General features: G+C 36.6%; 1 protein-coding gene across 2 annotated transcripts; it reads left to right on the forward strand.

The window, feature by feature from the left end:
- The first annotated feature begins 13,259 nt into the window (after positions 1–13,259).
- On the forward strand, positions 13,260–60,402 carry MINDY3 (MINDY lysine 48 deubiquitinase 3). Of its 2 annotated transcripts, XM_058831928.1 has the most exons (16): positions 13,318–13,448; positions 18,015–18,132; positions 19,772–19,851; positions 21,975–22,032; positions 22,465–22,638; positions 26,147–26,198; positions 28,078–28,192; positions 28,615–28,688; positions 29,157–29,236; positions 33,981–34,051; positions 36,269–36,349; positions 49,421–49,493; positions 50,301–50,373; positions 55,180–55,267; positions 58,394–58,465; positions 59,330–60,402. In XM_058831928.1, exons 5-16 carry the CDS (start codon positions 22,515–22,517, stop codon positions 59,477–59,479), a joined length of 1,053 nt encoding a protein of 350 aa, XP_058687911.1. In that variant the 5' UTR covers positions 13,318–13,448; positions 18,015–18,132; positions 19,772–19,851; positions 21,975–22,032; positions 22,465–22,514; the 3' UTR covers positions 59,480–60,402. The 2 variants fall into 2 exon arrangements, with proteins under 2 accessions (XP_058687910.1, XP_058687911.1); XM_058831927.1 differs by lacking the exon at positions 18,015–18,132 and having other exon boundaries at positions 13,260–13,448.
- Positions 60,403–65,220: the final 4,818 nt, after the last annotated feature.

Consider the following 65,220-nt stretch of genomic DNA (forward strand, 5'->3'; position numbering starts at 1 on the left):
TGACATAACTATTTGCATTGGGTTTGTGTGGCGAGGTTTTGGTCGTGGGGGGGTTACAGTGACAGCAGTAACACCTCTGGGGTAACAGACTTAAAAGGGAGAAAAAACTGCTGTGAAACAACAGCAGCCAGAAGAGAAGAGTGAAAATATGTGAGAACGACAACTCTGCAGACACCGAGGTCAGTGAGTGGCAGGAGGAGGTGCTCCAGGTGCTGGAGCAGAGATTCCCCTGCAGCTCATGGTGGAGATCATGGTGAGGCAGCTGCGCCCCTGCAGTCTGTGCTCGACCCTTTGGCAAAGCACAGATCCACCTGCAGCCCACGCTGGACCTCACAGCAGAGCAGGTGAATGCCCAAAGGACTCTGTCACCCTTTGGGAAGACCGCACTGGAGCAGGCTCCTGACAGGACTGGTGCCCTGTGAAGGCAGGAGCCCACACTGGAGCAGCTTTGCTGGCAGGAGCTGTGACCCCATGGGGGACCAACACAGGAGCAGCCTGTTCCTGAAGGACTGCACCTTGTGGAAGGGACCCACACTGGAGCAGTTCTTCTGGGAACAACTCACATTTTAATATAGATTTGTCCATTTCACAGTAACAGAACTGCTTCTCTCACACCTAGTATGGAACTTGGAAAAATGAGATTTAATGACCACTGTATTTTACAGTGCGTTTTATACTCTTTATGTATTTTTGCATTAGAAACATACATGATACAAATATGTAAGGAAGCTAATGTATTGTAGCTTATTGTTTTCTCCAGCTTGAAAACAGATATTGGCATTTATTAACCACTTTAGGTTGATTGTGTTTTTTGGGTCACTGATCTTTAAGTTCTTCCTTCTAGGCCTACCATAACAATATGGCTTAGAGAAGTTTTTAAACATGTTAATTGGAGCTGTATATATCAATTATTTTGGTAAAGCTTCACAGTTAGCTTTAGAAGCAAAATGAAACACATCTCTCTCCCATTTTTCAACAGTTCATGATTCTGAAGAAGCATTTGTATTCAAAACATCTATAGATGAAGACAGCATTCACTACTGGGAATCCATACTGAGATACAGAGCATGGGATTTATATTTCAAAAGACCAGATAGACTTTCTATTACCTTCAGTGTTCCAGGTGAACGGCTGGAAGACCATCTGGCAAATCTCTGCCAGACACAAGGTTGAAGGTCTGTCACCAGCATATGTGCCAAGTTTTATACTAACAGAAATATGGCCAAGTATTAAAGATGACTTTTATGATGCTCTTGGCAATCAACATTAAAATATTTCCAACATCATCCTAACCAAGATTTTTATATCATTTATTCTGAAAAAGGGAAGAGACTGTCATCTAGGGAACTACTACCAGTATGTGTAGGATTGCTACAAAAAGTGGATATATAGGACCTAATTTTATATAGCATCCCCTGTTCTGTTTTGCTTGGTTCTGGAAAGATGCTTTACAACACAGCTTTGTTGACAAGTCATAGGTAAGAACAGAAAAATGGCAACCCTTCCAAACCATCTGTTGAAAATCCATCCAAAGTTGAACCTCCTTGGACTTAAGATTCTGACCACATAAGTTGGCATTACTGTATTTCTTTACCATGTACTGTTATATATAAGATAATGCTCAGAATTATATATAAGAGGATGATATATTTTTCATGCTTATAAAAGCCCCATTGCCAAAACTGTTATCAAACTGTTATCAAAAATACTTTCAAAATTTATTTTCAGTTTTATTTTAAAAATGTTTCAAAAGCATACTGCAGGAGACACCTGACTTGATTTCCAACAAGTCCATAACAAATTTTTGCACTGAATTCCATTCAGTAATCTAAAATATTAATTTTGACATACTAAAACTTAAGAGTCAAGAAGAGAAATCAGATACTGCAGACCATGCCTATTAAGAAGCTCAAAGAGAGCAAAAGATCCAGCTCTAGTAGGATTTCTAGGCAAACAGCAAGGTTGCTATAAGACTTGGTAACATGGGAAACATTTGTTATATTATTATTTCACAGTCTTTACATACACAAACCCAGTTCAAAGGAGTGCGCTGCAAAATTATACTCTACAGTTTCCTATAAGGCCTGGCTAATATTATATAAAACAAACTGTGGAAACTAAACTAGGTTCTATGATTTACAATTTTCTTCCCTTATTATTTATTATGCTGAATTAGTTTATATATATATATATATATATATATATACACTATATATACTTAATATTAATCTCTGGATTGTTTTGAGTTAGGACATTATTCCTTAAATTCTATTCCCTTTCCTTCCTTTTGTTTATGGGCTGTAATAAATTCTTGTTGTTTCTCTTTCTTCATTTTCCAAGGTAAAAACTGTTCTTAATGCCTCATCTTATGGGTATAAAAATGGAAGTTGATGGAGTACACTGTTATGATTTATACAGCTTCACCCAGAACTGCCTGCATATTTAATCCCAGAGTGAGACTATAATGTCTGTATAACTACCATTTATTTCTGAATAAAATTATTTGATACCCAAAATATGTAACTTTGGTGGGCATTACAAGAGAGAAAACCAAGAAAGGCTAGAAACAGATTCATTATCAATGTACCACGGCTAATCTGAAGTCAGACTTTAGATCTGAGCATAGGTTGCACAATGTTTTTGTCTTGGTGTTTTTCCTCTATGGAGTATTAGCCTGAAAGAACAAATATGATCCCATCACTAATTACTATCTTGCATACAAATAGTTCTCTTTTAAGCTTTCAAACACTGGACTGTCAGTGGGGGAAATCTCAAAGCCTGTTAATTTTCAAGCTGGTAACATAGTGGGAAAGCACCAAGATCCTTCAATTCAAGTAAGAAACTGCTAAGCTATCAATCAAAGCATTCAGTGTACAATTTATATTATCTCTGTATGTTGTTGCCACAATAAAATTACTTCACCTCTCCATTGAAGATGAGACTTCAAAATTACTTATAAACTTTTCTCAGCAGAAGGAATACACATCATCATCATCATCATCACAATTAGCCTGGGAATCAGAAATTATAGGAAAAAAGAAAACAGACCAGGAAAAGCAGAAAGTCTAGGTTTCAGCTGGATTACCATTGGTGTAAGCAAACAATTACATGATGCGATTGTCCACAACATGAAAGTGAATGCAATTACTATGAAGTTCTTATGAGAAAAGTTATTGAATGAAATATCAAGATGACATAGAGAAAGTGAAATACATATAATATGTTCATGGACTTCTAAGACTCAAGTAACATACTATACAAATGAACATTCACAACTGATTTCTTCTTTCATTTTAGTTGTTTCATTTTTATATTGTTCCCTTCAAAACAAAACTCCATTCACCTGTACCTGTCACATCAAAAATATGAATGAAGAGAGAGAAACCTCTCTTACTGGCATCAGTCCACATGCATTCAATGACTACCTTAGACAGAATCAGGTCAGTTGGAAGGAACCACTGGAAAACACACAACACCCTACTCAGTGTAAGTCTATTCAGATCCAAATGCTAAAGGCAGTGGCTAATCGAGAGTGGCTAGTCTCCTTGGGTGGAGTTTCCACAACCTATACAAGCAATCTGTTGCAGCAGTTGATTGCTCAAGGGAAAAGGTTTTCCCCTTGCACTAGGAGGGGTTTCCAATGTTCCAGTGTTGTAACTTCTGGTCACAGGCTCTTGTCCTCCCAGTATGCTTCTCGGAAAAGAGGCTAGCTCTGTCATCTCAACACTCTTCTGTTGAGGGAGGCATATAAATCATTAGCCTTCTCTATTTAGGACAGAAAAGTTTGTATCAGAGATCACTATCTTAGAGTTCAATGGTTGAGCTAATTTTCTATCCATTATTCAGCTCACCAGCTTGGCTGTAGGAGCGCTATGTGCATTCTTAAAGGCCTTGCCATACAACATCCATTACTCTTAATGGTTTAGCTGGTAATCTCATCACAGAACAGAAGGCAGATGACCCTCCCAGACCACATGGCACAGAGGATATACAGGTAAAGAAAGCTTATCAGAGATGAGAGGTAGCCAGAGTACATAGGAAGCAGTTCCACAGCAGCTGTTTCCAGCTGGTGCAAACTAGAAAATAAAAATCCAGAAACCTGGGAAGCCAGAATCAGTTAGTTGCCTGCTGGCCTTGCATTCTCTTCTGAATTTTTTTTGGGGGAAACTTCCCTTTCCCCAAGGTTTTGGCTCATTGTAAACATGATGCCCTCTCAAATTCAAAAAAAAAAGGAGTCAGGATTTTCATTTTCTCTGTCAGTTGTAGCAAGTTCTAATGCAAATGCAACAACACTGGAAGCTCAGAAGTGCAAGATTTAGAGTATATGTCCTTCTCATTGCCTGAAATGAACAGATTTCTTCACTAAAATACACAAAGCCTGTTAAAATTTTTGCCATGCTAAGCCACACATTGATTTTTCTTTTCAATGTCATATGAAAAATGTTCCAAGCCAAAAACATTTCTCTGTCATCATGTGAGTCATCATAGCACTGACTTACATTCACATCTCCTGATGAGCTCCTGGGTTTTACTTTCAGTTGCACTGCTACAGAATGAAGCTTTCATAAAAAGAGGAAAGGAAAGCTGCACTAGGATTCTGTTGTACATAGGTGATGCTGCTGAAAATATACTAATGCTGACTGCTTATGAAGATTTTTAAAGCAAAAATAAATTAGTGAGGCAATAGGAGAGGCGAATGGATTTTGAAACCCATCTGTATGCACTTCATGTAATGCTAAGTTTTGTAAAACACTATGCAAGGATGTACCATATGTCAAATTGCAGAACAGGCTCTGACACTACCAGTTTCATACAATTTAATAACAAGCATTTAAACTTCAACCATTTATAGTGACTCAAGTGACAAGATGTTTGAATATCAGACCAGCCATCTTAAGATGAGAGTTGCCATAATACTTTAAATTTATCTGCTGATTATTTTTCTTAAAGCAATGTAAGCCGCAGCAGTCCCACTGTTGTGCTGAATGAGCAGTTTTCTTGCTAGCCTTAATTTTCAAGTTTCTAAAAACATGTAATACCCAAAGCTACTTAGTATATTTCAAAGAGGCAGGAGGGAAGCGAGAAGAAAAAAACACCCCTTACTAGGCTCAGGACTTTCTGGAATTCCTAGTTTCACAAAACCCAAAGAAAACTGAATTTGTACAAAACAAGAAAACTTGTTTATTTCCATATAAAGACAAAATTTAAAAAAACCCAAAACATTTTTAATACTTGCAGTTATGGTCTGTAGGGACTATGAATCATTGCAAGTATTTTATTTCAGGAATAGATGGTTTTAAGTAACAAACAAATGTAGTGTTGAGGAAATGCTCCTATTCATCTACACAGTTTTTAACTGAAAGAGGAATGTGGTATTGAGGATATGTTCCTAATTTATCTAGACAGTTCTAGATCATAATCTTCACTTGAAGCTTTGATGTCTATCAATTGCTGCTTAATATGACAGGAGAGATGTTTTTGATTTTGCTAGTATTTATTCTTCTGTTTTTTAAAAAAATAAAAGAATGGGAAGAAAAATTAATCAGCATAATTTTGTTTGGTGAGAAATTTAAAAGAGAAAAAAAAAAAACAACCCAAATTCTAACACGGTTTATGTGTTCAAGAATAAAAGTTATCAGTAAAAATGCCAACAGTGTGTAAAATGGAGACAAGTCATGGTTGTTGTGGGAAACTCTAAATTTGAATCCTTCACTTCGTGCATTCCAAAGCAGATGTTCAGCTGTTATAATTCAGCAAGATCCCCTGACCCTTAATTTCTCAACCACACGAATGTGCTGAGGATTTCTTTTTCACCGAACTTAAGCTAAGTAGCAGTACTCTAGCTATTCTAAGAACTACAACACCCTCTACTGGGCAAAGAATTTTCATTCAAATATGGAAAACCAGTTAATTTCAATGATCCAAAGAAACCACTGGTTGCATTCTTCCAAAGGTCGAGCTTGAGTGCATGATACACACACACACAATTTTATAAATAAGCTATATATAAATATAATGATGTATAAAATCCTATGATTTATTTTGGTGTGATGATAACATTTTATAAAGAGAAAGCAGGAATTAATATTCTGATGAAAGAAAAGACCATTTTCACTCAATAATGAGGTTACTCATGAATCCCCTTTCCCTGAATTTTCTCATTTGATGGATGCTTTTCTCAGTACAGCAGCTCCTCTGAACAAATCAGTGGTCCCAATATGGGTGCGCCTTTTCAATTTGATCCTTGATTTCTTCCTTATGTATTCTTAAAATGTCCTAATTATGTGATACTTTTTAAGGTTGCACTGCAGACGCATGTCACCGGCCCAAAGATCTCATAGATTCTTGCACAGAGAGTATCAATATGAAGGTAGATGAGATTTTCAGCTGCCTCTATGAAAAGAGATGAAATAATGAATTTTCGTCACAAATCAGAAGAGCATAATGTCATACAGGAAGAAACAGATCATTGCAAAAATAAAAAAAAAAAAGTAACATTTAGATTAAGAGACAAAACAATGGTTTAGAATGGAAAATTTATGAAAAAGGCAAGCATTACTAAATAGAAGTATTGTAAATGAAGAGGACATGAGAACCGGTGTGTCAGGTTTTTAAAAAAAGGGGAGCTTGAAACAGAAAACCTGTAAAAGTAGGAAAAATAATTTAGAGAGCAAGACACTTAAATGGGCAAATGGTTTTGATTGCCACACTTAGAGAAGGAGGTGCCTACCCCTTTAGTACAGACCACTTTCTGAGTATCTTTGCTTTCTGCTATCAGCCATCTGAACAACATCTGCATTCTGCAGTCTCTCAACACACCACCTGCTTGGAAACAAAACTTCCCCAGTAAAACCAAATTTCCATGATAAAAACTAAAACATGTTGATGGCATCTTCTGCTGGAAACCAGTCCTTTTATAAGACTGTAACTTCCCTGTTTAATTTTGACTAAATATTACATATTTAATTCTTTTAACATTTCAGTGCAATTAATATAGTTAAATTCAGCTCTTTTTCAATCAAAAATTCAGTCCCTTGTATCAAATAACTTTTTAGTTTGAAATGCAGTTCACATTACTAAATTTGATGAAGCTAAATGCCTTTTATCTTTCCTTTTGTGCATTGTCACTGCTAGGTAAACTGCAATTAACCAGAGGATACTGACTGCACAGCAAGTTATTAGCCCACTGCATAATTGGACTTTAAGCTTGTCTGAGCCACTTCTAACTAATAATGCCAGAGATACAGTATTAGTATCACTGTGTTGGAACTTGACATCCTTAATTTAATTATACTACTAATAGTATTACTAATTACAGACTTTTTTCCTTGCCAATTACAACGTATTTTTTTTTCCTCCCAAAAAACTGAAGTCCATAATGCAAAGCATTTGCTGAGAGCTCCACACTGAGTGACCACATAAGGATAATGGATGTTTAAATTCACCTGTCTCTGTAAGATCATTTTATCTGAAAATAATAGAGAACCCCAGGATTTTCTCTTTCAAAAGAGAAAAAAGTCTTCAAACATGAAAATTCCATGGTAACTTGCAAAAAAAAAAAAAAATTGTTTCTGAAACAGTCCATTTTCTTCTATCCAAATGAAATGCAACCATCAGTAGAATGGTTAAGTTTGGATGTAGATTGTACTAGGAATACAGGGATATTCACTCACTGGTGTTTCTGCAAATGATGGAGTTTTGGCTCCAGCAGTTTTAAACAGCTTACCTAAAACTAATCTATTGTCTATAGCATTAAGACACTATATATATATATGGCATATACACAAGAAATAACTCTTTTTCACCTTGCTATCAAAAAAAAGTTGTGATTCTCCAGAAATTCCTTCCCATTCCACAAAGATGTCAATCCCAAGCATTCACATGCACAGGAAAATCACTGGCTTGTTTAGTCTCATCAACAGATTCTTCAGGCAAATACCTAGTATGAAACTGCCCTTTTGCTCTCTTCTATAATTTCAGTAGGAGCCAGTTAACTAAGAAATTTTTCCACCTAACACTCATTCGTCATTTCAAAAGAGAAAATAAGAAACATGAGAGCTTTCTGTTTCTTAGACTTGAACTCTATCATTTCAGAGAATCTGGTCCTGATACATAGGTCAAAATAAAAGTTTTGTCCTTTTCTCAAAACAAGGAGGCCTAAGGAGAGACAAAAGGGACAATGAAAGTGTCAGGGCCGTAGGATGCCCCTTGACACCTGAAGAATTTAAATTTTGGGTCCAAATTTTCCTCCCAGTGTTTCTCCTGACAGAAAGAACCTTACTCTGCTCTAGACTGGAGGACCTTTTCATTTGCCATACAAAATCCCGTTAGGCCATTCCAGTTCAGGATGGGTACACTGGGCAGATAAGCATGACTATATTCTTGTCTCTTCCATACAGTGTCCCACTGTCTGACCACAGCACAAAACAGGGATAAGCATCTCTTCCCACCACCACTTTGCCATCACTGCTACAACAATTACCTTTACCTCTTCCCCGAGAACTAGTTGGAAGAATCAATGTCAGCCGCAGTCCAATACTTGCCTCTGCTACGAGGGACAGAGGGATCAGCATTTTGATTACAGGTGACATTCATCATTCTTCAGACACAAATGTGCACACAATGGAATTTTGAGCATGACTTCTGATATTAAAATCTCTTCTCAGAGATCATCCTGAGAGCAAACAGTTATATAGTACTGCACTATGAACAAAGTTCAGATATATTCACACCAGTAGGAAGTAGGCATTCAACCCCAAGAGGTAGACAACAAAACATTTTCATGATTTGGTTCAACAGCATTTTCTAGACTACCACAATATTTTAACTTCTCAATCACATTTTTTCTATACAGATCTGATTGACAGATTGATTTTTTTATTGTTGGGTTAAGAGGGCAGAAGGACAGAATGAGGTAATTAAAAGATGGAAATAAATAGAAAAGGGAATTATAGAAAACTTTAATACTCATTTCTACCTCCTCAGAACATTTTAGTAATACAAGACCATTGCAATTCCCTTTGTATCTGTATGGACTAAGTAGCCTGCCATTAATTAATATATTTGTTTTTCTTACCATCCAAGCCAGCTTTTTTAAAGACAAGTAAGGCAAAACTATCTCAGTGTGGATGAAATTCACTGAGATTTGTCTGGCAAAAATCGATAATGTCTATAATTTGTACTGCTGTCTGTCAACAGTTCATAGCAGTAAACCCTTAAATTCTCAATTAATCCAAAAAGTTTCATGAAGAGATTTAATTCTTTAAAAATATATTAAGTAAACCAAATGGGACTGCACACTTAAAAACTATATGCTTATGTTCTTTACCTAATCCTTCTGTCTAGTAGAGAACAGTTCTAAGCTGTAACATACTGCAACCAACAGAATCAAGCTAATCTGAGTTTAGATTAGATATTAAAAGGGAAAGAACAGTAACTGCTATGTTTTCCTAGAACCCCAAACCCACCACAGCAGCCTGCAGAGAGAATTAGCTGCATTGCACAAAGGAAAAAAAATTACACCTTAAGTCACCAACCACACGATGGCAGTCCAACATTAAAAAAGGACAAAACCTGCATTTAAGAGAAACTATTTGAAAAATTAGTTTAAAAATTATGCATATTATTCATAATATAACCAAACAATTCTGCAGAGCAGTAATTTTTAATCTTTCTCTGTTTGCACACTTCTAAATACTTTAAGGACTTAAAGGCCCAAAATGCAGATAAATCTACTATTTATCTTCCATGAAGCCCTGACTTTATACCACAGTTTTTACATCCCAGAGTCCGCAGAAAAATTATTTAAATACCACTTTCATAATTTTAGAAAAAACTATTTTGATGTAGTAGTATGCAGATTTGCACTCTGTTCAAGAGTTCTGACTTCAATCCACTTACATTTATTTCTGAAATCCAGCATAGCTGTCAATGTGCTACTGAACAACTGAGCTTGTAGTTTCTCCTAATCATCATTTTTAGTGTCCTCCTCACTAACTGAAACTCAACTACCTACATTCATTGACACAAAAAGTTTCCTGTCCAAATCTTTGGTAGGCATATGCAGCATACCATTATCTTATTAATGCCCAACACTTACAAGAAACTGATGACATCCAGAGTCTCATTTGCTTGGATTCAGTGTTGTTTGCTACAGCTGATATATAGTTTGATTTTTACCATTTGTGTTAGTGAGGCTAATGATTTCAGTGATATTTCATGGTATTTCCAAAATAATTTCCTAATGCTTTTCCTAACCAGCACACGACAGATTGTTCCAGTTGGCACATATCCCCAGAATTGCTCCCTTGTTCCTAGATGAATTAATTTTTATTTGTCTATATTGAATTCCATGTGCTGTACGCCAACCAAATCAAGATGGGTCAAATCACTTAACATCTTGTGTCTCTCACTGCTGTCTGCTTTTGCCAGTATTGTGAGTAACTCTGAAAATATGTTTTCTCATATCAAATTATACAGATCAAATTAGCAAAATCAGAGTTCACATCATGCTGGTGAAAGCATTTTTACGCAACACAAGGCATTAGCTGCAAACCAGTTACTGCTACAAAAAAATACTGCTACTGCACCAAAATGTGGCAATTTGTCATTCTAACTCAGGTTACAAATATAGATGCAATTTTATAGTGTGATGTTACAGGAGATGTGAGTTGCTAGGTCACCTGCAGGTCTGTAATCACAGATTTGAAGCTGATAAGCATTCTTCCACTCTATGGTGACAGAGTAAATTTGTTGCACTTGTATTTAGAACACATTAAACTGTGGAATCTCTTCTGGCTCACAGGTCTTCAGGTTGTGACTCAGCTTTTCCTTATATGTGGAAAAGTTTCACCTTAAGTATCTGTTTGTACTTCTGAAATCAAAGGACATGCTCATTAACTTGCTTTCCACAATCACCACAAAGTCACAGAATCATTTAGGCTAGAAAAGACTTTCAAGATCAAGTCCAACCTTTGATCACCCCCTTGTCAACTAGACCATGGCACTGAGTGACATGTCCAGCTGCTTCTTGAACACCTCTAGGGATGGTGACTCCACTGCCTCCCTGGGCAGTCAGCTCCAACGCTTGATGACCCCCTCCATAAAAAATTCTTCCTGATGTTGAACCGGAACCTATCCTGGTGCAGTTGAGACTATGTTCTCTCATCCTGTCACTGGTTGCCTGGCAGAAGAGCCCACCTCTCACTTGCTTACACCCTCCTTTCAGGTAGCTGTAGAAAGTGACAAGGCCCATCCTGAGCCTCCTCTTCTCCAAGCTAAATAACCCCAGCTCCCTCAGACACTCTTCATGACTCACTCTCTAAACCCTCCACCAGCTTCACTGCATTCTGTGGAGACATACAATGTTTACCAGTGATGGAAGAGGAGGAGGAACTTTTGGTGCTTCTGGGTGGTGCCATAGAACTCCTCTGCCATACAGCAGTGGCCATCACCCCATTGCAGGTTCAGCATCCTTGTTTTGCAGTGCCTTCTTCCCTCTCTCTACTGAATTCTTTTTCAGATTGCACCCTAAGCATCCATGACAATATAAATTTTTTTCCCTAGAAGCCCAGGAACTTGAAGGGCTGGCGTAAAACTTGTACTTCTTTCCTCTGACTTGTAAAACCCTCCTATTAATGGATAGAGTCTGAAATTTGTTGAGCTGACTTAGACTTGGAACCATTTTGATAATTACTTTTCTGAAATGCTTCATATCTATATACAACAACATACTTTAAAATAAATGTACTTTGGTATTTTCCTCCTGCTCAGAGGATGTTTACAATTTCAAGTCTGATATACCTTGTATTAAACTCAAAGTACTGCAACAAAATTAGCTTTTTACTGCACTATTGATTCAAAAGACACAAAATCTAGCAACATGATGGCTTTTGTTATAGTATATATAGAACTTGATTTTGTGGTCATGCTGCCTTTAATTCTAATTCAATTCCTTCCCATTATTTGAAATTCTTTATGCTAAAAATCTAAAAGTGTCCATTCTAATTGCATTATTTATTCCCAGAATCCATTCTGTTAATCAATATTGAAGGAAATTGATGACTTGTCAGCAATTATTCAGGAAATGCTTAACTGTGTGTATACTTGAAAACATTTAAAAATCAGAAGTACAACTACCCCATCTTCTGATCAATTTGCAGTATGACATGCCAGAAAACTCAGAAACACGCTAGCATTGGCTATTTTTTCATATTTAATTCAGAATAATTACACATGTAACAGCTTCAATATGTGCTCAGTCTTTATAAAAGCACTAAGGATATGATGAAAGACAAGGAACTACTGGAGAGGCTCCAGTGGCGGGCCACACAAATGATTAATGGACTGGAGCATCTCTTGTACAAGGAGGGACTGCTGGAACTGGGCCTATTCAGTCTAGCAGACTGAAAGGGAATTTCATCAATGCATATAAAAAGGCGGGTGCCAACAGGGTGGTGCCAGCCTCTTTCCAGTGGTGCTCAGCGACAAGTTGAGGAGCAATGGTGAGAAACTAAACCCAAAAAAATTCCACGACATGAAGCAGATTTTTTTTTTTTTACATTAGGGGTGGCAAAGCACTGGCACAGGCTGCCCAGGGAGGTCATGAAGTGTTTCTCTGAGAACGTTCAAAACCCACCTGGACACTTTCCTGTGTCAAAGGCTCCAGGTGACTCTGCCTTAGTGAGGGCTTGGACGAGTTGACCTGGAGATTGTCAAAGGGGAGATTCAAACTGGATTATTAGAAAAATCCTTTTCACCATTACAGTGGTCAGCCATTGGAACAGGTTGCCCAGGGAAGCGGTGGAGCCACCATCCCCGAAGTGTTTAAGAGGTGTCTGGATCCAGCGCTTAACCATGCAGTTTAGGGGTTACAGTGGCAGTGCTGGGTGATGGTTGGACTTGATGCTCGTAAGGGTCTCTTCAAACACCGATGATTCTATGATTCTCTAATTCTATCTCCAGCGCACCCTTCCAACCCTACCGACACAGTAATTGCTTAAGAAAGCGGGCACAGTACCGCCGCTCCATTGCGGCTGCACACCACAGGAAGAACTCCAAGCGCGAATACACAACAGTTTGATTTGGGGAACTTTCGGGTCGAAAGGCCGCTCCCTAAGGGACGTATTAGTCACAGTGACGACCACCCCCTCACGCAGAGCTGCCCGCCCGCCCCCGGGCCCGCGGAAGCACCAGGGCCTGCTGGGGAAGCGGAAGGGCCGCCCCGCTCGGCCCGCCCGGCCCCGCCCCGCCCGCGCGGCCCCGCCCCTCCCTCTCCTGCGCAGGGGCCGCCGGAGCCGCCGGAGCCGCCGCGCCCGCCCGGCGCCGGGGCCGCCGCCGCCGCCGCCCCGCCATGTCCGAGGCGGGCCAGGAGCTCGTTCACCTGGTGTGGGGCAAGAAGGCCGGGCCCCGCGGGCTGGCCGACACCATCTTCTGCCGCTGGGCGCAAGGTACCTGCGTGCGCCGTGCCTCGCCGGCCCTTCCCGCCTCGCTGCCCCGGCCCGCCCGTCGGGGCACACCCGCAGCTCCCCCCGCCGCCCCCCGCGCTGTGGCTCCCGGTGCCTGAGGGGCGCCGTGCCCTGGGCACTGCTCGTGTGCCTCTGTCAGCGGCAGCTCGGCGCTGGCCCACGCGGGAAAATGATGCGGCAGCTTCCCTTGCGAAATAATTATTTAGTTTTTTTGCAGCATGGTCGTCTTTAGCCCCACATTTCCGCAGGGACTTAAAATTGTGTAGAAAAGGATCTGAATTTATTAAATATAACAAAAGCGTCTCGTGTCGTGATTTTACATAGCTTGTGGAAACGATCAGAACTTGTGCTGTGGTTCTGTTTTTTTGTGAAATATATGTGACTCACAAATAGAGTTAGCAAAAGTGGGACCAGGTTTGAGACAGAGACTCGTGTTTTTTAAACGGGTGTGTTTTTTAAACTGGTTATTTGGCCATGGAAGCAGGTGCATGCGAGTATTATCAAATGTCAAGAAGTAAAGCAGAAGTTTCTTAGTGCTCTCTGTTCCTTGCCTTTTTATTTTTTTTTTACAAGGGTTTTGTCATCTACATAGTTTTAGTAGATCTGGAATCTGAATAGGTGCTCCCCATTACTAGACGCAGTGCATTACCAGACTCTTATCTTTTTCACTCGGTTCATCTGTCTTCAGATAATTCAGTGATAAATACTTTGGGGAAAAAAACCCAAACAAATTCCTTCAAAGGTTTAGAATTTAAGCAGGCACAGCAAAGCCATTGCTTTTCCTAACAAAATTGGTTATTGAAATATAATTACTTTCTGAAATATCTCTTGAAGTTTTGGTAATGTTGTGGTTTCAGTACAAAGTGTGTGCAAAGTCAGAAAAGAAGAATTGGTGTTAAAAAGCTTTATTATTTTTTTAACTGTTGATTTACTGCAATTAAAGTTTTAAAGATTGTATGAAAAATTTTAGCAGTTTCAAAATTTATTGAAATGTGTGTTATAGTGTGCTGTACTTGTGATTGAGTGTGGGGCTAATTGAAAAGGTCTCTGGAGTTCTTGGTGGCTTCTGCAATGGAGCTGCTATTTCCAATCTGTCTTTAGGGAGGTCCTGTGACTGGAATGAGTACTGCATCTGTTCCCTTCTCTCGATATCCTTCTCAGTATAATCAATTCTGTGTAGCAAAACTCCATGACATTAAGTTAGACTGTTTGGAGGTCTTGTGCTGAAAATCGAAACAGTCAATTCCAGTCACTTACCTTGTGTAGCTGCATAATACTTTCACCTAGCTTTCAGTTTCTATTTTGTTGAAAATGTTCTGCAGCATTTACTTGCTGCAAAGGAGGCCCGTCAACACTGACTCATCAAGATTTAAAAGAAAAGAAAACCAAACAAAAACGTATCAAGATTTATTCTTTCCAGAGACTTGAAAGTTTAAAATATAAATCCTGTTCCACATAGTAAGTGCTGAAAGCATCAAACATCTACTTTGGTGTTGGATGTTTTTATTTATTTTTATTTCTTCTGATTGTAGTGACAGCACTGGCATTTGTTTCAGATACTTGCTGAACATTGTCAGATCCTTTCTCAAACCCTTTGGAAGTTGAGACCTATGGTTTTCATTTGGAAAGAAAAGTAGTCAGTAGAAAGGGTGTTGAGGAACTTAAGACTGATAGCTGTCAGTTTCTCAGTGAAGACAGCACATTCCCAAAATCCTGTTATGCACCGAACTCATTAACCATCATACTCATTTGAAAATGGGATGATTTGCAAGAAGTTTAGAGAGCTGACCTAGCTCATGAGGATGTGCTGTTGGGAGACAGTGGCAGTAATTCCCTCAGGTTTCTGCATTGGCAACTTTAAATATATTGGTTTTATTCTGGACTTAACAGAGGCATGGCTGTAAAGTTGTTGTGAGGGTTTTTGTGTGGAGTTCTTTACAGAAGTTTTTCTTTATGTCTGCAGCAGAAATTGCAGTTTGAACCTTGTGGATTCCATTTACCTGAATCCTCAAAGCAGACACAGGAATGTAGTGCAAAGCTTCACTTTGCTCTTCGGTGTTTCCTGGCATAGATATGAGGGCTTGGGAAGGACCTGAGAAGATGACTGAACCCTAAAGGAACATACCTGTGTTAGAAGTAAATTTCTCCATTGATCCAAGGGACAAATTTCATGCATAAAACTGCTCTTCAGATCATCCCCAAGGCATGAGGCGTCATGTCTCTCCAGTATAAATGTCTGGCAGACTTGCGCACAGCATCCTCACAGGGTTATATAAGATGTGTTCTCACTGGTCTTTGGAAAGAAAGATATGGTATGGTCTTCTCAAACAAGCATTTAACTGCAAAAGCATAGTAGGATGTACAGTTCATGTGTATTTGGGTAACATACAGTGTAAAAAGGTCCATTATGTCTGGATTCTCTTCCAGCTGCCCAGTTTAATGGTAGCCTACTAGGTAGTTTTTATACATTCCTTAATCCCATAAAGGACTTTCTGTCTCTTTATCCACAACCCATTCTGTGGAATTTTGCTGTGGTATTGCTGTAGTAAATGCTTCTTCCATTATGTGGGCAGGAAAATTGGGGGTTTTTTGGGGGGTTTTCTCCCCACAGAAAATTTCAGAAGTTTCATTTTACTCTTAAGATATGCTTGGAAAACCTAAAGCCACAAGCAAAATGTGCATTATTCTATTCCCAGGGCTAGCAAAAGTATGAAACACTAGGATGTGTTGTAAACCTCATGCTTGGGTAATAATGTGTTATTCTAGTGTTACCATCAGACAGTTTTTGTATCCCAAAAGAGAAAAAGAAATGCAAATCCATGATGAGAGGTGTCTGAATCACTTGGTTAATTCATCTTGGAGAGGAGACTGGGGGAAGACCTCATTGCAGTCTTCAACATCCACATGAGGGGAAGTGAAGGGGCAGGTACTGATCTCTTCACTCTTGTGCTCAGTGACAGGACTTGAAAAAACAGTGTGAAGCTGAGTCAGAGGAGGTTTAGGTTGAGTATCAGGAAAAGGTTGGAAAAATCAGAGGGTGGTTGAGTACTGGAACAGGTTCCCCAGGTAAGTGGTCACAGCACCAAGCCTGGCAGAGTTAAGGAGCCTTTGGACAACACCCTTGGGCACATGGTGTGATTCTTGGTGTGTCATTTGCAGGGACAGGAGTTGGACTTGATGATCTTTGTGGGTCCCTTCCAACTCAACGTATTCTGTGATTCTAGGACAGAAAGTGAGTAGTGCAGCATCTTTATAGCTAGACTGGATCAGCAAGGGGTTTTCTAGCCTGGTTAGTGTTGCATGCTCTTTGCTAATTCCCTTGTCTCTTTCATTCAAGTAGAATGGGTTTTGTACAGACTGAAAATACTGAAGAGACACAGCATCCTTTGTGAAATGACAGTTATGTCTATGGTGTCTTGGGTGGAAAAAAATATTTTTTTAGAAATAGGCTAGTAATAAAAGGATGCAGGAAAGTGGTGGAGTAGTCATAATAGAAGAAATAATGGGTTTTATTGTACTTTGGACTGTGAAGTGGCATATTAGATGAAGGACAAGGGTGCTAAGTCATATGCTAATTTTGGCAAGCTGTACATAGAAGAGCTAAGAATGAGATGCAAGAAAGAAACATGGCCCTTCACAAATATCAAATGGGGAAATAAGGAGAATAAAACTTTGTGTTGTGTGATTATAGTTCACAAAGGATATAAGGACAGATTTCTCAGTGTCATTTTGCAAAATACTAGGCAATGCACTGGCTATCAACAGGAATCTAGATCCACTCCATCCCTCTGCCACACTGCCCCAAAAGGTTAAAGCAACAGAGCAGTAGTGATGTTGAAAAAGTTGGGTCAGTGCAGTGTTTAACAGGGTTATAAATGACATGGAAGATATATGGTAATGACATTATTTTATGTTTCTTGCAGGGAAATGATGCTAATTATACTCACGAATAAAAGGCAGACAGATTAATTGTAAAAAAAAAATAATATTTTGGCTGCTTTACATCCTTTTTCTTTTTGAAATTTTATCTTGAGTGAAGAGCTGTATGATAGTTAAGAATGGTTGAGAGAGAGAGTAAGGATAAGTTATCCTGGATTGCAGATGCTCATTTTGGTAGCTTAAAGGGTGTCCAGGCCATTCTCGCAAATCGTAAGGAAGGGTGTGGGTTTGATGAGTGTTTACAGAGATTGCCCAAAATGTGATTGTTTTGGAGGGTTAAAAAGGTGAGTAGATGTGATTTCAGGCTGAGGTAGACTTGAACCCAGCTGGAGTTCAGAATGCTGATTTCTGAAATTTTACCTGAGCTGACTTTCAATTCTGTAAAACTTTTAAAAAAGAGCAAGACCATACTGCCTGAAGCCCATTTTTTTGCTTAACAGCTTTTAGAATCTTAATATTTATTATGCATTAAGCAGCATTTAAGTAATAAAGTATTTTATGTGTGTTTTGCCTGTGGTTGCCTTCTGTGAAATTCTGTGTGATGTCAACTTTACGCTGTCTCAAATTTGTATTCATTCTGGTGGATCACTCGATGTTCTTTGTTTTTAGGAAGCAATTTTGAAAAACAGGGCAGGGTTAAGCTGAGTTCATGCCTTCTATAAGAAGCCTGAAGAATGTGAAGCAAATTCAAGATTTCTTAAGTGTGGTTTAGTGGTACCACACCCAAGTATGTTGTTTTTCTGCAGAAACAAATCATTAAAACTACTAAAAAAGCTGTCTTGTTGAAGTGTGCTTAGATGGCATGCAGTAACGCTTCAAAGCAGAGGAGGACTTTCCTTTTAATATTCTAAGCCTGCACAAATCAATTCAGAAAGTTGAAAGGACTGATGATATTTCTTAGTAGGTCGTGTTAGCAGGGCAGTGAAATGACATTACTGAAAACTTTGGTTCAGGTATGAATTAATGGAACTTCATTGTTACATCAGGTGATGCTGGATCTAAGTGTGTAGGCTTGACATAGGCACCTAGGTTTTGGATATAAAATACATCTTTGTAATGCACATTTGCACATGTGGCTAGAAATAAACCTGGAGCCTTTAGTCAGATACAGCAAAAACCCCATGGCTATCCTGATCCTTTTAAAAACAAAAAAAATTCACATTGTTGTGGAACAACTACTATTCTGTGATGAAGTATGGGATACAAAACATCAAGTTGTCCTAGCTCTTGCTGCTTGGGATGACGTACTTGCCATGCTGTAATGAGGGGGAATGCATTTCCTAGTCCAAATTCACATCCAGGGCTTAGAGATGCTTTTGTTACTGGCAGCATGTAATCCTGCAGAATTGGGAGGAGGAGAAATTGCATTGAATTGCATTGAAAGTAGCATTGAATTTTCTTTCTGTTGAGACTGACACTGGCAGTCTCAAAATGCATGTGTATCCCCTTTCTGCCTGCCCCCACTTGCTTGTGTTTGCTGGTTACTTGCTGGCTACAGTTGCATGGTTTCTAGATTACAGTGAACTAGAATGATTTCAGCACAATCTTAATATTACTTAAAAGGATAATGCAAAACACCACGCGCTCTAAGTTGCCGTGTGTCAGCTTCATCAAGGTAATTGCATGTGCATTTATCCATGAGAAATGAAAGTTATGAATCACCTTGTCTTAAAGACAAGTTTAAGGGCAAGGTGCTAATGAAACAATTTTGTAGCAATTGCTCCAGTGTTTGCTTTATTATGTGACTGTAAGATAATTCTGAAATACAAATGCATTAAAGCTGGAAGGGATAAATAGGTGATGTTGCATCTCAGTAAATGTAGTGTTTCTTCTGTGAAAGAACACCATTAAGATGTTTTATTCAGGGGTTGCAAGTGAATATTTAAGCTACTCAGCATATTTCAGTCTTAATAGGATACACTGATAGGTCAAAAATGAGATCAGTGGGAGGCATACTGTGCCATTCATCGAGAATAGAAGTGTATTATATGTGTTCAGTGAAGGTACCAAGAAGTATTTTTATTACACATGTAGACAAAATAATACATGAATTTTAATTTATTGATGAGAAATAAACTATCATAAAATAACCACGGTTTAACTTAGAAATTCTTTTGTTTAAAACCCTAGCTGTTGGACCTTTGTGGTCATGATTTAATTGCAGATATAAATAATTAATGTCTGTCCTTTCATATGTACTGATGACTCTTTTGTTTCAGATAGTTTAACCATATGCAGTTACATTATCAAGGAAACAAAACCCTGATTTTTTAAAGGTGAATAAATCAGGTGTCCTTTCTGTTAGGGAAGGAGCATACATAGTTGTTTACGTATTTCATTAAATAAAATCCTTTTTCATTTGACAGGATTTGTCTTTAGTGACTCTGAATCAACTGCATTAGAACAATTTGAAGGTGGCCCTTGTGCAGTAATAGCACCTGTGCAGGTAAGATGTCTTTATTATAGGAATAGTTTAAAATCAGTGAGCCCAAAATTTGTTCTTTATATATATGGACTTAAAATAAATATGAAAAAAACTGCAGATCACTTGTATTTTAATTTCATAATTAAAGTGTGGAGGAGGCAAAATCTCTGTAAAAAGGCAGGGATGGGCATGGGCTGATTTTGAACTGTAATTTTGAAGAAGGACATATGTTTGAGAAAATACAGCAGGTCAATCTAAGCAGAAGTTACTTCAAAATCAGCAATGCATTATAAAGGGGAGAAGAAAAAGAGAAGATACAAATTTAATCCTAATCCTTTCACATCTCTTGAACTCCCTGGTCTTAAGGGTAATATATGTGTCAATTTATGCTTTTTTTTGTGTAATTCTGTATTAGAAATATTTGAAGTAGTAGATTTTCACATCAAACAAGGTTTACTATGTACTAAAAGGGGAAAAATTATACTTTGGAAGTCCTAATTAGCAGAATAATTGAAATATGTCAAGTGAATATATATGTAATGTGTTTAGGGTGTCGCTTGTGTTGCAGATATGCTAAACCATTTGTGGTTTGGTTTGTTTGTTTGTTTGTTTTCTTACTCGATTGTACCTTGCAGACCATACATGCTCTTTGCAATGCTGTTTCAGGGCAGTTAGGACTGCTGGGTGGACATAGGACCTGTAGGCTGAATCTGTTCTGCCAGACCAGTTTGTTTAGCCATGACTGCTCTTCAGTCCTGTGGGAGCACCTTGCAGCAGCCAGCAGGCTTTCAGTCATGGACCTGGTTATTTCTGATAACCTACTGGTGACTCCTTTTAAACACAAATCAGATTCTGCAGATATGTCTCAGGCTGATTGGAGGCCTTGTCCACTCATATGGGACATATGCTTAAATCTAGTAGCAGAGTGAATCTGATCATGAGCTGGAAGGTAATTGGTCAGCCAACTGACAGTGTGGAATTGTTTGCATCTCTGGCATGTATAATGTCATAAAAGCTCTGCCATTCGTAACACTGGTTCCACCAAAAGACTTGTACTGCAGGAAGAAGCACCATTTGTTTAAGTGGCAAACAATCAATAAAAAACTATTTTGCTATGAACAATTTTACTGTTTTACTATTACTCCATAACATGACATCTCTCAGATGCAGGGAGTCTGGTCTTTGATGTCAGAATTACAAGTCTTTTATCTGGGGATTGGAGAGAGTAAGGAATAGGACCAGACAGCTTTTTAAAGGCAGTGCTGAGTCTTGAACATATAAAATGTAGATAATTTTTTTTTCTAGGTGATGTAGTTAAACTTCCTTGGAATTAAGTAATTAAAGCATATTTAAAAGTGAGTTGAGTTCCAGCTAGGGAAGGAGGAAGGGATCAAACAGATCTTGCAGTGTCTGCTGCTGCTGTGTATTACTAGAGGGGTGTGCAAAAAATCTGTAATGGGAGATTGGGGTGAGCGTGTGAGGAAAGCAGTGAAAGTTGAACTAGCTGTTTCTGAGGTGCTGAAAGTACCTGAAATGGCATCTTACAAAATAATTAGAAAACCTAAGACTGCTTCATGAAGTTTCTTCTTTCATTGTTCCTTCTCTGTAATTTGGAGAATATATATATATATATGTATGTATTTTAATTGCAGCATTGGTGTTGATGATAAAACAAAGCAGGGATATGAAGGGATAGATACATAGGATTTCTTTAAGCTGGTCTGCAGGTTATTATTTGCAATCATTAAACTAGGTGGGCTTGTTAACTACTTGTTAACTACTAAAGGGGTTGGTGTTAGTGACTAGAGATGTCTTGTACTACTGATCAATTATACTGAAAAATATTTGTGTCTCCATTACTGCAGTCCTGTGAGTCTGGAGGTGTATATGCCAGTATGCACTATGTGTATTTGAAGTGTACTTGAAGTTCAAACTCAATGGTTTTAAATGTAGTTATGAGGCCACCTTTGTAGCGGGTTTGATGGGGAAAAGTCAGTAAACAGAGCAGGCTCAGAGTCTTGTTCTGAATGGTAAGCAGCTTGAAACTAGTCTAAAAATATGCAAAAATGCTTTGTTTTTGTGACATAATGTAAAAGGTGGTGTTGTCTTGTATTTTAATAATGTTTTATTCCTTGATAACAAAGGCATTCCTTTTGAAGAGGCTTTTTACCAGTGAAAAGTCTACTTGGAGAGACTGTCCAGGTACTGAGACTTCTTTTTTTCCTCTTATTATTTTTCTGTTTTATTTATTTGTAAAGCATGTCTTAGTTCAAAAAACTTAAAATATTTCACACTTTGTTTTTTGTTTGTGTGCTTCCATACCATATGTATACTATGTGCTTCAGGACTCCTATTTGTGAGATCTGTGCTGGTCCTTAATACTTCTGTGTTTTATAAATAATGAATTGAAATTAGTATTAAGAAAGGGAATGGGTTACAAATCCTATAAAACCATATTTTTCTAAAGACAGCTTTATAATCTTTGGTCCATATAGTAAAACAGCAATTAACATTAGTAATTAATGAGATAAAAGTAATTATTTAGATAGCATTAATGTATAAAAAAGATACTAGTAACTTATATATGACAATGGTTCTCAGCAGTCAGACTCATGCAGGTTTCTGGTCTTTCAGAAGAGGAGCAGAAGAACCTTCTCTGTCACACATTATGTGATATTTTGGAAATGGCTTGCTCTGATAATTCTGAGTCATACTGTCTGGCAACATGGATAAGAGGAAAAACAACTGAAGAAACTGCTAGTATTTCTGAAAGTCCTGCAGAATCTAGCCGTCGAGAGGAACAATCTTGTAAGACGTATTTCTATGCTAAATTATCCATCACCTATGAAGTATTTAATGGTTTTTGAGGGACCACTGGTTTTTTATTAATTCACAGATAGGTGTCTTGCCTTTGTAATTCCATTAGCAAAAGACAGATTTTTGTCTGTTGTAAATAGAGGCATTGATCCTTTTTGTTGAAAGCAATGTGCTCTCTGACACTGGGGTTCTAACATATATGTTCCTAGAATTTCAGCAATTTCCATAATCTTCAATTTTATTTTGTAATTTGCTGGGACCTGATACATCTTTAGTTTTGAAACATCTACATGCTTCTTAACACTGGAAGAATACTTGTCACTTGTTGTTTTAGAAGAATTTTGTAGAAAATTCTCCAGTGCTTTATTCTAAAATGTTCTGGATCTCCTGTTATTAGCCTTTTTCCATTTTTCTGTTTAAATCACCTTCTAGTAAATTATCATAATTTTTTATAGCTTAGAATTTTTCAGTTACCTGCTTTTTTTGCAGATGTCTTTATTCCTTCATTAGTTACTGACATCAAGGCTCCAGGAGACACCATCTGTTGCACTAAGATGAGGCATCCAGTCATATCTAACTACTGCAGAGTCAGTGACATGGAAAGTTTGTCTGTGCACATATGATCAGAGAGTTGTATTTATTAATCTTTTGACAGTAGAGATATAATGTGTTAAAAGATCAGCTGCTCTTTCTTTTAGTTTTTGTTCAGAATGTGAGCCTTAAGAAGTATGAAAATCTCTTCACATGAGAACATATTGCTTGTCGAGGTGCTGTCTTTTGATGGAAGGAATATGTTATCTGTTTGTGGCATAACTACGAAGTAAGAATTGTACAAATAGATTTATATGTATGCAGCTAGTTATAGCAATTTGTTGTGCAGGGGCTCCTTTTTACAAGTCATTATCTGCTTCTAGAAAGTGTTTCATGTGCTTTAGAAGGCTCAAAGAATAATAATTAAAGTGATATTTAGTTGAAAAAACAGACGGTCAGTGCATAAGAGTTCGAAGGTGACCATTTTTTAAAGTAAAAAGTACTATACAGAAAGTTTTATCTGCAACTTATCTGTAAAAAAACCTTCCTTTGCAAGATAAGGCAGTTGTAACTCAGAAATTCCTAGTTTTTTTCATTTTTTTACTTGACTCTGAAGCTCTTGCCAATGATAGTAAGTTTGTTTTCTAGGTAAAGTTGAGCAGAGACTAGTGATCTACAGGATCTTACTGTCCTGTTTTTTAATGTGTTGCTTGATTCCAAAGGACTTTTAACTGTAGAAAATGTTCAACAGTCTTTTTAAACACACAATCAAGTTAATAATTACTCTCAACACTAACATTTTTTAACTAATCCATCCTATTACATAACTACATTTTTCACGTTTCTGTACAAGTCTTCAAGTTTTGCCTGACTTGTCCTTAATAGCATGGAATGTGCTCGTGAAATACCAGGATACATTTACCATGTATAGCCTGCTTATGTCATGGGCAGTGTTGATCACTTTTATTGTTTCTATTTTACGTTCCCTGCTAGACACTGAATGCACGTCTCGTACAGTATTTTGCCTTCTGTATGTAATGCAATACACTCACCGATTTAAGATGTATTAGTTAGGTTTGGGCTTTTTTCCCTGCCTCTGTCCTGCTATTTACCTGTAAACCCTCTTCTTAACCTGGTTAGGGGCAGGACTGAGGTGTTGAGGAGAAGATACTGTGAGTAATGCAGAGTTGTGTAACTGCTAGTGCAAAGGAGTACATTTATTTCTTGCTTGGCTGCTGTACTCAGTAAGAATAGAAACTGGCATTGTCATAGTTGATAGGACTTAAGAGTTGGGTGAGCAGGGAGTATTACAGATACAGTTCCATATGGCAGGCTATTTCAGAATTGAATATGGGGATACATTTATAATAAAGCCATGAAATATGCTTAGACACAGCATGTGAGAGTATCATTTTAAAGAGTTTCTAAACAATTGTATTTCTCATACATCTCATGTTCTCTTGCTGTTTGTTCTTTTTTGTTCTACTAAGCACTGTCTTTATTTAGCACTGTTTGGGTTATGTATAGCTCTGCTTCTCTTTAGAATTTCTACTTATTTCCCTTTATTTCAAATAGTAATTCTATTAGCATTTCACTCTGTTCTTTAGTAACAGAATGAAACTGCCTATCATCCTGCTGTGTGAACAAAAGGTGGATTCGAGCACACTTACTGAATGCAATAGCATTTTTCATCTGCTTTTGTGGTGTATAGCAGTCACTTGTTGGCCATGTGTTGGCTTTAGTAGTGCAAGTTCCCAGGTTCAAAGATTGCTTTATATGAGTTAGGCCCTCTAACCTTCTGCTTAGAAAAACATGTGTTCTTCAAGCAAGGTTAGTTTTTGCAGCATTTTCTGCAATTTAGATTCATTGTATTTTATAAAAATGTCTTAAAAATACATTCTTTTAAGTACAGTTTTACTCCTGGTAATCTAACCAATTCCTTGTAGTTATTCAAATGACAAAAACAAAAATTCTTAAGACTGCTGCTGTTTTTCTTAAGTAGAAAATGAAAGTGTTCTGTTGTTTGAGAATTAGTTGTATTTGCATGTAGGGCAAATTAAGTGCATCTTTCAAAATACAATCAGAATGGGTATAAAATGCCTTCTCAGGAATTCAGGTGGGAAGAACTGAGCAGTAGTACTAGCCCTAATGGCTTCAGATCTTAACTGAATTGTATGCAGCTACATCCCAAAACTTGGTGATCAGACATTGTTTAAATATTCAGCATCAAGTGGTATCTATCAGACAGCAGATCTGTTTTGTGTATTATTCTACTAGCAGAAAGATAAAGAAAAGAAAAGAGAAAAGAAAGGTATAAAGCCTGTGTTGAACTTGGGAAGACACTAATGCTGTATTTTTTTTTGTGTCCTGGATGCAACACGAATTTGAAAGACTCTTTATCCGTTATTGAAAGAAAACAATGAGAACTTATTTAAAACAGAATGTGTAACACTGTGTAGAGTAATTCTACTTTTTTGTTTGTAATAAATAAGCATTAAATGGAAAAAACCTGACCAAATTTCAGTAACAGAAGTGTATATTCAAAGAAAAAATACAGCTTACCTACACTGATAAAATTATCCAAATAATCGTGCTTGCTTTTCTAGGAAATAGTACTTCTTGTTAACCTGCAGAATTATATCTATAGTATGCAAGTGCTTGGTGACTTAGTGACAGCTACATTTTGTACAAAAGCAACAGCTCAGTATATGAAAAATATTTCCAGGACTATGTACTCTAGTGGCTTTGTGCTTTTAATAAATTGATTAGTTCAAATAGAAATGTTCTCACTCATTTGTATGGTGGAATCTTAATGTTGCAGTAAATTACTTTATACTAATCAGTTAAATTTAAATGTCAGGAGAGGATTAAAAATATAATTAGAGCTTGAAAGTATTCTAGCTTGCTGTGTGTATCTTGTGTCATTTTTTTGCCATGTGTAGTGCTGAAAAGTGTCTCTTGTGTATAGCTGCCTTGGCTGTCGAAGAGCTTGGCTTTGAGCGATTTCATGCATTAATTCAGTAAGTAATATGTTGGAACATTTAAAATACAATATTTTGAAGTTTCACTAATATTCACAGGCCTGAAAGGGATATGCTGAGGAACTTTTTGTGTGTTACTCATCTGGTTAAACTTGGATTTCAAGTTTTGATTTGGGGGGGGTTTGTGTTTTTTCTTTGTATTTTAGCCATTTAAAATGGAATATTATTTTCAACATAAGTATTGGGCTTTAAAATAAAACTGGAGCAATGTAATGTGATTAATTGGCCAGATATTTTATGCATTTCAAGTTTATAAACACAGAGTTTTGTGAATCTAATCAAGATTCCTATTTAAGTTAAAGATGTTAATCTTCCATATTTATATAATGTCATCAGTACATTTTCCTGATTTGAGATATCATAAGAAACATTTATTAAAATGTGTCATATACAGGACTGATTCTTGTTTCATACTTTAAACACTGTTCTTTTTTGGGGGTCTAAACCCAGAGTTCACAGTCTAGTGAGTTTATATTTAAAGGTAACAGCCTTTTATTTTCAAGGTGAACCATTGGGTAAATGTTATACAAATCAATCCCCAAAGAATAAATAAAGAGCAGCAGAATTCAAAAAAACACCTGATGGAAAATGTTGCAAATTAGAGCTGAAATAGCCACCGTTCAGTTTATCAGTAGTAATTATAGTTTATTTTTTAAATCCATTGTCATATAGGGAAATAAGAAAGAGGAGAATATAACATTTTTATAGATGATCAAAACACTAATTTCCTACTCTTCCTCCTCCCCTCCTGCTCACCCCTTCAGTCTTTGGACTTGTGGTATCCAGTTTTTTTCAGTCATTCTCACTGGGAATGAATGCTCTGGCATTTGCCTTTACAGATGAATTTCAGGACTGGCTTTGCCTTGCTTGCCTTGTATGCCATGTTTACTCTACTGATGAAGAAAAGATATTTAGAAATCAAGACAGAGTAATTAGAAATTAGCCAGAGTAAACCCATCTATGGATATATTTTTGGCGATGTTTGTTTCTCTTTTAAACAAAGCTTACTAAAAGTGTGCAAGAAACTAGAAATAAAATAATATACCTGTTTGTGTAAGATAAGCAAAGACTATGATCTAGTTTGAGTTACTCAAACTAATGTTTTTGTTCTGAAATGTAGTGTTTAGCTCTAACTGCCCAAGAAATCGAAAGTGTATTGCTTCACTGAGATATTGGTGAATTTCTTCCTTTCCTAGGTTTTTATTTCAGTTTTTTTCCTTTTTAAACATATGATCACATGGTGTTACTTTATCATCCAGGCAGTCACCATATTATGCAATAAGATAGTATCCCAAATGTTAATGTACCACTGTTGAATGTTTTGAACAATTTGCTTTTTCAGAGCTAGTGTCTAACAAAGTCAAATTCTTGTGGGAAATATAATAATTTCTTCGAAAGCCTAGAAGATAGTCTTACCTGGTTAAATAGAAGGTTTATTTTTCCATTGTTTATGGGATGAATGTCTTTCAGAACACTGTATAATGAAAATGTTATTTTGGTGACATACAGTCTATTTGCAATTTCAGTAACAGTGTTTTATAGAATTACAGTAGTGATGCAAACCACTCAGCTCTTTCACATGTGTATGTAACTTTATGATTAGTGTTTGCATATAAAAATTGTTCATTTTTCCATTTTGCTCCAGAATTATTTGTCATCTGCTGATGGCAGTTACAATAACTCCAGAAGAGCTGCTGTGTCATTCTGTATATAAAACCAGATCTGTTCTACTTTTACTTTGACATTTTCATGTTAGGTGTTAGTAATTCTTGGTTGTGCTTTGTGACACTATTCTAATGTTTCATCCAAATACATTCTTCTTTTCTGTTGTTTGTTTGTTATTGTTTTTTGTCTTTAGCAAACGAGCATTCAAAAGCTTCCCTGAACTGAAGGATGCAGTTTGGGATCAATATTCAGCATGGACAAACAGATTCGGAGTATTACTCTTTCTGTATTCTGTAATACTGACGAAGGTTTGTGGGTTGCTTGATGTACTTTGTGGGTGGGTTTTATTTCTTTGTTAAGAGACAGTTTGATCATGTAACCCTTTTCTGTAAAAGGTGAACAATAAATCGATGAATGTCCAGGTAAATGGATGAAATGGTGTCTTCATCGATGTTGCAGTACAGTTCCAGCCTAAAAATTTGAAAGGCTAAGTCCTTTGTTTTTTTGGGGTTTTGGTTTGTCTTTTTCTCTTTTAATGTGGGAGACTTACACATTTTGAAAACATCCTTCCTTACAAGATGTTTGAAAACATCTTCCTTTGAAGAGAAAGCAGCCTGTTAGCAGTTCATGTAAAAACACCAGCCTTCCAATATTTTACTGTTGCATTCTGTTGTATAAATGTTGCAGCTCATTCCTTAAGATAGTAAAAATGTTTGTAATTTTTCTGCAGGGTATTGAAAACATAAAAAATGAAATTGAAGATGCAACTGAGCCATTGATAGATCCTGTTTATGGTCATGGAAGGTAAGCTGCAAAATAGGTTTGTTACCATTTAAAACAGATTTGTGGGCTTATTTTTTATGTCTTACGTAACTGATCATTCTTTTAGGAAATTACTGACATTAAAAGACTGACTCAGTTATAACTTTAAAATAACTAAAAGCAACACTGAAAAGTGTGTCTTTTTCACTGGTAACTCCTTTTAGTACATCAGTTCTGAGGAAATGTTTCTGTTCTTGTTGAATTTTCAGATGGATTATTCTCAAATTCAGGGCTACATTCTATATCAAGTTGGTGTTTGAAAGAGTGGAGATGATAATTAGTGTTAATTAAAATTAAATTACATGCTAGTTAATGGAAAATAGTTACAAAATGTCTGCTTGGGTAACCCAATAATTTTTTTAATTTGTTACAGATAACCAGATTTTTTTAAATAAATTGCATGTCCCTTCTAATTTCTTATGTCTTACATAATTTCTTTCTGTTGTGTAGCCAAAGTTTGATTAATCTGCTGTTGACGGGACATGCTGTTTCTAACGTGTGGGATGGAGACAGAGAATGTTCAGGGATGAGTAAGTTCATTCTAGCATATGCTTGTTCATATTCTTTACATTCTCTGAGATTGTGACCTATAGATTTGGAATATATTCTGTTTCTGTTTTGATAGTCTCCTTGTTTACTGCCCTTTGATTTAAGTAGACCTCAAATGGAAATAAAACATACTTGCACAAAATTGCTGATGGTAGTATCAGTGAATACAGGATTGTCAGCTACAAGTTGAATGTAGAAATTATGTCATGGCCTGGATGATGGGAGTGCAGTTTCTGCAATTTGGGAAGTTTGAAGACACAGCCACTGTTCAAAACAGCCACATCAAACTAGAGAAATGGACTGACAGTAATGTCCTGAGATGCACCAAGTCCTATACTCAGGATGGAACAAACCCATGGAACAGCACAGGGCAGCACTGGCTGGCTGGGAAGCAGCCTTGTAGAAAAGGACCCAAGGCTCTTGTGGGCAGTGAGTTGCACTCCGTCACTGTTGTGTCCTTGTGGCAAAGAAGGGCAGCTGCATCGTGGACTGTGCAGGAGGGTAGCCAGCAGCTGAAGAGAAATGGTAGTTCTTTCCCTCTATCTGGCACTTGTGGGGTGACCTCTGGAGTGGTGTGTCCAGTTCTGGGCTCCCAGGTACAGGAAAGACATGGACATAGTGGAGTGATTCAGTGGAGGCTCATGATTAGGGGGCTTTTGTGGGTTTTGTGTTTCATTTTTCAGATAAAGATTATATGAAAACAGGAACAGTTTGAATTGTGGAAATGTTTCCATCTTCTCTTTCACTGCTACAAAGTCTATCTCAGGTTCATCAGCATGTTTCTTAAAATGATTTTCCATTATCTAAGTCAGCACTGAAAATACTTACTTGAAATGAGGTCTGGGACAGATCCGTGCAAGACCTGAATCAAAATGCTGTGGTTTGGTGATGAACAAATAATATAATCTTCTTTGAGACATCTTAGACTTGCACTTGGTTATGGTTTCATGCAGCCTATGCTTTCAGACTTCCAGAATGTCATTTGGATATTCTATCTAACTTTCCTCTATTTAACACTGTTGTCATTTATGCTCCCTGTTTCCTATTGAATTTTTTTTTCAATTAGCCTTCTGGGTTTTATGTGTATGTTCTCATCAGTATTTTTAATTTTCCCTTTTTGATTATGATTTATCAGTCTGAATTTTTAGTTTATGATCCATCAATCAATCTGACTTGTTCTAGGAGCTTTCCTTTACTTTAGGCTAAGTTGCTGTTCTGCAGTTTAATATATTGGTTTTGAAAACTGGCAGTTCATTCCCTCATTTGCCTTTCAGATTATCTTTCTGGTAGGCTTTATTTCTTAGTTATCCAAGTTGGAATATTTTTTCTTTTCTGAAAATGCTGAATGTGCTTTGGACACAGTAATATAGTCCACATTTAGGTCCTCAGACAGTTCTGTCCTAAAAACCTAGAACCAGAACTCCCATAGAGTCTGTCTCTTTTTGTGGAGAGTGGAGGAACTGTAAATGATCTTTAGTACTTTTTAAGGATCTGGTATTATGTGTCCTGTTAATTTTTCTAACCAGTCAAGTAATTGGACTTTACTGTTAGGAGCTCTCCATTTTCTTGAATTTGGATAATTACAGTCAGAACCTGCTTCTTCTTAAGTCTATAATCATATCTGTGTTACCAAGTGATTTGTTGTAGTCTATCAAAAAGAAAGATGAAGAGCAGCCAGTACTTCTTAGGCAAGACTGAGTTTTGGATACATTGTCATATTTCCTTTATATGGAAATCATTTTTGTCATCTTTCCTTCTCTGAGCATTTCTCTTGGATTTTGTTTCTCTTCATATGTAAAACCTTCAGCTTCTTTCATGTCAATGCTTATGAGCTTTTCATCCAAAAGGGTTGCAGGTGTCCAAATAACAAGGACTGAATACTGTTTTATTCAGAAATTATCTAAAGTCACTTTACCATTTGTTCAACTATTTAGATAAGCAATTTTAATTAATAAATAATTAAAAATATAAGCAATTTTAAAGGTACTGCAGTAATTTTAGCAGTGATGAAAGAACAGACTGAATTGCAAAACTGAGGAATTACCATGTGTTTGCAGAGTATACTCAGAGCACTGACTCTCACAGTATTGCATATTTTCCAAATAGGGTAGGAGTTACTAACTGGAATTGTTCTTGGCCACTGGTGGTAAAAATGCCAGTGAAATGGTATCTGTCCTTTGACTATCTACATGTTCTCCTTTAAACCTTTCTTCTTATTCTGATCTCTTCTCTTGCCACAGCTATCCACAGTGGGAAGATATGGGGAGGTAGCTGGGGTTTTTTACTGCTCTTTTAGGACTGTCGTTCCTCCCTGCACTGCAGCCCTTGTTCCTCCGCGCACTGCAGCAGTTCCCTATGAGTGCAGCCAGGGCTGGAGCTGCTTTCCCTGGCCGGTGCCAGGGATTTGTGGGGTTGGTGTGGCCGCTGAGTGGCGCTGTGCTGATGCAGATGGTAACAGAAATGTGTGCAGAAATTTGAGTCCTTTGCGAAAGTGCTTTTCCAAGCAAGAGAAACTAACTTCGTGACAAAAGGCATAAATAATTCATTTTCTTAGTTGAGCTTTGGTGTTATCAGATGTCTTTCAGTCATCTTCTCTTTTGTGCGGTGAGGTTATTCACAGAATAAGCTTTGATTTAGTGCAGCTAGTCTCCTTTGGTTTCTTGGTAAATCATCTGAGAGTAGTTTTTCCTTTTCTGTCTCTCCTCTCTGTTGGCTAATTCTGAAAGAGGCAGGGGTAGACCAGTGAGTAAAAGCTGAAGTTAACTTAGGAACTTCTGGGTAGACAGTCTCTGTAGCTTGACTACTAACTATTCACACTGTGTGGCTACTGTTGTAGCCAGATTCCTAGCACTTTCTAGTTATCAGTCAGAGTTCTCGTCTAGGTGTATCTGTCAGGGAACAAAGTACTTAATCATAGAATTATTTTGAATAATCTTCTGAATAGTAAATATTATTTATGTATGACTTCATTGTTCTGTGCCCAGGTATTGGCTCCTACATCTGAAGCCCTTGTTTAGCAGACTGAACTCTACATTGGTTTTTGTTATTTGTTTTTAAGAAATATATGTGATGCATAAAATTGCTTCTCTGATGTACTGTTGCTTACTTCTGCCACTTGTTTCCTTCATTGCACATATAAATGTGCTATTTCCTGTATGTTAGCTGTTCCCTAGTTTGCAGGAGTCTTCACTAGTGTTTTGGGTTTTTTTAATGTGGCTGTAGCTCTTTTTCTCCCAGTTCAAAGAAAGGATGAATTGTCTCAGTGTATAGCAATTTATAGCCACTCAGCTATAAACTAGTGAGATGAGATAATGGGGTTTTGCAAAGGATAATCTATGCATCCCTGAATATTTTAATTCCACGCAAGTTTGAAGGTAATCTGTGAAAGCATAGCTTTCAGATCAAAGAATTCTACACTGCAAAGAGCCTTTTAATATGTATAGTTCACACTCTAAGGAAGGAGTTGTACTTCCAGACACTAAAGGTAGCGAACAAGCTCATGTTTGTACGTTTTTTGGATTTTAATTTTCAGAATTGGATGTATGGGGACTTCATCTTAGCAGTAGAGGGAAAAATTAAACCATTACTATAATAACTGTTCTGCACTGTTAAAAAATTCAGTGAGGCAGACTTGAAGCTGGTGAAAGGAGTACGGCATGCCTGCTGCTGCAGAGTTCATTTCTGCAAATCCAGGAATCTTTTAAATTCAGAATGGTTTCCTTCACTTGCTATGGTCCTGAGGCTTTAGCCTATGGATAAAGATGTCAGTTTTATGCTGTTGTACACAAATGATTGCTGTTAAAAATTCTGCTTGAGACTTAGTGTTTTAAAGGGAACTTCCAAATACAAAAGTCATTGTTCAGTGGAAAAAAGGAAATCCAGATGGTCTTAAATTGATCATAGCGTATGTTTTCAGTATGTGCTGCTCTTGTTAAATATTTGGGGATCTAGCAGAGCTGTTCTAAGCAGCAGTACTTGGAACTCCTTAGGTGATGTATATGAAACCCGGGAGCTTCTTCCAAATCTGTATAATTAGGTTTGAAGCTTGAATTTTGAAGTACTTTCTCTTTCTTTATATTAGAGGACATCAAGTAGGGCTCTGAAAGTGTTCTTCCAGTCAGTAGTACATAAATATTTCAGCTATTCCTGGCAGCTGTGTGTGTTTGAGAGCTTTAAGTGGAGGCCAATATTGAAAATCAAATTAGTTTTTCTGCAAACAAAACTATTATTTTGAAAATTGTGTTTCATTATTCAGAACATGAAATGGTGAAAGTAAATATGACCAAGGAACTCTAAGAAAAAAGTGGGAGAGAGGAAGAAACATTAATTTATGCATATATATGGGATTTTCTCTTCTTCAAGATAGTTGGTTTTTTTAGATTTTCCTAAGAGTAATTGTAATGTAAGTTGCAAGTACTTCCTCCCCTACAAAGTCCAACAGGTTTAAGAAAAGGGGATCTCAACAGGAAGCTCTTAAAACCACGAGTCTGGATCTTATTTTATGGAGAAGTATATAGGGAGATCTTATTTATAGAGATCTTCTTTTATAGAGAGAGAGAAATAACCATTTTTGACTATGTCTTGATAATTTGCTCTTGTTACTACCACTACAATTGCATAACTTAAAATTTATATTTCTTGACCAATTTTGAAAGTAAGAAAAAATGGCTGAAAACAGGATTTGCAGACTTTTCTTGGATAAATTTTGTGTTTTCTTTTCAACAGAACTTCTTGGCATACACAAACAGGCAACAGTAGGCTTTTTGACATTGATGGAATCTCTGAGATATTGTAAGGTAAGCTGTTTTCTACATAATTTAAAAGTTTTATTAAGGTGTTGTGGGCTTTTTTAACAGTATTGCTGAAAGCTTCACTGTGTACAGTTAGAGATCTTAAAGAACTTTCAAATAATGTCCAAATTCAATCTGACACTAATATATTAAGAAAAATATATGATAAAATTGTTAAATGCATCTTAAATGTTGTTTGATGCTATTTAAATTAGAACTTTATTGTATCAATTGATATTGTGAGTTAAAAGTTTTATATTTTTACTAAAATAACTCTAGTGAAAGTTACGTAGTTGGTTATAAAGTCCCAAGATGTCTTGCTGTTGTGTTGCAATTTTACTGATCTCTTTTTATGCTGTTGCTGTCTTCCATTTAAGTAAAAACAATAAAACTACTGAGCAATTGTATTCTAAATATAATCTATTCAAAATTTAAAAGGTATTTTATCTATTTTTATCTGAACATTTGAAAGTTGCTGATGTCCAACTTAGTCCATATTCCTTCCTGTTGTGTCAGAATTTCTTGATTTCTGGTTTTTATTTGAGAAATTCGGTGCTTTACTGTTGTGGTTTAACCCCAGCCAGCAACCAAATCCCACACACCTGCTCCCTTACTCCCCCAGCAGCAGGATCAGTGAGAGAATTAGAAGGGTTAAAGCTGAAAAACTTACAGGTTGAGATAAAGGCAGTTTAATAGAGAAAACAAAAGCCACACACACACAGGCAATGCAAAACAAGAAATTAATTACAGCATCTGATGGACAGGCAGGCATTCAGCCATTTCCAGGTGAGCACAGCCCCATCAAGTGTAACAGTTACTTGGGAAGACAAATACCATCACTCCAAATGCGCCCCCATTCCTCCTTCTTCCCTCCCACTTTATATCTGTTAGTCACTTTAGGTCACCTGTCCCAGCTCTGTCTCCTCCCAGCCTCCCTTGCACCCCATCACCCTCGCCAGTGCGGCTGTAAAAAAGCAGAAAAAGCCTTGGCTCTGTGTAAGCTCTGCTTAGCAGCAACAAAAACATCTGTATATTAACAACCCAGTCTTCTGCACAAGTCCACAGCACAGCCCCATACCAGCCACTGTGAAGAAAATTAACTCTATTCTGTTCCAAAGCAGCACATTCCACCCCTTATTCCATACCATTTATGTCATGCTCAGATTCCACACTATTATATACAACCTCATTAACCACCACTCTCCTTCCTACCCTTTGATATAAAATACATGTCTTTCCCTTAGTCTGAGCACCCCTATTGAATGTCCACACAATAGCCACAGAATGTCCTTTGAGTTCATTTAGTCTGTGGCTTTGGGCTCCTTCTGTTCTGGTGGTCACTCAGGACAGGAGACATGGTGCTGTGTGGGGTTGTTGGACTCCAAAGCCAGCTCAGGTCGGGTCACTGCTGCACTGCGTCGTCTTCTTGTAAGGCTTCTCCTCCATTGCTTCAAGTGGTTCCTGTTACAGTAATTCCTGTAACAGCAACTCAGATCATGGCTTACAACTAATTAAAGACATCCATTACAACCTCCACCCTTGGTCATTTTGGGACCAAGGTTTAATGCTGCAATGAACTCCTTCACTTTTTCCCAGCCTGGCTGCAAAAAGGGACTCCTGGCACTGCACCATTAGCTCAGGCCATGTGCTGGTCCTCTATGGGCTGCAAGGGAACAGGCTGTTTAACCCTGGGGTGTGAGGGAGTTCGTACTTCCCCTGTTCCAGCATGGGGTACCACCCAAGGGAGACAGACTTTCCTGAACTTATCCAGCATCCCCTATGGAGTCACAGGGTCCTGGCTGTTTTACAAAGGCTGCTTTTGAAACAGCGTTGATACTCTTTCATTCCTTAACCTTCTTGGTTGTTCTTTGCTTTCTTTTGAGTCTGTATTAAAAACCTTTAGCTTCTCTAAGAGTTAAAGAGAATAATGTAGTTGGCAGAATGTTGGTGTATTGACTGCAACTGGCTGTCCATTTATTAAATAAATGTCAATTCTGGATTAATTAATCCAAAACCAGCTAATAAATCAAGTGAACTTTTACCTTTCATTAGCATCTGATTATAGTATTGTTAAGCATAATACTTGTTTGCAAGCTAAACATTTAGATCATTTTATTGAACATTTTATGTCAGTGGAGTCCCAACTGTTCCGAAAACTAAGTTAATTTTCATTAACTTGGTCACTAACTGGATGACCTTTCTGATTTTGTTGTACCATTTTAGGTTGGCTCCTATTTGAAATCTCCAAAATTTCCTATTTGGATACTTGGTAGTGAAACGCACCTCACAGTCTTCTTTGCCAAGGTATGTTAGATGTGGGTTTGGTAACCTCAGGCAGTTAAACATAAATTCAAAGTGCAGATCTTGCTACAGTGTGAGTTTTATGTGGCTTTAATGTAAAAACGTAGTCACTAAAACTTGAGCCTTTCCTTGAAGGCAGAGTTGTTCCCATACTTCAGCAATATCTCATAACTTGCAATGTGAAGTCTTTTGGTTTTAGCTTAATTTATTGGGCCGGAGGTAGTTTATGCTTTGAACACCATGCTTGGGATAAGTAAATAAAAGTGTTTTAAATGTCTATAGTGTAAGAGAGATTTGTGTAGTAATTTCATCTCCCTGACAGTATTTGCACAATTTTAAATCTATAACTGTTTGTTCTAGATTAAAAATAGATATTAGGACTGTTACAATAATTATTTTTATGTATTCTGTCAGATATCTACTATAGCCTGTGAAAAATAAAATGCTTTTGGGGGGACTCTCAGTTTAAAATCTTAAACCAGATTTTCCAAGGAGACAAATTCTATTTCTTTAGTTGAAGGTTGTAAGTTGTTTTCCTTAAATTTTATTTTTATAGAACATTTGTTTCTGATTAAAAATTTTATTGAAACTTTGAATGGTACCTCCTAGTACATTTATTGGTACTTATTAGAAGTTAATTCCCTGTACCTAAAATTTTAAAAACCTAATTAAAACTTTAATTATAAGTCTTGAAAATAAATACTAGAACATATAATAAAGATAAAGCTGAAAATTCTCAAACTGTTGAATTTCCTTAAGTAAAACTTTTGCCTAATCTTTAGAAAGACAACAGAAATGCCTAGATTTTTCTTACTAAAAAACAAACTTCCACAATATATTGAAATTATCTCTAATCTTAAATTTTAAAAAATCATTGAAATTAATTAGCTAGTTTTACACTTTGAATTTTTTTTTTGCAAATTTTTAATCCCTAATGTCAGATAAATATTTTTTTCTTCCTTCATAAAATAGAAAAATCCTTATTCACCTTTGGATATTTGTTTTCTGCTTTATTCTCAACCCAGTCTTTCCTAGTAAAGAATTTTTATTTCAATTTTGAAATTTTATCCCAAATTTCTCTGAATGATACCATCAAACTTAGTACCTTGTTGTATAGACAGCAGTGTGATACAAATAGGTGTAATCTCTCTGTTATGCCAGTCCAGCGTTCCTGTCCCAGTGTTATCACAACTAATATTTAGTGTCTACAGAGACTGTTTCTAGACAGAAATCTGCTTCTAATGCTCTTTCTTTTAGGATGCTGAAAGTTGTTTCCTGGGTTTAGAGTAACTGAGTATCAATATCTGGTGACTCAAACTGGTCACTTTCTTTGCTGAACTCCACTCAGGCTGTGTAAAACTTCAGCTTGTGATGATTAAAGAGCAGAATAAAGAATTGACATGGTCTTGGCAAACAATTTCCTAGATTTTTGTTGTTGTTGTTATTATTAAGCAAAGCAGGAGCTGAAAGTGTGTAAAAGCGCTCAGGTTTTGAATGTGTGTCTAACCCCACCCTTTCTAAAGCAGCAGTTGTTGAGTATTTCGGGTGGAACAGAGATGTCAGCTACCTTGGCTATATACATTGTGTTGACAAACCATTTTTGTATCAATTGAAGGTACATGTTAAAAGCTACACGAAGAAACTTGAATTCATTGCCAGTGGTTAATCAGCAAGTTGTTAAATTAGCATGTGTAGTTGTGTAGATGGTGTTTGATACTGAGGATGTAGCTTCTACATCCATTTTTGATGGGGAGTTTGATTACATGAGCAAGAAATGTTCATAATGGAAAGAGAAAAATGAGCTGTGGAGCCAAAACCAGTACAGATTAAAAAAAAAACCACCAGGTTTTAATTCTTTCAAGCTGCATGTATTTTACAGGAGCATAAAGCCTTATTTTAAATAGAAAAATGTTAGGCAATTATTAAGCAGAACAGTAGTCTGTTTTATCATTAGTTGAGTAATTTAGTCTAGAAATCTAGAAACAGGAGTCTTCCTAGGCTACTGTTGCTATAGACAACTAGCATGGGAAAATTAGTGAACAGAACAGAATCTTGATTTCCTTGAGCATAGAGGTTTAAGAAGTGAAAGGTTTTACTCAAATTATGCATACTGCTCTACTTAAAGAAATTTGGCTGCTGTTCTTTAGGTGCTTGACTCAGATTTTTTACATTAGATGAATGATAAACGTTTTTCTCCTATCAGTGGAATGAACAATAAACCACTGCACTCTTCTATCTCAGAACATTTTGATTTAAATATTATAGACTTCTATTGCTGTCTGCCAGAATACATTTGCACTACTCTGAAAGTGCACCATTCTTATAGCTGTGACTGTGAGAAATGTTTTAGTTTGTAAAAGAAATAAATCTGTTCATAGCTACCATTCTAAAACTCTGTATATTTTCAATGGATTTTAATGAGCAAAATGCAGCACAGTATCTTTGGCTGAAGGTTAGAGCTTAAAGTGAAAATTAATTAGCTAAAGTGTGTAATTGGGCTTAAGCTCTCTTATAACTTCTGCTGCATGAAATAGCCCTTAATAGAAACAGTTTAGTCAATTCCTAGTTTTAAGACAAGTGTACAGTTGGTCAACAGTTTCTCCTGTTACTAAAAGAGTAAGTTTTCTTCTGCCTGCATGATCTTCATCTCCACATCTTGACTGTCATAGCATCTCTATACATACCCAGTGAGTTATTATCCTTGTTCTAGTACAGTGATTTGGAGGTAGAGAGAAATAACAAAAATTTCTTCATTGAAACAGCAGTTTTGGTTGAAGTACATTTTATTGAATATGATATTAGCAGTTTTGTTGTTTGGGACTTAACCAACCTGTCATCAGCCAGATAATTATTTGTAGTTAGATCTTTTGGGGAGAAAATAGAATCTGGAAATACTTGAAATGAAGCCTCACATCTTCTATAAATTCCTTTCTAGAATAGACTGTCTTGAGCAAAAATACTGCAGCTTGTTCTGCAGATGGGTAAATGTTGCAGTTAGAAAGCACATGTGAACATCTGTGTTACCTAAACAATTCTTCAAAACTCTGACACTAGTTATGTAATAGAGTTGGAAAAAAATTGTGAATCATTGGGGGTGGGGGGAAGGTCCCTAGCAAAGAACCATAAGTATAACCAACATTATTTTTCTTCACAACTGTTGTGTGCATAAAGTCAGAAAGCTGCTTAATGCTCAGCAGTGAAAATGTAATGTTTTCTGAAAAAATAAATGTGGCTATTACTCTTAGTGGTCACGGACCGTGCATTTGCAATGGGATAGATTTTGCCTGAAAAAGTCAGTATGTACATTATTCATAGGCTAGTAAATCTAAGCAACCATCATTTCTGCCTCTCCCTGCCTACCCTTCCTTTCAGTGAATAGGAAAACTTTCAATGGCTTTAGTCCAACAAAAGCAAACCAGGAATCTTTCATTTGACACACTGAGTTTGTCTGCATGTTCTGTTAGATAGTGTGAAGGCAAATATGTGGTATTTAAATGTCTTTTAAAAATCAGCTTTATCACTACAGTCTTTTTGTGTTTTGTTTTTTTCTCTTTCATTGTATGGATAAGAGATTAGGAAGCGGGGCAGCTCTAAATAAGGCTGTGATGTTCTGGATGAAATCTTGTTCAAGCACTTCCTAGTTATTTTTATAATACTCATAGGAAGTTATGACAAGCTGAAACAATTAAGAACTTCTAGGAATGTTGCAGTGTGGTCAGATACTGTATAAAAGCATACTGTATATGCAGAATAGAACAAGAAAGTGTTCCAGTGCAAACAATAGGAGGTTAGTAGGTGCTTTCTAAATAGTGTCTGTGACACACAAATGCACATTGGGTAGAAGGTTGAATTCAGACTCGAAAGTGTGGAATAAATGTCTGTCTGGTAACTTCAGGTGAAGGGGACACTTCAGCCATGTGGGTCTTCAGAAAATTTCCTTAGTTTGTTTCTAGGTCTTTGAGCACAGATGCCACAAGAAAATTGTCTATCCATTTTCAGTTAGAGCATTGTGGCATTTTTAGACTTCAAGAGTTAGATAAGGAGAGAAAACGCCTGTCTGAGAAATCTGAATAAGTTAAAAATTACTGCTTTTGAAGGAAAATGCCCTGTCCTGGTCTCCTGGAACCCCATTGGTTTCAGATTACATTTTTTTATTTCTCTGACTTTGATCACTGTAACTTGTTCTGTACATTCTCAGGGCCTTTCTTCTGCATCCTTGATAGCATTGTCTTTCAGAAGAAAGAACGTTCACTTCTCTTCCTAAACAATCTGTTTCATCAGAGTTCAACTGAGGGGCACCTCAGCAAACACTGACATTGCTACAGGAGAGCCTAAATGTGGGTCAGTGGTGTTTACCAGAGCTGGGCCGAGGGGGAGTGTTAGTTGGTACAGCATTTAAGCTCAGAACACCAACAGAGATTGTCAGTGGTGTGAAAGGAAACAAGATGCATGTGTAAAAATTCAGTCATTATTAGTATGTGTTAACAACTTCGGTTTCTACAAAAGTAATCTATGTGTATCCTTTAATTTAAGAACTCTTCTATTTCAGAAAGGGAGTGAAAAATATCTATGCACTTGCTTTTGTTTTTTGCTTCTATGACCAGTAAATGCAGGTAATCAAATTTTGAAAATGTATGTTTTCATTAGAGAAGAAATTAAAATCATATTTTGAAGATTCCACTTCAGGAAATAGTTACAGAGGATGTGGATTTAGGTTCTTTAGTTTTAAGGAGTAAGAGGAATGGATTCTGTTGGAACAGTCTGGACACATAAATGGAAAATATATAGATGTATGAGGCAGCAGCAGCAATCAGGTTGTTTGGGGTTTTTTTATTTAATTAGAAATGTGGTTTTGGTTTTTAGTGGAGGTGGCTTTCTTGAGAAACTTTAGCCGTCATACAGTTTTTAGCTTTGCTCAGGAGAAATACTTGTTTCATTTTATTTTCCTGTTTCCCACATTGTTTGAATGAGCAGCCAGCTCTGATAGCTGATAGGAAATAGCAGATCTCCCTGTCTGCTCGTAATTTTGATGGTCTCTACTTCAGCTTTACAAAAAAACTTTTTAAATGCTGGAGAAGGCAAACCCCCTCTGAGTTACTATACTTACTGAAAAGAATTTATCCTGAAATGTTACACATTTTGATACTGTTCTGTGCTAAGGTAACACAGTACCTTCTGTGCTAAGGTACTGACTCTAGGCATATTTCCACACCTAGATAAAATCTTGTAAAATGTGGGATGGAGAGTAGTTCTAGCAGTTCCAATAGAAACTTTCAATCCAGCAACATTTAGATATAAAAAATTGAAAATAAAACACTACCACTTGTTGCATGAGATACTCTTTAAAATGAAGGAAGGATGAGAGGATAAATGATAGAGATCCAGTGCAATAAGAGAAACTTTTCTAGATCTGCAAATCAAAAATGAAAGAATTTCCCCTAAACTGTTAAGCTCTCAATTTAGTATATTCGTAGCAGTACTTCTGAATCTGAAGACTTTCAAAGAAAATATGCCTAAGTAATGACCACGAATATCACATTAAACATTTTTAGGAAGAATGTCTCCTTAATCATTTCAAATCTATTTTAAATGCAGTTAGGAAGAAAAGTGATTCTAGAGGTAATCCATTAATTTACTTCTCCAGTTTCCTAGTTCTCTCTACTGTGTGTGCTCTGTTTACTTTCTGCTTGCTGAGTTCGCATTTCAGTTGGTCAAGAAACAAAACTAGGAAAACTTCTAGAAGGAATTACAGCCTCCTATCTCTGGAAGGAGGAGTCTATGAGCAACATTTAGTTTGCATGTACATATAGCCTACCAAGGGAGAAGCTGATTTTTAAAGAAACACATTTTAGTTATTCTTTTTTGTAGTATATGCAGAGTGGTTTGCAAGTAGTAAATGCATCAAAGAAATTTCTAAATGCAATTTTATAATTTAAAAGTCACTCTCTCAAACTCTGAAAGTAGAGGTACTGGATAGAAACAAAGGCTGAGAACTTGTATTATTCTGTATCCCTTTAAGTGTGAAACCAATTTTGCTTCCAGTTATATTTGATACAGCAGGCATTGGGCCTGAGTTATCACATAATGGGTAAATGATTCTGGGTTTGAAATTTGGATTAATGGACATACAGGCTCATTGTTAAAATACTATTAATAGATAGAGTTTTTAATAATATTGAAGTGTTTAAAAATCAAATTGATATTCAACTAATTGTTGCATTAAAAAAATTGTATTTGTAATTTCAAATCAAGTGAAAAGCAAAATACTGATGGCATTTTCCTCCATCATTTGCTTCTTCCACTAGTCTGGTGCCCTAGCCTTTCCACATACAACTCCTGCTTAATTCTGCCACAATTGTTTAATTTTCAGCTATATTAAGTAGCAAAGTATTGTTTGTGCTATTGCTCAAGACACAGCCATCCATTGAGAACTTACCTGAAGTTTTCTTAAACATACCTTTTGTAATATACCAGGCTCTTGTATATTGTGTTACTTCTTTTTCCTCCTGGTCAGCAGGCACTAACATAATGCACTGTGTTAGTGCATTAACCTCACACAATGCACTAATATTTACCACTGGAATTCTGCATTTGGTATGTGTTATATTTGCAGCTGTTGCAATTTGCTGGTAGTGTTCTGAAATTAGATACTGTTTATAAATATGTTCTTGCATAATTGATTCACAGACACCTTTCTTTTGTGGGTCATTGCTATGGAATTATATGGCACAACTTAGACTCCTTCCAGTGCCTAATACCTTCCAAGCTGTGAATGAGTTAATGGTTAGTTCACAGTAGATGCTGGCCTGAAAAGTAAAACTCTTTTCCATAAGCCTTTTTCCTCGTTTTTATATTTAATCTCTGGCTTTTTAGTATTCAAAGTGATTTTAAATTTTAGCTTTCTGGATGCATTTGGATATACTACTGTCCTTTTTATTTGAACTACTCTGGATAGTGGGGAAAATATTATTACACCCTAAGCACTTTGTAGTTCATCCAGTATTTGTGAATGAAAGGAGACAAGAAGCATAAATTTCTTGCTTCCCTCAAAGGTCTTCTGAAGTCTTAACCCAAAAGCTATGCTTCAATAGATTTAGTGCATTTTTATATCCTGCTAGTTTACAAATCACACACAGTTAGGAAGACATTAGCTTTCTTAGTAGTTAATCTGGTATCAAGTGAAGAAGGGTGTTGGTTAAAAGCAGTAGAACACTCCTCTCCAGAAATTCTGTAAATGCAGTGCTATGCTCCAGTGTCTACACCAGGCTTTGGCACAATGGTGTATTTATGGCAGAGATAAAGCAGAAGGTGCTGTTCATTGTAAGATACATCCTCAGCACACGGAGGGGGGAAAAATGTTGAGTTTAGTTCCCTTTTTCTTTTCCCCCCTACAGCTGCATGTATGTGTGATTGTCAAAGGTTATAGACCGGAGCAGGTCAGTAAATAAACCAATTTAAGACAGCAAACAGTATATTCGTAATCACGGGTTATCTACATGGAATCATTCCAGAAATGGAATTTTGAAAGAGAAATTTTGAGTCATTTCCACACAGAACTTTTTATTAGAGCCCTAAAAGCTAAACTACTGTCTTCCAAAATAGGGAATTTAATATGCTTATTGTAACCCAATGAAGAGAAGGCAAGTGAAATTAATAACTTCTCCACATATCCCATATACCTTTACATGAGGTAAGAGGTAGAAATCATAAACCTTGATAGTGCTTTACAAAGCAGCTTCCCTTTTACTTTTATCTTTTAATTGTAGCCTACTAACTGCATATTTTTCATACCAGATAATGATACTGGGAATACTAAGACTTAGAATAGGGAATGTAGTATTCATTGTGTGAATGGTAGTTCCAGCTTACAAACTCAATTTCCAACTGCCAGTTGTGTGTTCTGTTTGACAAAATGAATCTCTCTGAGTGGCTGTTAATACTTGCTCCCTTGTTATAAATACATGTTCTGGATGGAATCCGAGGCATCATTCTTCCCCTTACAACTTTTCTTCCTGAGAAAATGTCCTGAAGTCATTAACGTAATACAGAACTTAGGAAACAGGGAGTTTTAAATATAGTTAGTGAATGCCTATTAAAGATATTTTTAAGTGAAGTGTTCTTGAGTAAACCAACAGGGAAATTATTTTGTGGCCATTTGTCTCTTTGTATGTTTTTTCTCCAAAATGTCTGAAGACCAGATGTTCTTTCTGAGCAGGGCACCATGTATCCTTGGAAGTGGAGGCTTACATTTTTTTTATTCTCTCTTCAGCCTGATTTGTTCCCATGTTCCCAAACCCTACTGGGATAGATGCAGGAACTAGAAACAGTAAATGAGACTCCCAACATGCCAACATATGCTTTAGTAATAAGAATATGCTTTAAAATAGTAACTGTTGTAGTCCTGATCTGAAACTTTGCTTTAAAATAGTAACGGTTGTAGTCCTGTTCTGGAACTTTGTGCCAAGTTCTGCTTTTTACAAAACTCACACACTGCCTAATAAAGCTGTGATATGACAGACTGAACTTGTTTAGAAATTCTCCATTAGGATACTTTAGGTCATTTTATAAATGGCAGGAACCTCCATGAAATCGATTCAGGTTGTTGTTATTGTTTGTTCCATAAAACCTTAATACATGTGACAGCTGTGGAATCCCTGGGAACATAGGTTGAATCCAGATACAGCATCGGATTTAATCTAAGTACAGTCAAAAAAATCTTTAGCAACCAATTTCTAATGGCTTTTTAAAAAGTGTTGAAAAATAAGTTTTTCATCCATTTATTTACTCCTTTCATATTGATAGCAGCTTTGTTGCATACAAAACAGAAATAACATCTTTGACCTCTTTGTATAAGGCAGTTCTACTTTCAGGTTAGGGTATGTGAATGGAAATTGAAAGTCTATGTGGAAGGCTACAAATAGAGAGAGAAGGCAGGGACAGGGGCTGTGGAGGAGGGACCTTTGAACTCCTAGCAAAGGAGAAGCACATTTAGTATATTTTAGATATTGCCTTCATTTTCTATTATTCTCTTCTAACATAAGAAGTTGCATGTGATTAGCTATGTGAATAGCATGTTCTTTTGTTTCTAAAACTGTAGCAACCTCATTTCAATATTTACATACATTTTTTCCAGTGTTGGTTTGTTTTATGTAAGAAGCTTATGAAATCTCATGACATTTTTGTGTTACAGGGAGCCCAATACCATTTTCCTGTACCAGTTGTTAGTTTAGGGTATCTTACATGTGTACTTCAAAAATAACTGTTACAAAAGGGTGCCAAAGTTGTCAAGAGATTGTGGTTTGAAAATATTGGAGCAGTGCAGTTGTATTTAGAGAAGAAATTTGGTCACTGCCTATGTGTAGTTAAGGAAGCTCATGCAATTGGAGTGTAGTGAGATGGGCTTTACTGTATAATATGGTGTTAATGAAAAAAATCACATGTTTTGTATTAATAAAAGAATAAAGCATACTGTTTTTTATAGGAACTAGTTGGTCTATTCTGCTTGTTAGAATTGGCTACCTAAAATGATATGCTTCAAATACAAACAGAAACAGCAATATGGTTTTTATAATAAATTAAACTGTCATGTTTGTGAATATTTACTATTTTCTCTGTACATGTAGCAATGTGTGCTTATAAAGATTTCCTGAAATACTATTTACCAATACTAAATAACAGTGGATCACATGCCATTATTAATTAACTTTTTTCCTTCATTGCTTCACAGAGCTTGCACATTTCACATGGAAAACCATAGAATATTACTGTTAATGAACCAGGCTAGGAATTGTCCTTTAGAAACACTTGGCATATTTGAGCTATAAAATAATTGATCCAGTCTATTTCCAAAAACATTTCATCATTCTGGATTGAAGCAAGCCAGAGGGTTTTCATCATTCCAAGAGGGAATTATATGGTTTAAGTGGGAAACTGAATACTGTAAGCTGCTTTCCAACATTAAGTGCGGCTTTCAGTGTTGTGAGAACTGTATTTAGGAAGATTTAAATTTCTGCAGTACATCTTCACTGGTTTTAAACTTTGCTATCAAATGTTCCTGACATACATGTTCATTTCCCCCTCCTTATTGGAATTCCCAAATAGAATTAGTATGTTAATATTCACCACTGCGTTGCATAGCAATCAGCTCATGTCTATAGGCTGAAATAGTATTAGATGTAGAAATAGTATTTAATACTAGATATTCATTTTTTTTGCATAGGAAATGAGTGGCATAATATTAGAAGCTAAAGTTCATCTTGAGTGAATCATATTGTGGAGTTTTTGGAAGTCATAAAGCATGGAATTTGTCCACTTCCAACTCCTCATTGAGATACTCTGCCTGGCATCCAGTTTCAAAAATCAGTTATGAGACTCCTGTTTCCTGTGTAAAATTGAAATTGGGCAATGGATTCAGAAATCAGCTAGAGAGATGGGAATGAGTTTCAGAGATCCCATCAACCTTGTTTTCTTAGGAAGCCATTTTGGAAAAGTTGATGCCTTGAAAGCCACTGATTATAGCATTGAAAAAATATACACCTTTCTCTGTAATACAAGACTGGATTAAATGAACTTCAGTTCTCCAGATGCTATTAAGTTACAGCAAGTTAAAATTTAATGAAAAATCACTCTTTCTATATTGTTTCTAGCTAACTTTTTTAACAGAAAGTTAGTGTTACAATATGCAGTTCTTCCATATCACTCAATAGTGGTAGTGTACAACCATAAAGCAGTTCATATGCAATCTTTCATTTTTCAGGGCAATGGGTCTTTCAGGGTGTGATTTTTGTAAAAATTCTTAGCCCGGATTTCAATGTGGCTTACCCATTATGTTCTACTTTGGATTTGTAGAATGAAAAGTTTGGGAATGTTTTCATTAAAACTTATGAAGAATAGTTTTTGCCTCTGAGGCTAAACATGGGATCTTAAAATAAACTGGTAATTCTGATGAGAATAACTTTTGAAAGTAATATAAAATGACATGTTTGTGTATCACAAGAGCCAATGAGTGAAACATGATTTTTAGGACATGTTGTACTTGGTATTGGAAATAATTATTGTAATTAACTGTTTATGAGATTCCCTTATATGGAACGTTCACTGCATGGGTTACATCAAAATACAATTCATAAGGCTGGGGTGGGGAATCTATTTTGGCACATATGGTGAAATATCAGCCTGGGCAGCTGAAATATGTTTTTGTTAGATGTTTATCACATTTTCAGCTTTATTGCATGAAGGAGCTATGGTATTTTTTTCCCTCAGATACAAATATATGGACTCATTGAACTTTTAAGACAACTTTAACATTATCTGCATACTGGAAATGAATGACATGATAAGTTAAGAGGTTGTAGGGGATTTGTATGTAAAGGATCATGCGTTTTAAACTTTTTATAGGACAACGACCTCAGTGGAAAGTTAGAATTATTTTACAGGTTAGAGAGGTTGGGTTTTTGGTCATCTCTCAGGCAGACTTTTCTAAGTTTCCATCTGAAGTTACTTGCTTGGAGTATCAGTAAATCACATTTAGTGAATAAAAAATGTTAATATGTAACAATAGGGAGGCTTTACCATATTTGAAAGTTTTTTTGAATGCGAGAGAATTTTCAATATGACTAATGTATTTAGTGACTTCATCTCTAAGTTCTTCCCATGTATACACACATGAACTGAAAAACTAAGGACCTGGAAAATTAAAATGCTAACAGAAGTACACACTATTTGCAGTTGGACTATCAAAAAAAATTGTTGGCAGTTGCAGAAGACTTGCTTTGAAGAATCTGTTTGGCGTCACATGAAACTGGAAAGTACTACATTAACAAGATGATTTGTGGCTAGGGAGGACAACACAAATTATAGTCTTGATTCTTGGATTACATTAAGATTGTGTGGAAGGAACTGCATACTCGTAAACCAAAGTAGAACTATGTAGTTTACATTTGAAATTATATGTCTGTGCCATTGGAAGTTACTTTGGGTTATGTCTTTACATACCATTGGAAATTCTAAGTTCTCCCTTGTTACGTGGCTTTGTGAGCTGCTGATTTGTTAATAAGAAACTACCACTAAAATATCCCTTTGTCAGAGTTAAGTCCTGAATATTGAAATCACTAATCATCTTGTTGTGGTTAAGCTGTATATGCTGTGGCATCATTGATTTTAAACTGAGAAATATTTGCATGAGTTTGTTGTAATACACTGTGATAATGAAATCTATTCGTGCTTAGTATGTTTTGTATTCCATATTATTTAAGAGTTGGTCACATATTACAAAATTTTACAGTGTATGTATGTGCCTTATATAATAAGTGCTTATATTATTATAAAATATATGTTACACCCATTATGACATGGTATGTGCTCAACAACTGCATGACTTGATACGTTATTTAGCATCATGAAACTGACTGTGTTGAACTAATATAGTCTTTTTGTCTGAAAGCCCTTTAAAGGATTTTAGAACATACATAAACATGAAGATAAACTGTTAGAATATTGGTTTCCTGTAAATGTTCTAGTTATCATTCATTTATAAAATCATTGGAAATTTTTTCATTAAACAGTGGATTTGTTTCTATTCAGGCATATTTATGGATCCTTAAAATTACATTATTGTGGTACTGAATTAATACAAAAATCTAGCATTTATATTTCCACTACATAAAACAAGCAATTTTCAAGTTGTTCTCATCAGGAGAGATTAGTAGGATGAAGGAACTCCTCCCAAATTAGTTTCTTTTGTGTGCTTTCCCACTTGGAGCTCTTGAGTACAAATGATTGGAATTGTAGTTTCCAATTAGCTTTTGTGCCACAATATCCACATGAAAAGACTTGCATAAAATTTGTCTAGAAGTTTGTGGAATAATCTTTAGTGTATTTCTTGATTGTTTTATGTCACTATTAGCAAAATTGCCAAATTACTTTAACTTTTCCACTGTTGTATTGAAATTTTCATTAATTTAGGTTTCAACTGGGTGTAGTATGGCTAAATATTTTCTTAGCAATCTGTATCTGAAGTAAGAATATTTTTTAAGTTTTCTTTGTGGGTTTCTTTATTTTTTTTCACCCCCACAGGACATGGCCCTCGTTGCTCCTGAAGCACCTTCAGAACAAGCAAGAAGAGTTTTCCAGACATATGACCCTGAGGGTAAGGGCTGTACTTTGTTCTGAAATAAGATTTTTTTAATAGAAATGTGCTCATTAAGAGAGGAATGAAATGCCTAGTCCTTCAGAAATGTTCAGTACAGGAATCAATCTACAAGTAACTTTGAGCACCCTGGTCTGGAAGGTTGCCCTGGCACGGGGCAGGCAGGTTAGAATTAGGTGATCTTTAAGGTCCCTTCTAACCCAAACCATTCCATAATTGTATGAAGAAATTATCTGAGAATTCTGCAGTAAGAGAAATTGTGCAATAGTAAGTAGAGTTTTTAAAATAGATGTTTTTTAAACTTATGTTCTTTGTAATTAACATAAAGCTTAAGTAAAATTTATTTCTCCTATTTCAAATTTTCCTAAAACAACTGATCTGATATGATTCATTCTTCATGAGATTTTGTTCTTCAATGTATGCAGCATACACAGAAAATTTTCTTATGTTTTAGAAAACAGAGGATGTCTAGCATTGAGGTACTATTTTAACTAATCAAAAGGGGAAAGAGGTACAGTTATTATCCCAAGGTACCTAGTGGAGAACTCTATATAAAGATTGAATTCTTAGCAAGTATTAAGCTTCTAAGTGTATGAGTGATAAATGCAGTTTCTGTATTGCACTCCTTTTTTTTTTTTTTTGAAGTGTGAGAGAAGCATTTGAAAGCTCCTTTCCTTCTGGAACCCCACCATTTGCTTGCAAATTTTACAGATAAAGATACATAGTATTTGTATTTTTGAGTGAAATTTGTTCTCCTGGAAAGCATTTTGTTTCTTTTCCTCACAAGAAACTTTGCTACTTCTTCAGATAATGGGTTTATACCTGACACACTGCTAGAAGATGTAATGAAGGCTCTGGACCTTGTTTCAGATCCTGAATAGTAAGTATAATAAAATTTAAATACTGCAGAAGTATCAATTAATGACATTAATTATCATTTAAGGCTTTTATTTTGATTCAGTTTCCCTCATATCTGTTATAATTTTGAGTTGGTTTTGGTTTGGTTTTTTTCCCTAGTTTGGATTCTTTTCCTAGTTTACATTCTGGGCACAGAGTGTTATTTTGAAATGTTAAGCTTTAAATTAAATGGGAGGAATTAAAATTAAGATGTCTCTAATTTTGATAGTGACAATTAGAAGCAAAAAAAACCCCTCACACCTACTGCATTACTATATATTGAGGAGATAGCTGGGATTGTATTTCTATATATTAATATGGGTGAAATGGTGCAACAGAAGAGCTGAACAGTCAAGGTAGTCAGAGGCAAGTTTGGATTACCACTGGATCTTTCTGCAGCGCTGGAATCTGAAACTGCTTCAGTTACAATTTGTTTCCAGCCCTCAGGACCTAGTAGTGTTTGTAATTGCCATTTATTTTCAGAAATAACACATTGATTCCCAGGATTAGAGTTAAAACTCAAATGTTTTAGCTCTAATATGGGCAGACAAGGCAAATACTAAGTGACAGCAGTTAACCTTTGGTGTCAAAACTTACCTTGTTTTGTGAATAATACTTAACCCAGAAAAGGAGAGCTGAGCACTTGTAGTTTTTTACTGTTCCAAAAGTTGCTCCTGCTCTCTTGTAAACAGTTGGTCTAGTTTAGTTGGGTCAAAGCTGGAGTGACTGTGGAGACTGCAAGTTTACTTACCATAGCCATCTGAAATTGAATTGAGCCTATTTTCCGCCCTTTCAAAGGTTTACAGTGTAATGAAGTTTACTGAGCTCATGTTCGTATTATGACAGTAAGTGGTGAAATCTGCAAAAGACTTTTTTATAAAGGAGAGGAAAGAAAACAATCCATCATTTAATAGGTCTGAGAAGATTTCTTTTGCCTTTTTGTTCTGCTGTCTCAATAAATCTGGAGAAATCCTTTCTTCATTCAATGCTTTTTCCATTTGGCTGTTTGTCTTCCAGGGCATTTGTGGCATAGCCCTTTTCTATTTTATTGTGCATAGCACATAAAATAGAAATTGGTGTATGAAGAGCCAGTCAAAAGACTTGTTGTGTTGAATAAGCTATGATCAAGCCATGGAATATGCAGTCTTAAATCATCTCCTCTTAAATAAATATAATGCCTAATGCTATTATCTTGAGAACCTCCTCTCTTCGGGTTCTAGATGTTTCATCTTTTTACTGTGGAACACAAGTATAAATAACATATTTCAAACTCCATACAGGCTTTTTTGCTCGTGTTTTGTTTGTTCTTAAGGAAAATTAAATGCCTTGCCTCCAAATGTGCTATTTAAATTTGTGACTGTCTAATCCAAAGCTTTAAGTTTCTCAGAATCTCAGAATGTATAAAGTTCAGACCTGACTAAAATTTTAGAACTGTAGAGGGGAAAACTCTGTAGAGCAGACATGAATTAACAAGGTGACTTAGCCAGTACTGCATGCCATTGCATGTGTTTTTAGTAAAATTTTCTAGTCTTTCAGTAAATGTATCTGAGAACCCACCTGTCTCATTTGTTTTGCCTGTTTCTAAAAATCATTTGATGCCCTGTAGGGCACCAATTTGAGCACATCTCAATGTCAATGTAGGTTTAACTTGCTTAAACTGTTTTATACTCTCTGTCTATTTGACCAGTAGTGGAGGCTTTTGTCCCCACACACTTCTCAGCCATAACAGCACAAGGACCATCACCCCAGCACTCATCACCTCTTCAGTTCAGGTGCCAGGCTTTATGCTGAGGAAACTGAAGCACAAGCACACACATGTTCAGTAGCTCTGCTGTGGTACCAGTAACATTGAAAACTGTTAATGATTTGCTGAAGGAAAAAACCTCATTTGAAACATATCACAGTCCAAGTTTATTAGATCTACCTTCCTGCTTAGCTGGATTTAGTATTTAGAATTAAATTTAAAAACTTATGTGGTGCTGTATTTTTAAACAGTTCTTGTATTTCTTTAGTGAGTATATACCTTGTTTTAATTTTATTATAGAATTTTAAGTGCATTTTTAAAATTAACTGTTACGGTTCTGTTTGCAAACACAGTGTTTTGTAACTATTGCAGCATTTCAAGAATTTGGGCAGGTTTCAAACAGCCACTGAAATAGCCAAAATTTTGTACCAGTGGGAATGAGGAATAGAAGGATTGAAGTCCAGTATCTTGCAAATCCTCAGTCATGGTTTCACTTGAGTAGTAAATTTTTTTTAAAACAATAAATGAGCATAGTTTATAGGATGCCACATTCAGTGTTACAAATTTTAGAATTCTTCTTCCAAGGACCTTAACAGATCCACTCTCTTAAGATTTGCATAACACATCCTACGTGTGGTGAGGGAGAAACAAAAAGAATCCTAATAATTTACTACTAGTTCTATGTTAGCACCAAGAAAGGAAGTTACTTAAAGATGAAAAAACAGAAGTGGTAGCCAAAAGGACAAAATGCTTCTGTGCAACAATCAAAAAGACCTTGGAAGCTACACCTTCCACCCACAGCCCCCAAGAAAAGAGACCTGGTGGGTGTTTAAAGGCCTAAGTAGTAAAAGAAGCATCTATGAGAAACTAGAAGTGCATCTTCTGAAAGAAAAACATAGTGTGTACATTAAAAAAAGGGAAGAATCTGAATTTATGGAATGTTAAATGTAAATAAACCAAACAAAAACTAATAGTATTCTTCTGAGCTCATCAGTGCCAAGAGGCTTGCAAGAGGTTTGTAGTCTTGATAGATGATTCCCAGTGTTTTAAAAGTATTCAAAGTCAATTAAAAAAGTGCAGTGAGTTCTTTATATTCTGGATGGGAGCAGTTTTCATCACTGGAGAAGATTACAGAGTGGTTCTGTACTTAAGCCTTTTGATGGGTGATCAGAGTAACTAAGATTCTGAAGTGTCAAAATAAGTAAAAAAACTCAACATCCTGAAGAAACATTAGAATGACATTGCTGAGCTATTTTAAGGTACTGACCACTGTGAACTGCGCTGGTACCAAATAGTATAGGAATGAGAAAGGTGACAAATGAACAACAGGACTTAGAAAAGGATTTGAAGGCCAGTCTAGGGAAAATTCATGTGTAAATATTTCATGTGCAGACATGGAATAGAAAGGAATTTTTTTGTAAATAAAGAATTGATCGAAGAATAAAAATGTCACTTTTTCTTAATGGAGGAAGATAATTAGAAGACTTACAGGAATTTGTATTAAGCCTGTGAGTTTTATTATTTTACCAGCAAGGATTTGACAGTAGGGAGTTGTACGATTGTTGGTGATAAAAATGTGTTTGAGATGTTAAAAAAAAGAAAGTGTAAGAGCAGCAGAAGTTACTAGAAGGTACAGGAACAGAGAAGTGTCAATAAAGTAAATGTAGCTTGATTGCTCAGGGGATAAAGCAGTGCTGATTTCACATACACATTGTTGGTCTGTGAACTAGATATTACTGGTCAGGAAACAGATCTCTAGATTTAAACTCATAGTGACAGACATATGGAGAAGAATTCATAGGAGTTATGTCATGGAATAAATACCCGATGCTTCACTCCATCTTAGAAAATGAATATTGTAGAAAGGTATCAGGAAGGCAATAAGGCTAATTAATGATACAGAATGCCATTAGTGCAAGGAAAAGCTAGGTTAGGACTGTTTGACCTGGAAAAGATAGACAACCATTAACACAGATAAGTAGTGACTGTTAATTGCTTCACACAGTACATCAAACTGAATCAGGTGACAGGTTCAAAACAGAGAAGACATTTATTCCCAGAATCCATTGTTTAATTCTAACTTTTTGAGTGGAGTTTATTAAGAGCCAGAAATATAGATGAGTTCAAAGCCAATTAGGCACATGCATGGAAAGAAAAATATATATCTTTGTGTTTTAGATACTGCCTGTCACTGAAGATGTCTTTGAGCAGCAGACTGCTGGAAATGGGGAGGGTAAACTAAGGATGTGTGTTTGCCCTGTTGTTCTCTATCGTAAGCATCCACTACTGACCAGTGTCAGGAACAGGATACTGGGCAAGACGCTCTGTTGGTTTGACCCAATGAGGACGTTCTTGTGGACGGTACAACTTGTAACTCAAGCAGAGGGCTAGGTAGATGCAAATAGATACAGTCTGCTGCCTGTAGAAATACATTGCTTAAATAGATATATAGTCTTATAATTGACCTTCGTTTGCAGTGACCTGAAATTAGACCGTAGTCATGCAGTAAGGCTTCCAGATGAGTACTGTTAGTATTTCCATTGTTTGTTGGTTCTGGCTTCTTTGATGCCGAGTACGTGATATAAATAAGAAATGTATCTGTTAAATTTAATTTTATTTAAGCATACTTAGAAAATCTTGGAAGGTTTTCAAATCTTTGTTTAAAAACAGGTTATTTGGCAGTGACAGAGCTATATTTGAAAGATGACTGGTTTTTGTATCTTTAAAGAATGCTTACAAGACAGCAAAATGCCTTTTAGGCTGTAAACCTGGTTTTAGATTATATGAGTTTCAAATTATTTTACCAAATATGGTGGTGCTTCAGAATTATCACTTATTTAATTTAAAATAACAGATTACTTTTTACTTAAAAATAACCATGTTTTGGCAACTTGCATGCCATTCTGGTGCAGTTGTCACTTACGATTAAAAATAGAATAGTATTGCTATACTTGGCAGTCAGTACTGTGGTAGCACAGCATAACTTAGTCATGCAAGAATAAAAGTGTCATACTCATACTTTTATATTTAATGTTTTTATCTTAGTGTAAACCTCATGAAGACCAAATTAGACCCAGAAGGACTGGGCATCATACTACTGGGTCCCTTTCTGCAAGAATTTTTCCCTGAGCAGGTAATCAATATAGTTTTATTGCTGCAGAGCACTGTCTGTTCTGTTTGGCTTTGAGATTCATTAAAAGCTTTCATGAGTATCACAAGAGCAATTTTTAATAAGTATTGCATTCATTCAACTCAGCTGATCAACAGAAAGCTTCTGTATTCCACTATAAATGGTTGACTTCTATTTTCTATAACATCCATGATTTTGTCAGCTTTACACTACAAGAAAACTCCATTGTTCTAAATTTATTTTCAGGAAATGTATAATAATTTTGTGTATGACATTAAATTGTTTCCTTACTCAGAAAGTTCATCCGAATTTGGTTTTTCTGGGAATAAATTACTGTACTGGTTTTATCAATAATTAAAAATGTTGCTTGCAAATGGGAAAAGGTCGCAAACAGGAGAAGGTTGCAAACATATTTAAAACTGTTTTTATGTGCATTTCTTGATAATGTAAAAGGTTTTGACACTTGAACAAAAAAGTCATGATAGACTTAGGTTTAGCATTTGTGGAAATTAGGGTATTGGAAAATCATCTTCAAACTCTTAGTCCATTCCATATGTCTTTTAAGACTGCACCACTACTAAGAGGCAGGTGTTAACCTAGCACTGCTGTCCTCTTTTCCCTTTGCCTTGGACCACATTTTCCTGCTCTCACTCTGCCTTCCTGCCACCAGAAGCCTCTTTAAAGGGATTTGTGGTAAACCAGAGCAGGGAGCTGGTCTGGATAAGAGCTCTCTTTGCAGGTATGGGGGGGCTTTTTCCATGGGCGCGCACATGCTTATATTGGCAAAAGAGAGCAGGTTTACCTGGGGGTAGAAGGATAGGCTGGTGGAAGCAGGAGAAGGGCTTAGAGGAGTACTTCTTTAAATGCTTTTTAGCTTAAGGTGTCACTGAAATTGTGTGGCTTAACTGTTACAGTCAAGGAAATGTGAAACTGATGGGTTTACGTGCCTTCAGCAAGATTCTTTTTTTGTTAGGATTGTGCAGCGCTGGGTATAGCATTGTGTACTATGAAACATGGTCAGTCAGAAGACATGAGAATTGCACTGCCAAAGGTGGTAGGGACTAAATGTATCATTCAGAGGCTTTCATTATCTGGAGGAAAGAGAAAGAGGAGTTAGTGTTCATTTTCTCTGGCCTTTTAGAGTTATATCTACATTGTATTTTTGCCAACTGTTTCTTCTTCCTGTTATTTGTTTATACAGAAGTGGAAATGTATGTACAATTGAATATAATTTATTTATTACTATTACATTTGCAAATCTGGAAGACTCCACTGCTTCATTTCAGGCCCCAGATGCTTAGAATGAAGTTCATAATGCCAAAGAACATCCTCCATAATTGGCTGTGCTTAAACTGTCTGGTACCATGGGCCATAGGGTAGTGGAGGAGAAAAGAGCCATTGTATGGGGCTGCTGCCTCTCTTGCCTGTCATAAGGGCATCATTGACTGAAGAAGGGAAAAACAAAGCATAGTGCAATCATGGGCAGAGCCCTGCCTTGGTCACCTTGGTGGAGGAACTCTGCCTCTTGTAACGTTGGAGCCCCCAAGTCAATGTCGTCTGTCAAGTGCTAATTCCCTGCTGCATGTGATTCTCACCAAGCAGTTTTGCCTGTCCTGTTAAAATTCACTGGCTCTAGTAAAAAACATGGAATTATTACTGCATTATGGGTCCTCTTTGAACAATCAGCATGGATTGGAACCATATTTTTTCAATCTGGCTGTACTCTGTGGATCGGGTAGCAGTAGCCCTTACCCATACTGACACCTTACTCAGAATTCTTTCTGAAAGTGAAATTCTGCAGAAATGAAAATTAATGTCTTTCTTTCAAATACTGTGAGAAAATAGGAGATACCAGTGATGGTTGGAATTGTTGATGTTAATATTTGAACATAGAGCTGTGACTCAGGAAACCCAGATTTGATTCCTTTGCTGAGAATATTCAAACCCCTATTCTTACACTCCTAGAAAGTACTCAGCTCCACCTCAAAAACTGGAAGGAATTTCAGCTTTCCTTCTGAAAGCTGTTGGCTTAGAAAAAAATAATTCAAAGCCTGACACCTTACTATTTAGGGCAGACACCTACAGAGGCGCTGTGAGCTCCCCCCCCCCCCCCCCCCTTTTTTTTTTGTAAACAATAACTGCACAAAATTCTTAACTTCCATGAGACATGAACTAGGAAACAGCATTTTTTTTCCCTTCTGGGTGGGCAACTTCCTCAGGGAAATGAATGTGTCCTCTTTCTTTCCAGGAAGGCTTAATTTTATTTATTTCTGTGAAGCAACTTCTGTAAGGAGAATTACTTCTTGTCTTCCCTTTCACCACCCTCCCTCCACTGAATAGCCTGGGTGGCTGTGAGAGACACATAGAGAGATAGAGCTTGTGAATCATTAAAGAGTAGAAAAATTAATGTGGGTTTTTGTAATCTGATGGATGTACTGTAATCTGAGCAGATTTATTCTCGTTCCAACCTTTACCTCCATGTGCTCAAAAAAAGGGGATAAGTTTTTGTTTGGAGCCTGGTCCGGTAGGCATAAAAGAGCTGATACTACACCTGACGTGTGTTTCCTGTTTCAGTGAAATCCAAAACTTTCAGTCCTCTTAGGAGTACAGCATTTAAACACCTAGAATGTTAAAGATCACCCAGAGCCAGTACCTTTGCTGTTGGACCTTGGCAACAGAACTGGTGTCTTCAAAGGAAGTGAAGTATATGGGAGTATTACCCTTTTAGCTCTCAGATGGAGGGCCAGAGATTGGATCTGGTCCTTAGTAAAAAACTTCCTGGCATCCAAACTGTCATGAGTAAACATGCATGCAACTACTGAATAAGGTGTCTGACATTAAAAATTAGGATGGATTCTCCATGATCAGTGCTGAAGTTGTAGTTCAAAGTGTCCAAGTAAACGCAGAAAATCTTGACTTGCTGTTGCGGACATTACTCATTAATTTACTGACATTTTGTTTTTTATTTGTGATAAGAAAGGTAAAATGATGATTTTGTCACCTAAAAAAATGGTACTTTTTAACAGTTTTCTTGAGTCTTCCTCGTGGAATGCATCTGTCTAGTTATAAAGAGTAGAGAATCAAGGCACAATGGATGTCACGTGAAATTAACTGTCTTTTTTCTATTAGGACTCCAGGGTTTCAGAGTCATTCACTGTTTACCATTACAATGGACTGAAGCAATCTAATTATAACGAAAAGGTAAGTTTACAATTAAGCCCTAATAACTGTCACTAAGCAAAACTGAATATAGTTACAGGCAAAATACTCTAACTTGAAACAGACCTTTTACAAAACTATTATTTTGATGATTTTCTTACAAAATTATATATTTGGAATTGGAAACTTCTTTGTGTTCCTAATCATATTTGAGCTACTATACTGGATTGCTTGGCCAGACCACATCTCTGAAACTCTGCATTTTGAAAAGAGCACTTCTCACACCTACCTGTCATAAGAGGGGTATGAACTGTAAGGGACAGTGGAGATGTAACATACACAAAGTGCAACTTCTAGAAGTAATTCTACATCTGAGTTAGGTTGTTTAGAATTTTTTGTGATTTTTTTTTAGTAGTCCAGGCTTGCATCAAAAAATCAGTTGTTTATTTTTTTTGAACCATTTACTGAGAAAACAAAGATGACCTGTTTCATTTTCAGTGTTCTTGAAAAAAGAGGTATACCAGACACAATATGACTGATTCTAACTTCCTGAAGGAGAATTTAGAGTAAGAGACTGTAAGGCATTAAGAGACATAAGGAACAAGAATGACTTAAGTAAGACTTCTTCTGGAAAATATACCTACTCAGTCTTTGGAATAGCTTGTGGTTAAGTCCTTAAAATTACCTGTGTGAAATCTCCAGCTGCTCCATACCTCAGAATGTAAGCAGAAGCATTCAAAGATTAGGGTTTTTCGATTTCATACTTCCATTTCATTAAAACAAGAAGTATGTAAAACTTAACAGATTTAATGTGTATCATAACAAATCCTCTCCTGACCTGGTGAAAGTAATCATCTTATCTTTCAGTTTTTGAACAGGCTGATAGAGTTGGGTTTATTTTGACAGGTCATGTATGTAGAAGGCACAGCAGTTGTCATGGGCTTTGAAGAACCAATGCTGCAGACCGACGACACTCCTGTGAAGCGCTGCTTGCAGACCAAATGGCCGTACATAGAACTGCTCTGGACCACAGATCGATCTCCTTCCCTAAACTGATGGGTTGTCCATGAACAACATCCAGCTGTCAGATCCTCCAGTGGGGATACGGAATTGGAATTTGCTTGGGGAGTGGTATACTTTGACTGTGTGAAGTTATACACTGGTATCATTGAGGAATTGTAAATAATGATTACAAACACTTTTTCAGTGTTAATTGGAATATTTAATTTTTTAATCAGATTGATTTCTATTATAATAGTTTGTCTTTTTTGGCCACTGTAGTACTGTTAATGTGAGTTATCCAAAAAAAAAAAAAAAGCCTACTTATAAAGTCTTACCATTATTTTGCCATCTCATGAAGATTTGAAAAATTCTGATATTGCAGAATCTGCATATTAGATGTCAGATCTTTAAAACATAAAACATATTCAGCTTTCTCAGAATCATATAGGCATGTTTTATTATTTAAATTATATTAGCTTACATTACAGTACCATAATGTGTGGACTAGACTGGCCTTTGCACTGGATATGTTTTAATGAGTTTAAATTTTCTGCAGTTTTTCCTAAAATCTAATTTTACCTAAAGAGCTTGCACAATGTGACATAAATATGATACATTTTTAGGAATAAGTATAATTCTTAAATACTCTTTCTTGGCAGTTGTATATTACTGTGGCTTAGTTATTGGGCATGTTAAAAGTGAACAGAAAATCTGAGGAAAAATAGATATATTAATATTTATTTGAATTTATATAAAAGAAATGTAAAAACCGCAGAAAGAATTTCTTGTTCTATAATCTAAACTATTCAAAACTTACAATATTGCCAAATACCTCTTCTTAATTTGTCCAAACAGCAGTGTAAGCCAGCATTACTGTATGTGTTAAGTGCATGAGAACATCTGTTACTACATTATTATATTCCTTTATTTATTATCAACTTCTTAGCCCTAAAATAAAATCTTTTCCTTGAATCATATATTACTTAAATTTTGGTTTATTTGGACTTATTTGCTGCTTCTCTGAGATGATGAAAAGGGACCACAGATTTAGAATTGTGAGCTTTCAAGTTGAACACATCCTGGGTTGGGCGGGGAGGGGCGGGGAAGCCCATGCTAAAAGGTTATTTCATAACTTCTGGAATTACCATGACCATTCCTTACTGAGAGCAAAGTATCTTAGTATTAAGAGAGTGTTTTTGTTAGATTTCTTTTTCTGAAAAAAAATAATTCCTTTTCAGATAACGATGATTTGAAAAGGTTCCTTAATTTGTCTTAGGACTCACTTTACTTAAAACAGAAGTATTCTTTCTTGCAGTGTGGGTTTGACATTAAAAACTTGTGCAACAGTGGTATTACTGCTGAAAAATACCGATAAATTAAGAGAATCTGCTTGTCAAGTGTGGAACTTCTCAAAAAAAACTTAAGCTTGATAGGTATTTGTTTTAGCTGGTTTTGCACATTTAAGATAAATGTCTTTAGACTTCCACTGATACCTTGGGAAAATTCACTTTTCTTGCTTTTTCTCTTGAATTCTGGTGTCTGTCCTTGGCTTGTGCTACAGTATCTCACACCAGATTTTGCACTGAATCATAGCTTGAATCTGTTAGAATATGCATCTTTTTTTCTAGCCCACTCTCATAAAATTGATGTTCTGTCTCACAGGAAAAAAAAAAAAAAACATTAGGAGCACAGCTGATGTGAGATCTGTCTTTAAGCATTAGTCTGGATACAACTTCTGCTGTACTCTAGAGACATTTAGCTGATGATGGTGTGATATAAGAACTCTTATTCCTATATCCTTTTTCCTTCCTACTGCCTAGTTGTTAAAGGCCTGGATTCTGGTTTACTTCACTTATTTTTGGATTACAGAGGCTAACAGTGCTTTATGGCATTTAGACAGCTCATCTGAGAGCCTCAATCAAATGAACCTTTCTGGCCTTTCTTCCATGATGAGCAAGATGGGAGAGATTCTGCCTTTATGGAAATTCACTTTTTGTCCCTTAAAAGAATGTAGTTATTTAGATGTCAAACTTAGAACATGCAGGACATTAATGTTTGCTACATTGGTTTGCTTTCATAGAAAAAAATGTTTAGAAGCCTATATACAGGTTGTTCTGCTCTAAGTGCTGCCTATGCATGTACAGATATATTGCAGTTTGCAAACTGAGGCCTAGTTAATAAAATCAGAGCAATCTGTAGGATTAAATACATGCTGTAAGTAACCAGAGCAAATTGGTAATGCTCACTGCAAGAAAGTATGTGAGCTAAATATGCAATTAAATGACATTTTGATTCATACTGTAGGGGTTTTTACATACTGCAGAGTTGTTCAATTTTAATTGCTAAGGAAAGGTCAGTATCTTCTGGGAGACAACTACTGTCCTAGCTGACAACATGGTGCAGTTAGCATGATGTTGCACAGTTGGTCTGGAAAACTGGCTTTTCCTTCCAATGTCTCAAAACCCTTCGAGACAGAAAATTAGTCAGATACATGATGGTGTCTTTTTGCTCTAAATTCACTTTCATAAAAAAAGGTGTGTGGGGGAGGAGGCTCCTGGGGTCAACTGCTGGGTAAATGGTAAAAGAAATTATTCCCATTTCAGTGTATACTGAGGTTCACAGTCAGACAGCTCCAAATAAGTTATCTAAGTAAATAATGGAAAGACTGCTTCTAGTGCTTCATGTTAGCCCAGATGAGTTATATATTAAGGCTAACAAATACATATTTGCTTTGTTGAAGTCTGAACTGCTAAAGGTAAGCAGCCAGTACAAACCCAAATGTAAATATCCTTATTGGAATCCACACAAAAGGCCCTTTAAAACAGTGAATCTCTTAAGTACATGCTAGGCATTTTGGGTTTTGGATACTTCTGTTGAAGTTTTGTTCCTTCAGACAGTTACAATTTATGCTTATCTGGTTATCTGTATGTGCTTTCTCATCTCTTCAGTTCTTGTGTGGATGAGTTTAGGTCAAAGAAGCCCAAGATGGTCCTTGATGGAGCAGGCAAGTGTGGGAGTCAAAATCCACTGGGGGAGAGGAATGGCTGTCTACACATCAGTTTCCAAGCAGAAACAAGAACCTCCCTAAGTGCAATCCACTAATTTGCTGTGATGAGTGTCTGCAGTGAGGCTGTGGACAGCTACTCTGGATGCTCCTGCTTGCAAACAAGGCTGCTCAGCACAAAACATCCAGCATGTTCTGGAGAGCACCTTCAGCTTCCCGTGGCTGTGCCAGCTCTGTGCTGTAGCTGTGCTGCTGGCAGTAGCCAGAGGTGCAGTGGGAACTCTGCATCCACAGCTTCCTCTGCAAAATCCCATCCTTTGGGGTCTCACACACGAAGTCTCTGCTTTCACCAGCATGGTATATTGGCTCATTAGACCCCACTGTACGTTGATTTTGTGTGATTACACTAGTCAATACCTATAACTAATGAAAAATCAGTATTTCCAGTTCTCTTGAAAATAAACTGATTTTTCTGTAGACAATATTCTTTGAATGATAGATGATTTAATCTGCTCCATCTAAAATTAGCTTTAATGCTTTTCATGTAGGAGTTCTAAGATTTTTAACTTGGACAATGTTCAGAAAGGTAAGGTTCAAAGAGGAATGCTGAACATCTTTTGTTAGCATGTCATCCTGGATTCAGATCCCACAAACTCACTCTCTTTGTAAATGCATGGTCACATCCTCATTTTATCCTCTTGTGGTATGATAGTCAATACAAAATACTCTTCATGTAGTTGCTCCAGCTACAGTTCAGGAGAAGGCTTCTGGCCTACAGAAACAAAACTAGGAAACAATTGAAAGGAAAGTAAGTTTTCCTGTGGGAATTGGACATTTCAGCTTCTGTACTTCCATATTTTGAAAAGATTTAACAGTAAAATTATCACTAAGTTTGATAAGATTTATGTTAAAAGTCCATATGATTCTTGGAAATACTTGTTCCTCTGCTAGCAGGTTCATTACTAAGTAATAGCATAAATAACATTAAAACTCTGTTAATGGAACCTCCTACAAAATATTAATATTTATGTTTTACCTCAGCTAAACTTTCCATAGAAGGTTGAACTCATCTATTTTTAAGATTGGAAACACCATAATGACATACTAATGTCACCAACTGCACATAATATTAGCTGTAGAAATTCACACCGTTAATCTCACATTTTTCTTCATAAATTACTTAATCCCACATTTTACCTTCCATTTATTCTGTAAGTTAGATAATGATTTTTATCTACATTTAGACTCTTGGCTAAATGTTCTTACAAAAGCTCTGTCCTGGCTGCAGGTGCGGTTCTAGAGCCCATTAAGACTTTTTAGTTAGATATTCAAAGTATCAGACCACAGGTATGCTAAAATGCAAGCTTCAGTCCACCAGCAACTGGGGAGCTGCTTACCTCTTAAGTGTGCACTTTATAAACATTCTAACATTTCTAAAGTCTGAGGAAAGCAAGATGTGAGATAAGCTTCTAGTGATCAGAACAAGTCCAGCTTGTTTAGGGAAACACTGCAAATTGTTAGCAATATAAATTATTTTTATCTCTTTGAATTGATTTGGAATATCCTGCATGCATATGGCTCTATAGAGAGAGAAAAAAAAAAGGGGGGGGGGGGGGGGGGGGGGGGGAGGCTGCGCCATGGTCACACTTTGGTGGTAAAAGGCTCTTGAAAAAGAGTTCCTCCTTTTTCGTGTTGCCCTGCCTTCCTAAAGGTTTTAGCACTGATAGCCATTTGAAGCACTTTTTTACTTTGTAAAATTTAGTTCAAAACAACCAGGTTAGGTGGATTGTATTTCTAACTGAAAGGCAGGTACAAGGGGAGTACATGGAAACTGTGTTCTGGCTTATGCCTCTTCAGCTTCACTTGTGTGAACACTGACCTATCTCCAACCATGCTGATTACTGAATTTTAACTGTTTTGGATGGATCAGTACAAGATAGCTACAGCATCAGAATGTGCTGCCTTCTCACTTCTGAGTCCCAGTGCTCTGGACTGCAGTCTGAGCAGTTCTCCAAGCCCCAGAAACTACATTTGTGACACTCAGCCTTGGAACTGATTGCTATGCTAAAATGGGGCATTATCATAATCATCATTTAGCATAAATGGCAACACAACTTCTAGATGCCTTCAATTGCCTCAAAACTACATAACTTTTAAGAGTTAATCCTAAAGTCATTCAGAAGTGCCTCACTTCTGAATTTATTACTGGTGCTTAGATCTCTAAGAGATACTTGTACAATGTAAAATAATAAAATAATGTCAATGGTGATGTTTCACTATTTAGCAAATAAATTTGGCATAGGTATAAGGCAAGCAGAATTAAGGGATATTATAAGCCTGTGGGGACAGCTAAGGGTCATGCAGTTAATGCTGGAAATAAACACGGTTCTATTTTTGTGAAAAGGAATGTCAGTCTTATCTGAATAATCTTGCCATAAAGCACTTAAAATAAAACAAACACAAAAGTAAAGTAACCAGAACCTCACAACAAAACAAACTGCTCTCAGCTGCTTTCATAGGTAGATTTAATGTAGCATGTTTATAAATGGGTTCTCCGTTCTTTTGATCTTCCTCTGATTTTGTTTTGGACATATTTGCGTTATAAATGCTGAAGACCAATTATTTTTCCTTGTTGTTACAGAGCTGATTACATGGAAAATAAAATGTTTCTCCTTTTCTTCCTGCCTCCGCGTTGGCCAGAAAAAAATATCAATAATTCTGTCCCCTCAAGATGTGGGTGTGATGCCACACTTAGGAAGGGAAAGGAGCATTTCGGGCAGTCAGATTTTTC

This window comes from Poecile atricapillus, chromosome 2 (genome assembly GCF_030490865.1).
Source record: "Poecile atricapillus isolate bPoeAtr1 chromosome 2, bPoeAtr1.hap1, whole genome shotgun sequence".
NCBI lineage: Eukaryota > Metazoa > Chordata > Aves > Passeriformes > Paridae > Poecile > Poecile atricapillus.

Coding starts and splice junctions, on each gene's coding strand:
- MINDY3 (XM_058831927.1), top strand. CDS start 13,352: ATGTCCGAGGCGGGCCAGGAGCTCGTTCACCTGGTGTGGGGCAAGAAG. Junction 19,852..21,974: donor CAGTAATAGCACCTGTGCAG/GTAAGATGTCTT, acceptor TTGATAACAAAG/GCATTCCTTTTGAAGAGGCT. Junction 34,052..36,268: donor AATCTCTGAGATATTGTAAG/GTAAGCTGTTTT, acceptor GTACCATTTTAG/GTTGGCTCCTATTTGAAATC.